General features: G+C 38.8%; 2 protein-coding genes across 3 annotated transcripts in view; both read left to right on the top strand.

Moving 5' to 3' along the window:
• The window catches only part of ENDOU (endonuclease, poly(U) specific), a 14,793-nt gene extending 12,717 nt beyond the window's left edge, over positions 1 to 2,076 (top strand). The window contains exons 9-10 of the mRNA XM_044226731.1: positions 194 to 336; positions 954 to 2,076. Coding sequence (XP_044082666.1) covers positions 194 to 336; positions 954 to 1,074 — 264 coding nt within the window. The 3' untranslated portion in view covers positions 1,075 to 2,076. The remainder of the gene's footprint in view (positions 1 to 193; positions 337 to 953) is intronic.
• A 7,549-nt stretch (positions 2,077 to 9,625) lies between these two features.
• On the top strand, positions 9,626 to 51,389 carry RPAP3 (RNA polymerase II associated protein 3). 2 transcript variants are annotated; one of them, XM_044227084.1, is made up of 18 exons: positions 9,644 to 9,712; positions 12,471 to 12,510; positions 12,770 to 12,953; positions 13,704 to 13,844; positions 16,720 to 16,842; positions 17,654 to 17,781; positions 28,439 to 28,560; positions 29,304 to 29,374; positions 30,752 to 30,877; positions 31,850 to 31,977; positions 34,865 to 34,986; positions 36,492 to 36,562; positions 36,682 to 36,783; positions 43,392 to 43,627; positions 46,233 to 46,419; positions 47,227 to 47,324; positions 47,942 to 48,042; positions 51,076 to 51,389. In XM_044227084.1, the coding sequence occupies exons 3-18, from the start codon at positions 12,801 to 12,803 to the stop codon at positions 51,159 to 51,161; spliced, it is 1,995 nt and encodes a 664-aa protein (XP_044083019.1). In that variant the 5' UTR covers positions 9,644 to 9,712; positions 12,471 to 12,510; positions 12,770 to 12,800; the 3' UTR covers positions 51,162 to 51,389. The 2 variants fall into 2 exon arrangements, with proteins under 2 accessions (XP_044083020.1, XP_044083019.1); XM_044227085.1 differs by lacking the exon at positions 12,471 to 12,510 and having other exon boundaries at positions 9,626 to 9,712.
• The last annotated feature ends 16,661 nt before the right edge of the window (positions 51,390 to 68,050 follow it).

Here is a 68,050-nt window from a genome sequence, read left to right as displayed (position 1 = left end):
GGCAGCTCCAGACAGTGGGTCCAAGTAGGGCTCAGACCCTTTAGCCGGACAGACCGTTTCCTTGGTCGATGTAAAGAATTCAGCCTCCCCAGAAAACTCATGCAGGCCCCTCCTGGGGGCTGCTGCCATGTACCACCTGTCTGGCAGACTCCACTCATGGCATTCACCAGGCCTCCTTTATTACTTTCTGCAGTGGGATTCTTACCCTGACGTGTTAGCCATGCAGTTCAACTGGGATGGCTACTACAAGGAGGTGGGCTCAGCTTTCATCGGCAGCAGCCCTGAATTTGAGTTTGCGCTCTACTCCCTGTGCTTCATTGCGAGGCCAGGCAAAGTGTAAGTACTGGGCCAGCCAGGCCTGGGGAGCAGGCTGGAGCCACAGGCTGTCCTCAGCCAGGACAATCAGGAGAGCTGGATTCTGCAACTCTGTGGCTTGGACAGACTACCCTTCGGCACCTCAGGTTTTCTCACTTGGGAAATGAGGTTGTTAGATAAGGCTGGTGGTTGCCAACCTTCACCTCAGTGGCAGAACCACCACCTGAAATCTTATGCAGAACCGTCAAACAGTTAGAGATGCACTTGCCCTGGTGCTCCAGGCCTCTCTCTTCAGTCCCCAAGGCTGCTAGGGGGAACCCCGGAGCCCCAGAGAGTATAGCTTGAAACCACTGGGCTTCATCTCTTCTAACGTTTGAGGACTTTGCGTCCTACTATGTCTGAAACCCTAAGCAGACATTTAATTTCTGGGGGTTCAGCTCCAGAATATGAGATTTTAGATTACTGCTCTGGGAAAAAGGAGCCCTTCTGAAGGGCTGCCTGTGCATGGGGAGTGGGAGGTAATGGCTGAAGAAAGCTGGGGCAGTTCTCTGCATGGGTTGGGCTTGATCTCCCTAGTGAGGGGATGGGCATGGGGAGACGTGATGGGCCCCTATGACTTGGCCATCTTTCCTCCACAGATGCCAGTTAAGCCTGGCTGGCTATCCCTTGGCCATCCAGACGTATCCCTGGGACAAGTCCACCTATGGAAATGGCAAGAAATACATCGCCACGGCCTATGTGGTGTCTTCTACTCGATAGAGCTTGGAGCCCTATGGGGCATGAGAGCAGTGAGAGTTTCTGCAGGATGCAGGGGCTATCTGCTCTGGGCTGCAGGACGCTAGAGGAGACTGAGAGGGATTCCCAAGTCTAGAAATGCCCTTATGGTTAACAGAGAAAAGTACAAATAAGAAAAATGGAGAGGAACAGTAAAATCTTTGTGCTCCAGCATTTTGGAAAGAGAGTCCAGACAGAGAAGATGGGAGCCCTCTGTGGCCCTTGGCCCTGATGGGAGGGGAAACCAGAGACAAGTCCTTGACCTCTCTAGGCCTCATGTTTCTTTTGACTGTAAAGGGAAGGGGTTTGCCCCCTTTCTTCTTTTTGGAGTTGGTGAGAGGGCAAACCTGATGATATCATTACTGTGAAGGTGTTCTCAATTGTTCTTAAAAAGAACAGCAGATAAGAATTCAAGGTCACTATAATGGCTGTTATCATACACAGCTTTGCAAACTGCAATTCAGCCCTATGTTGGGGCCTCAAAGAACTCTGACCATGGAAATCAAGCAGTGGGTAGTTGGTCTTTTCTTGGGTTATAGTGTCTCAGGACAGGGTCTGGGAGAACTCTGATGCTTGATGGAGAGGAGAGTGGGTTGATGCAGTGAGTGAGCTTGGGAGGGAGTGAACTTCTCCAGGCTAGCTCAACAACTGCATCAAGAAGCTTTCTACTTGTAGATGTTAGTGTGGGTACAGAGGTGTATTTCGATCCCACATAGTTTGTGAAAGAGTTCCCCAAATAGGAGGAAGAAAGGAACTTGGAGCTTGGTGACATTAACAATTATTTTAAGGCTAATCCAGTAGCTGTAATTTGCTGGAATTACTCCAGATTTAAAGACCAGGGAGAGTGGAGCTCCCTGTTCCAACCTCAATTATGCATTTCTCCTCCTGTGGCCTTAGGGAGAACCAGACACTGTCCCACAGAACTAGGCTTGAACTATGGTTTACAGGGTTCGAGTCTCCAATTAAAGTCATTAAGAAAAGTTGAAATCAGTCTCCTCTTTGTATATGACCCCCCTCAACTGTCTGTCCCCCTCCCTGCCTTTTCCCCAGAGTGATGTTTCTGGGATCTGGGATGGTGTGGAGAATGTGGTATCTCAAATCCCAGAGGACTGACTCATCAAGTCTCTCTAGCCAAGAGAGGAAGAGAAGCCTCCTGGCTGATTTGTAACGTGAAGAGTAGAAGGAGGGAGGGCACTTATGACTTCTGGTTCCACATATAAGGAGCTTGGAAGTCACTATTCCATCCTAACAACAAGTGAAAAACTGAACAGACTGAAAAATCAACAACTATTCTTGGATCTGTAGAAGAGATGACTCAAGCAAACCAGGGCCCTCAAGATTAGAAAGTCAGGCAAATATAGATTGGAATAAGCTTGGAAAGATAAGCTTACTGGAGCAGAGACTCTCCTGCAGAAAGGCATTGCAGAAACCAGTGCCAGGATAGGAAAATGTGAAAGGGAATAGATGAATTGTCTGAAGGAGAGGCAGTGCAGACTACTCTGAGTTCAAAACTCCAGGCAAGCCAGGGTTAGGGGAATGCCACAGGATTGTGAGATTTACCTCTGGGAGCTCCGCCAGGTTCCCATAGTGTGTACCAGAGAAAAACCCTCCTGGGCTTCTGGCACAGAGAGGAGAAGAGGAACCATTTTGAAATAGCAAGAGCACTCTGTCCTTGTTAACAAAGCCTGCCCTTGGGGGAGACTTGTTAGCTGTTGGCTGACCTGCTAGAATATTACCAGAGTTTAACTCACCAGGGGAAGGGAAAAACCCAACTCTACCCACATTAGCCATCCTCTTCCACACAAAGGGGGCACAAACCTGAGAAAGGCTTGTGAAGTTCCCAATCCAGAGGTATAGGCTCACTAAAACACTGAGACCCAATTACAGGACTGTAGAATGCTTCCGCCCCCCACCCCCAACATTACCAAAGGCCGATTTACCATGCCTGGCAATCGAGAAAAAATTACAAAGCAAATCAAAAGGTAAAATAAGATAATTTCAAGAGCTAGAGCAAACATCAGAAACAGACATGGCAGGGATGTTGTAATTTTCAGATAGGAAATTAAAGCAACTGTTATCAATATGTTAAGGGCTATAATGAGTAAAGTAGATAGCATGTAAGAACTGATGGGCAATGTAAGCAGAGAGATGGAAATCCTAAGAAGAACCAAAAAGAAATGCTAGGGATGAAAACACTGTAACAGAAATGAAGAATACTTCGATGGGCTTATTAGTAGACTGGACACATTTGAGGAGAGAATCTCTGAGCTTGAGGATATCTCATTAGAATCCTCAAAAAACAAAAATCAAAGAGAATAAAGACCACAAAAACAATGAAACAGAATAGCCAAAGACTGTGGGACAACTACAAAAGGTATAATATACACATAATGAGAATGCCAGAAGGAGAAGAAAGGGAGAAAGAAACAGAAGAAATATTTGAAACGATGATGACTGAGAATTTCCCCAAATTAATGTCAGACATCAAACCAGAGATCCAGGAAGCTCGGAAAACACCAAGCAGAATAAATGTCAAAAAACCCCACTATATTTTGATGTATCATTTTCAAATTACTGAAAATCAAAGATAAAGAATAATTGTGAAAGAAACCAGAGTTGGGGGCGGGGAGAATCTTACCTACAGAGGAGCAAAGAAAAGAAATACATCTGACTTCTCCTCATAAACCATTCAAGCAAGAAGAGAATGGCATGAAATATTTAAAATGTTAAAAAAGGGCCCCTGGGTGGCTCAGTTAGTTGAGTGTCCAACTCTTGATTTCAGCTCAGGTCATGATATTGGGGTCATGAGATTGAACCCTGCATCAGGCTCTGTGCTAAGCACAGAGTTGTATACTAATATGTATTATGGACATCTACATATATATTTATTCTCATATATAAGTGAAATGAATAGCAGGTACAAGGGATGAGAGAGGAATTAGGATTATTTTGTTATTATAAGGCACTCACATTACCCTTGATGTGGTAGAGTGTTATTTGAAAGTGGACATGGACTGATGTTGTGAATGTATATTGCAAACTCTAGGGCAATGGCTAAAAAAAGTAAAAAGTATAATGGATTTGTTAAGAAAGGAGAAAAAAAGGCAATCATATGAAATCCTCAATTAAAAACAGAAAATCCAGAAAAAGAATGGAAGACAAAAATAGGAACAAAGACCTAGGGTAACAAATACAAAACAGTAATGACTATGGCAGATATTAATTCAACTATCTCAATAGTTACTTTGAATGTCAGTGGTCTAAATGCAAAAAATGAAAAAGAGATTGTAATAGTGGATCAAAACCAAGAACCAACTATATGTTGTCTACAAGAAATGCACTTTAAATATAAAGACACCCAAAGATGAAAAGTAAGTGGACAGAGAAAACACACCATGCTAGCACTAATCAAAAGAAAGCAGGTATAGTTTCGATTTCAGACAGACCAGACTTCAAAGTAAGGAAAGTTAGCAGGGAAGAAGAAGGGCATTATATGATGTTAAATGGGTCAACTGTCCAAAAAGATGTAACAATTCTTAATGTGTATGCATCTAACAACACAGCATGAAACTACATGAGGCAAAAATTGATAAAACAGAAAGAAGAAATAGATGAATCCGCTATCATAGTTGGAGATGCCAATATCCTTTTCTCAGAAATAGATCTGGTAGGCAGAAAATCAGTAAGGATACAGTTAAACTCAGCCACATCATCAATCAACTGAATATAATTGACAACTGTAGACTACTTCATCAAATAAGATAGATTGCACATTTTTCTCAAAGTCATATGGATCATTCACCAAGATAGACTACATTCTGGGCCACAAAATACCCCTTAACAAATTCCAAAGAATAAAATCCTATAATGTCTGCTCTCAGCTCACAATGGAGTTAAACTAGACATCAGTAACAAAAGATAATTGGAAAACCATAAAATACATGGACATTAAACAACACACTTCTAAATAACATGAGTCAAGGAAAAAAAATCTCAAGACAAATTTTAATATATTTTGAACTAAATGAAAATTAAAATATAACTTGTCAAAATTTGTGATATACATTGTTTAGAGGAAAATTTATAGCACTGAATGTATATATTAGAAAAGGAGAAGAATCTAAAATCAATCATCTAAGTTTCTACCTTAGGAAACTAGAAAAAGTGGAGAAAAATAAAACCTAAGTAGAAGAAAAGAAATAATAAGAATTAGAGCAGAAATGAATGAAGTTGAAAATACGAAATCAATAGAGAAAATCAAGGAAAGTAAAAACTAGTTCTTTGAAAAGATAAATAAAGTTGATATGCCTCTAGTCAAGCTAACTAAGAAAACAGGAGAGGACACAAATTACATCAAAATGAAAGAAGAATAGCACTGCAGACTCTGACAGTTAACAGGATAATAAAAGAATACTGTGAACAACTCTATGCTCATAAACTTGATAACCTAGATGAATGAATTCCTTGAATGACACAAGAGGAAATAGATGATCTGGTTAGGCCTATATCTATTAAAGAAATAAGTAATATTAATAACCTTCTAAAAGAGAAAACACCAGTCCCAGATGGGTTCCCTGGTAAATTCTATCAAATAGTTAGGAAGAAATTTAACCAATTTTCTGCAATCTCTTTCAGAGGATAGAAAAAGAGGGAATGCTTTGTAACTAATTTTATTAGGTCAGTATTATGCTAATACTGAAACTAGACAAAGGCATTACAAGAAAAGAAAACTACAGACCAATAGATCTCATGAACATAGATGTAAAAATCCTCAACAAAATTTTGGTAAATAGCATCCAAAAAGGTATAAAAAGAATCGCATACCCCAGCCAAGTGGGACTTATGCTAGGTCTGCAAAGCTGGCTTACTATGCAAAAATCATATGTAATCATATTACATACTATGTAATCTTGGGGCACCTGGGTGGCTCAGTGGGTTAGGCCGCTGCCTTCGGCTCAGGTCATGATCTCAGGGTCCTGGGATCGAGTCCCGCATTGGGCTCTCTGCTCAGCAGGGAGCCTGCTTCCCTTCCTCTCTCTGCCTGCCTCTCTGCCTACTTGTGATTTCTCTCTGTCAAATAAATAAATAAAATCTTAAAAAAAATCAATTAATGTAATCTATCACATCAACAGACTAAAAACAAGAAATTGCACAATCATATCAATAAATGCAGAAAAAGCATTTGACAAAAGTCCAACACCCATTCATAATAAAAACTCTCAGTAAACATAAGAACAGAAGGAGAACAGAAGTATTCCAAAGAATACTTACGAAGACCTGTGGTTGAAGTGACTGGTTTCCCTTCAATACCTGCTCTCCTCTTGTTTTCTCTTAATCATTGAATTCTTAGTTTTCGGATGAGCACCATGACTTCCAAGAGTAAAAACCTCCCCTGCAGCCAGGAGTGGCCATGTATCTAAGTCCTGGCCAGTGGCAGGCAAAAGGGAGTTCTTAAAGGCCAGGGGGGTACATTACAGACAACTTACATCCTACTCTGCCCAGCCCTGCTGTCTGGCTTGAAGACAAGATTGGTGGGAGCTCGAGCATCCAGCCACCAGGGAAGCCGGGTGCTAAAGATGGTGGGAACAGCAAGGTAGAAGGGGCCTGGGTCTGACCCTGGAATGATCATACCAACCCTGGACTGCTTATAATCAGTCTTCTTTTACTTGAAAGAGAAATATTATTCTTTCACGTTGAAGCCACTCTTTTACTGGGGTTTATCTTACATGCAATCAACCTCACACAGTTTGTAACAGGAAATCCCAAGGTACATAAATGTTCTTGCTAAATAAAGCTACTTAGCTCATATTCCCTTTCTTAAGATTCATATTAACTGCCAGAATGTTCCCTTATTTAGCTGCTTGAAAGATCTCAATAATTGTTTGGGACATTAACACAAAATTAACATCATTCAGAATCATTAATTGCAGCATTTTACTCTTGCGGTGATATCATTCATATATATTTCCACTCTGAGAAGACATATATTTTGAACAGTGACTGTAGAGATACTAACAATAAATGCAAATGAGATGACTGGAGTTTATTCACACTAAGAGAAGAAATTAATAAAAGATACATGAAAGAAAGGCACAATTTATCAATCTTGGTGAGAACTATTTTGAAGATGTGTCAACAGAAGTGGGAAGGTCTGTAATCCAGAAAAGAAAAGCCCGTGTGTTAGCTCACAAGAGCAAAGGCTATCACTGAAGCATAGTTTTTGTTTTTTTGGATTTTTTTTTTTTTAGAACAATGAAAGTCTCAGAATTAAGTAACAATGGCCATAAAGACCATTCAACTAAGTCCTTTCACTTTGATTCTGAATTCACTAAGAAACTAACTCACTAAGAAACTTTGTGACTTAAGAGGGAAACAGAAGGGAGGATTCACCCAAGCATCTATGAGGTCTTACCAGAGCAGCCGGCTGCCCCCTTCTCTCTCATCTCAGCTGACTCTGACAGAATTCATTAAAAAAAAAAAAAACAGTTGCAGCCACCTGGGTGGCTCAGTTGGTTGAGCAACTGCCTTCGGCTCAGGTCGTGATCCCAGACTTCCAGGATCGAGTCCCACATTGGGCTCCCAGCTCCCTGGGGAGTCTGCTTTTCCCTCTGACCTTCTCCTCTCTCATGTGCTCTCTCACTCATTCTCCCTCAAATAAATAAATAAAATCTTTAAAAAAAATACAGTTGCTTTTGTTAAGAACATCCATAAATATCTGTTTTTAAATTATTAATTTTAAAACACAAAATAACTCTGAAAATTCAGTTTTCCAACACAAAACCAAAAAAGGCAATTCAATGCCTCATATACTTAATGATTTGACTACTATAATGTTAAAATACAAAGACACTGAATAATTTTATAGTTGGAAAGATGAGCTAATAATATGCCCTTGTAAGAGAGGACCCCAGGGTGTTTTTTCATTGACCATTAACTGGATTAGTGATTCCCAGCTTCAAAGGCACAGTTCTATCTTTGTGTTTTATTTATTTTTTTCTTTTCTTTCTTTCTTTCTTTTTTTTTTTTTAAAGATTTTATTTATTTATTTGACAGACAGAGATCACAAGTAGGCAGAGAGGCAGGCAGAGAGAGGAGGAAGCAGGATCCCTGCTGAGCAGAGAGCCCGATGTGGGGCTCGATCCCAGGACCCTGGGATCATGACCTGAGCCGTTAACCCACTGAGCCACCCAGGCGCCCCTATCTTTGTGTTTTAAAACTGATGATGCCTAGGCTGCACTAATGAAATCAGAATCTTTAGGGACAAAACCTAGACATCAGTATTTTTAAAAAAGATTTATTTATTTATCTTGGAGAGAGAGAGAGAGAAGGAAAGCATGCAGGAGGGGAAAGGCAGAGGGAGAGAGAGAGAATCCCAAACAGACTCTGTGCTAAGCATGGGGCCTAACTGTGGCTCCATCCCAGGACCCCAAGGTCATGACCTGAACTGAAAACAGAGGCAGGAGCCTTAATGGACTGAGTCGCCCAGGTGCTCCTATTTTATTTTTTTCCATGTCACATAGATGATTCCAAAGTTCAGCCAAGACTGAGAGTCACTGAACTGGATTTTGGGGCTAATGTTTGAGATCATTGAGTTGTTTCAAACTGACAGGTTTGTTTGCTTCTGTTTGTTTTCATGGACTGTTGACCTAATTTTTGTTTTACAGGTTTTTTGTTTTTTTTTTTGTTTGTTTGTTTTTGTTTTTGTTTTGTTTTGTTTTGTTTTGGTAAAGATCTTATTTATTTATTTGAGGGGGAGAGATCAGAGGAAGAAGCAGATTCCCCTCCAAGCAGGGAGCCTGATGTGGGACACGATCCCAGGACTCCAGGATCATGACCTGAGCCAAAGGCAGTTGCTTGACTAACTGAGCCACCCAGGCGCCCTATTTTACAATTTTAGCGTTGCCATGAAAAGGAAAGAAAGCTCACTCATACGGCAAGCAGAAGTAAGAAGCACTAAAACCTTTACATTCTTTCTTCTTTGTAAGCCAGGGCATTTCTAAAGACAGACCTTAATACTGACACACGTCCAAAAAAGACTCAGATGTAGATACACTTAGAAAAAGGAGAGTTTACTTGCAAAGGGGAAAAGAGACTGAAGAACTGATTTGCCAAATACAGGTACTTAAAGGAAAAGAAAAAAAAAACAAACCTTCATAATTGTCAGAGTTTCAAGATTACACAGTCTGTTTGAAACAGTACCTTTCTGAGATGCTTGTAAGTCATCATGCTTACAAAGGTCGTGACCTAGAGAGACGACCCGCAAGGAAAATATTCGGGCCAAAATTGTTCTGAGGGGATTCCTAGTTAACACTCAAGACGTTATTATTTTGGGAATCAGAACGAGTCAGAATGACTCTGCAGCTTTCGGTTGCCTCCTGTGAAGTTTAGCCATATTGGAAGCAGGCAAGGCGTCAGATTTGGCTTTAACACACCTGTCAATTCTCTAATTGTTCCCCAAGAAAAGAGGGGCACCTTATCTGTCCTTCTGCGCACGCTCCGCCCGGACGCCAAGGGGCGGGGCAAGGGCACGCGGGGACTTGTGGGAAAGCTGCGGAAGGCGGGGCTCGGCGTGAGGCGCTGCGGGATTGGGGTCCGGCCCTGCGGGCAGTAACGGCCTAGTGAGGTGAGCCGGCTTTACCTTTATCGCTGGCTGCAGTAGCCGTGGAGGCTTTGGGGGGTGGTCTGGCGCAAAAAGGGCGCGCGGCCGTGGGCCCCGGGGGAGGTGAGGGCAGGAAGGTGTGAGCGGGGAGGCGAAGCGGCGGTGTCCAGGATAGCGGCGTCCCGGGTGAGCGTTCCGTTCCGGAAGGGGCTCGCCCTGCGCGCCCAGGTATGGAGGATCTGCTCCGCCGACCGTCCCTCCATCCCGGCCGCGCGGGGTATTGGGCCGACTGGCGGTGATTCGATCGCAGATCCACCCTCCTTGGAGAACTGCGGGGCGCCCGCCCCCTTTCGGCGTGGGGCTGCTGTGTTCGCCCGGATACCGAGGGTGAAAGCGATACGCCCTGGTACTGGAAGTTTCTGGTTCCCTGCTCGGACTCCATCCCCGTCGTAGGTTCCGTGGGACCAGTCGTACCTTTGGGAGCAGAAAAGGTGATAAGTGAAATGGAAAAGGGGTTCGACCCTTTGCAGCATCTCAGGGGCTTGCTGCGTTTATTCCTATTTTTGAGTCCCCAGCAAAGTACTTCACTCATTTCGTTTATTAAGATACACATGTGTGATCAAACTTGGGCACTGTCTGAAAAGAAGGTTAAAGTTAGGTTGTAAGTCAAAGCAAGGGTTCAGAAGACTTATCTGCATTTGCAACCATTAGGAAAGTGATGTTTCTAAATTCCGCTCTCTCTCCCGTGCTACTGCCCCACTCCTCTTAAGCATTGAGTCCCTTCCCACCTTTTTGCAGACTCCCCCCCCCCATCAGTCATCCCTTTTCCTAGATCTTCTTTTACCTTGATTCTCTTCGTCCTCTTCCGCCAGCCTCTACTCGTGAGTAATCTTAGATTATTAAAGACAGCATTATGCTGATCCCAATATAATCTCATTTACTCCGTAGCTCATTTTATGTCCATCCTTTTCTTAAATCTCATCGAAACTCTCAATAAATCTTTATATGTCTAAGTACCATGCACCTTCTTTCCCCTTATGCTACCTTTGTGTCATTAGGCACTGCCAGCCTTTGTTCAAAGTGAGAACTCTTTTTTGGAAGTTCTTTTCTGTGACAGTACTCTGCAAGTTTTCCTCCAAGCTCTCTAGATGTTGCTGCCTAGTTTTCCTGTATTGGCATCTCCTCCTCAGTTGGTTCACTAAATGGTAGTGTTTTGCAGGCTCCACCCCCTTCCCACCCAACCCAGTAGTCACAGTGGTGAAGCAGGTCCATATCCCTGATTGTAACTTCCATCTTTATGCTGCTGACACCCAAATTTATAAATTTTATATCTCTATCCTATGTAACTACCTACTGGATATGTCATCCTCATGTCCCCTAAGTACCCAGTTCAGTATATCCCAAACTGCAATATTTGTCTTTCTTCTTGTCCTCCAATTCTGAAACCTCTTTTTCTTTCCTTTTCAAAAAAAAAAAAAGTTTATTTTTTTAAAGTAATCTCTATGCCCAACCTGGGGCTTGAACTCATAACCCCAGATTAAGAGTGGCACTTTCACCTGACTGACTGAGCTGGCCAGGTGCTCCCCTCTTTTTTCTTTTTAAAATTGTGATCCTGACTCAAATAGTACTACTGATTTCTCCAGGTTTCCAAGGTGGGCATCTAAGACTGGTTAGGTCCTTCTCTGGTCCCCTGCTCCTTAACTGAATCAGTCATCAGGTACTTTTTATTTTACCTCCAGGATACTTTTCATAGCTCTCAGACCTCACAGCCTGGCATCTTGAGATCTGTCCCATAGCCACCTCAGCCATCTCTTCCATCATCTCTTCTTAGTCCTCTGGTCTGCCTGCCCACTCCTCCATGGTTAATCACTTTGGCTGGCCACTTTGAAACTTGGCTAGTTATAGCACCTCTGGGAGACTCTTTCCTGGAACCCACCACCCTTTCCACCATCTGATTTATGCCTGTCATTTGTGGTCAGCCCCACAGCATCTGTATGTGCCTCTAGCACATTTGTTCTCAACCAGGAGTTAATATGTTTTTTAGGTCACATTTGGCAATGTCTGGAGACATTTTTGATGGTCGCAGTCTGGAGGGGAGGAAGAATACTGCCACGTAGTTGGAACACGCCAGGGGTGTTGCCAACTATCTTACAGTGCATAGGACAGACCCTCTACCACAAAGAATTAATCTGGCCCAAAATGTCAATAGCCCAAAGGCTGAAAAACCCTGTCTAGCATAATATTTTGTGGCTCAGTACTTGATTATTTTGTTTCCTTCTCCACTAGACCTGGGACCTTGTCTTACTTGTGTGTGTGTGTGTGTGTGTGTGTGTTTTAAACATATAAGTATTATTTGTTTCATCAGTTCTACACAATTCAAGCACTCACCATAGCACATATCCTCCCCATTGTCCATCACCCAGCCACCCCTTCCCTCTCAACTCCACCCCTCCAGCCACCCCTAGTCTGTTTCCTGAGATTGAGAGTCTCTTATGGTTTGTCTCCCCTCTTACTTGCTTTTACATGGCCTGTCACATAGCAGAAGTTCAATAAATTTTGAAAAGGAGTAAAGGAGATAATTCGGATTAATTTATAAACTGGAGATGATCAGAGTCTGCTACCATAGGCTACTTGCAAATTTCAGGGATTTCCCCCTCATTGCCTTTCATTGATATTGCATTGCAGTGATGCCCAGACTTGTCTATTTTTCATTTGTTCATTTAGCAAACATTGACTCATTTAAGTAATAAACTGATGTTTTCTTTCTTCATCATCACTTTAGGCTCTTCCCCCATGCATGTGTTTTTGCCATTTATGAAGTGGTAAGAACTCATTAATTAGCTATGCTTCAAAAACAAATAATTCTGGGGTGCCTGGGTGGCTCAGTGGGTTAAGCCGCTGCCTTCGGCTCAGGTCATAATCGCAGGGTCCTGAGATCGAGCCCCACATCAGGCTCTCTGCTCAGCCGGGAACCTGCTTCCTTCTCTCTCTCTCTGCCTGCCTCTCTGCCTGCTTGTGATCTCTCTCTGTCAAATAAATAAATAAAATCTTTAAAAAAAAAATTCTTTTCATTCATGTCAGAGATTGGTTGGCCAAAACTCTGCAGGCCACAATGACTTCGACAAATAAAGCGATTGAATTACAGCTACAAGTGAAACAAAATGCAGAAGAATTACAGGACTTTATGAGGGATTTAGAAAACTGGGAAAAAGATATTAAACAGAAGGATATGGAACTAAGAAGACAGAATGGTGTTCCTGAAGAGGTAAGTTTCTTAATCAAGTCCTACTTCAGAATCCAGCAAAACTATTTAATTTAAAATAAAGCCCAACCTTTTAAAATGTTCTGAAAATACTGAAACTGAAGTGATTTGCCAGCTGTCAACATTTTGAAAAATTCTGCTTCTTAAGTCTTTGTAATAATTGTATTAACTCTATTAAGACATTTTAAAGCTTAGCCAGTAGTTACAGAAAGGAAGTCCATATGATAATTCTTAATTTGATATTTAAGTATATATATGATACAGATCATGTATAGTTATATATTTAATGATATCTTAACATACAGTATTAGCATAACATGTAGATTACTTACATAGGTTCAACCAAACGTTTTTCTTAAGACGGCATTTAAATATGGGTAATTTTTTCATACTGATGATGTAGAGGCCGTTCAATTTGCTGTTGCACTGCTGCTAATTCATTGTAGTAAGGCTGAAAATCAGGCAATTTTGGAAGTGTGAATTTAGGTTTGCAAATTAAATGTATAATTAAAATTTCTAGATAATACTTCCCTTGTGACTAAACAATATTCAATATTTGTCAAAGAATGAATTAAACTTTTCAAGCATGAATTAAGTAAAGATGGTAAATTGGTATATTTAAGCCCTTAAAAAATAAAAGTACTTCTTGAAAATATAATTTAGTGAGAATTTTAAACATTGGTAGTTATACAGAAAAGTAATAGTAAAGCAGTGCTCAAACATTGTGTGTTTATTTTTTTTTCCCATCCCTAGAATTTACCTCCTATTCGAAATGGGAATTTTAGGAAAAAGAAGAAAGGCAAGCCTAAAGAGTCTTCTAAAAAAACCAAAGATGAAAACACAAAAAACAGGATAAAATCTTATGATTATGAGGCATGGGCAAAACTTGATGTGGTGAGTTAATCGCCTTATGTGCTTCTTAGTATTTGAATAAAGTTGTCTTGGAGTTAGCTAAGAGTGATGGGTTAAATGAAAAATACAGTTCTTACCTTTGTGTCTTTCACTTAAAGATTATTTTATATGAATCCAAATTTAATTACAACGCTTTTCAGTTAACTAGATTATTTTTTCTCCTGAAGCCCTCTTTCAGTGAGTTGGCTAAAACAGCCAGGATTCCTTTCTTTTTTTTCTATTTTTTCTTTCTTTTTTGTTTTTGCAAAAATAGTACGTGGAGGTCCAGCATACTCCCCGCCCAGTTTACCCCAGTGGTTATATCTTCCTTAATTATAGTATAGTGTCAAAACCAGGAAATTGATACTGGTACAGTATATGTATAGTTCAATGCCATTTTTTAACATGTAGATTTGGATAACCACCATTGCATTCAGAGTTCAAAAATACTGCATCCCCATCCCATCTTTTCTTCCCTCTATTCCCATAGCTAACCACTCTTTTGATTTTTATGTTTATTTGGACTTTTCTGTTTTAAAATGTTTATTTGAGGTTCTTAAACACGTACAGTAAAGTGCAAAAATCTTAAGTGTATAGCTTCCTCAATTTTTTTCTCCTGTATATACCTGAGAATCCACCATCCGCATCAAGATAGAAGACATTTCCAGCATCCCAGAAGCCTTTCTTTTCATTTGATTACCTCCCAAAGGTAGCCACTATTGTGATCTCTCATATTATAGATCAGTTTTGGAATTTCATATAAATGTATCGTACAGTATGCACTCTTTTGTGTTTGGTTTTGTTTGCCAGCATTGTCTGAGATTGATCCATATTATTAAGTAGCAATAATTTGTTCTTTTTCCTTGCTGATCGGAATTCCATTGTGTGAATATATCACAATTTGTGTATTCATTCTCCTATTAACATACATTTGGGTTGTTTCCAGTTTGGGGCTATTATGAATAAACCTGCTATGAACATTCTTTGTCTTTTGATGGATATAAGCACCCGGGAGGGAATTTGCCAGGTCATAGTTTATATATGCATTTAGTTTTAGAAGACACTGCTCAAAGTTTTCCAGATGAGTTGTAGTTTTCTTAATGAAGCCAAGGCTAATTGACTTAAGTTAGAGCTGGGACTACTAACTAAATAGTTTGCCATCTGCTTCAGTATTGTCGCGATATAAGAGAAGTATGATTTTAGTCTTGGATTTATTGCTGTGGGAAATGATACTTTCTGAACATATTTTTTCTGCTGAGTATTATGTAGTCTACCTTTATTTTTTTGTGACCTTATCCCTCATTATATAGCTTTTTCCTTTTCTTAAGGTGGTATCTTCCTATAGTGCTTTTTCCTGAGAACCATCGTCCTTAGATCATTTCTGAGAGAGGTGCTTTCTACACAGTCATTTACTCATTCAACAGATATCGATTGAACTCCTTTGTGTGGCCAGTGCCGCCGTGATGTACTGCATTGCTTGACGTTATTTTCGTTTATCTGTACAAGATGTAGATGTTTACTTACCTTTCCACTCGAGTTGAGATCTGAGCAGCTGCTTTAGTGTGCTGCTGCTGCTAGTGGTCTACACATGCAAGCATAGCAGCGTTGGATAATCTTCACTCTATAATGTCGGGAGGCTGGTGGGATTTGTAGAATCTTCATGCTAAAACACTTAGCTGAGTTTCATTCACGGAAACTGAGCTAGTTAAAATAAAAACTAGATTTTATTTTATTTTTCAGTTTACCAATGATTTGGGGTTTTTTGACGTGAAATAGTATGGTATTAAATGCAAGAAATTTTGTTTATATAATCAACGTTTTTGTTTAAATTGAATTTTAATGAACTTTTTAACACTTACTGGTTTTAAAGTCTCTTACTAAAAACCATTCTTTTATCATATATGATAAACATGATTTAAAAATCCTGATGGGGTTTATGAGATGATTTATTACCATGAGAGGAATATGTGATCCAAAAGAGATTGGGAATTGTTGGATTAGTATATTATGTATTTTCTTTGGTAGAGTCAGCTGGAATTTTGGAATTCATTGAGAGACAATATAACACAGTCACTGAGAGCTCTTCAGAGGATGCAGATTTGCCTCGATTCAAATCCTGACTTGGCCTCTCATTAGCCGAGTGTTCTTGAGTTAACAAACCTCTGTGTCTCGGTTCCTTTCAGTAAAAAAAACATGGGAAATTCTACTTAACTCGTAGGTTTTTGTGATGATTAGGAGTTAATGTGCTTTACAGGCAGTTTTTCACGTTTTGAGAATAAGGAAGAAAAAAGGTTTTTAATTAAAAGCATTTCTTGGGACGCCTGGGTGGCTCAGTTGGTTGGACGACTGCCTTCGGCTCAGGGCATGATCCTGGAGTCCCGGGATCGAGTCCCACATCAGGCTCCCAGCTCCATGGGGAGTCTGCTTCGCTCTCTGACCTTCTCCTCGCTCATGCTCTCTCTCACTGTCTCTCTCTCTCAAATAAATAAATAAAATCTTTAAAAAAAAAAAATAAAAGCATTTCTTGCCTGTTGGTTCTTTATTACATTAGTTTGGGGTTATTTCCAAACTTTGTGTATTTCAAGCCATAAATACCTCACTACCAATAGTTTGTAATTCAGGGGTGGTATAGACTCTGTTGACTTAGACATTACTTCATGACTTCAAAGCTAGATTCTTCAGGTGGTTTGGATCTTGGTTTTCTAAACAAGGGTACATTTTTCTCTGGAGATAATCCTAACAATTAGAGGCTACTTGGATTGAAAGCAACTGTAGGCCTTCAGGTCCTTAGATCATTACAACCTAAGTTCTGTTGAGTGTACTTTTTCTTTTTTTAATGGTCATGTAATTATGAGCACTGTTCTACTTATAATTTCAGGACAGTATCCTTGATGAGCTTGATAAAGAAGAAAATACCCATGATTCTGTGTCTCAAGAATCCGAGTCAGAAGAAGATGGGATTCACGTAGATTCACAAAAGGCTCTTGCTCTAAAAGAAAAGGTATTCTTTAGGCTAGCATTAGTTTCCTTCGTGTAAGCAGGATATGTAGAAAATTATATGGATCTCAATATCTCTTCAATGTAGTTTAGGGGGTGTTCAAACTTGTTACTGGCTGTATCCATATCCAGAGGCAGTATAACTTGTTGGTTGTGAGTACATGCTCTGAAACCAGATTGTATGGGTTCAGATCCTGTGACAAGTTCTTTAATTACCTGTACTTCAGTTTTCTTTACTGTAAGATTAATAGCAATACTAAACTTCAAGGGATTGTTATGAATGTTAAATGAATTTTTATATGTAAAATGCATGGACTGTACAGAGTCCTTTTAGGTTTTTTTTTTTGGTAGTAGACTAAGGTAACTTAAAATCAGAGAGTGAATCTGACATGAATATTAAATTCCACTCCTCCATATCACAGGTCATCTTTGGTTACTTTTTAGAAATGTTAAATATCCCTCTTTAGGAAGCCTCATTATAAAACTATATTGCTTTTCAAGAAGGTGGAATTCTTTACAGATTAAACTTCATCTTGATGTCTTTCTTTTGTTACATTTCTGTGGGCTATTGTCAAATCAAAAGTGCATAATGCTAGGTATGTTACTCATTTTTCTGCCACGATCTTTTTGGCTTCTGCTCATACAGTGACTAGTGAATTTCAGCATTTGTTGAAAGACCATTCTGCTTAATTTTCTCTTCTTTCCTATTAACTTTGGACACAGAGCTAATGAGTTAGAAAGAGATGTATAATATTGAAAGAAAATGGTTCTGCAATTCTCTGCTGGTATATATCTGATCCCATATGCTTTTTCAGGGCAATAAATACTTCAAACAAGGAAAATATGATGAAGCAATTGAATGCTACACCAAAGGCATGGATGCTGATCCGTATAATCCTGTGTTGCCAACAAACAGAGCGTCAGCATACTTTAGGTTGAAAAAGTAAGGGATTCCCATAATGTGTGTGACTATTTTAACTGTGTATGGAGGCTGATTTTTTAAAAAAAATCTTTCAGACGTAATACCGAGCGATAAAAAGGCCTGAGTTACTAAGCTGTGTACAGTTATGAAGGAACCTTAGATGCATATTTCTTCTTTATCTTTTTTTAGTGTTACTTTTTATTCTCATAACTAAGCCTAGTAAAACAAACATATAGTCATTTGCTGTCATTATAATTTCTTGAACAAAAGCCTGTTTGGCAGTATTATTTTTTATTTTTATTTTTTAAAAAGATTTTATTTATTTATTTGACAGAGAGAGACACAGCGAGAGAGGGAACAATAGCAGGGAGAGTGGGAGAGGAAGAAGCAGGCTTCCCACTGAGAAGGCAGCCCAATGTGGGGCTCGATCCCAGGACCCTGGGATCATGACCTAAGCTGAAGGCAGATGTTTAATGACTGAGCCATCCAGGCACCCCTGGAAAGGTCTTTTTTTTTTTTTTTTTTTTAAAGATTTTATTTATTTATTTGACAGAGAGAAATCACAAGTAGACGGAGAGGCAGGCAGAGAGAGAGAGAGGGAAGCAGGCTCCCTGCCGAGCAGAGAGCCCGATGCGGGACTCGATCCCAGGACCCTGAGATCATGACCCGAGCCGAAGGCAGCGGCTTAACCCACTGAGCCACCCAGGCGCCCCTGGAAAGGTCTTTTAATGAAATCATTTGACATTTTAAGAATTTACTGTATGGCCTGTCTTTTCCCAGTTTTCATCATAACGTAGTAAAAACTTGTCCCAAATTCTGGAACTTGCCTGCAGACTAGCATTTGGGAATCATAAATCATAAAAAGATTATTTCTTCTTTCCTTGAAAATAGAGGTAGAATCTTCATTTTTTCCCCCTCCAAATTGTTATTTAAATTCCAGTTAACACACCGTGTAATATTAGTTTTCAGGTGTAAAATTTAGTGATTCATTGCTTACATGCAAGACTCAGTGCTTATCACAAGTGCCCTCCTTAAAACCCATCACTTAACCCATTCCCTCGCCTACCTCCTCTCCAGTAAACCTCAGTTTGTGTCTATAGTTAAGAGTCTGCTTCTTGGTTTGTTCCCCCCCACCCCGCCCCCCGGCCCATGTTCATTTGTGTTGTTTCTTGAATTCCACATGAGTGAAATCCTGTGGTATTTGTCTTTCTCTGACTGATTTTGTTTAGCATAATACACTCTAGCTCCACTCGCATCATTGCAAATGGCAAGGTTTCATTCTTGATGGCTGAGTAATATTCTGTTGTGTATATACTACATCTTCTTTACCCATTTTATGGTGGACTTTTGGACTCTTTCCATAATTTGGCTATTGTTGGTATGCTGTAAGCATTGGGGGTGCATGTACCCTTTGAATCAGTATTTTTGTAACCTTTAGGTAACTAGCTAATACTGCAGTTGCTGGAATGTAGGGTAGTTCTGTTTTTAACTTTTTGAGGAACCTCCATACTGTTTTCCAGAGTAGCTGCACCAGTTTGCATTCCCACCATCAGAGTAAGAGGGTTTCCTTTTCTTCCCATCCTCAACCAATACCTGTTATTTCCTGTGTTGTTAATTTTAGCCATTCTGACAGGTGTGAGGTGATATCTCATTGTAGTTTTAATGTGTGATGATGAGTGATGTTGAGCATCTTGTCATGTGTCTATTGGCCATTTGTATGTCTTTTTTGGAGAAATGTCTACCATATCTTCTGCCCATTTCTTAACTGGATTATGTGCTTTATGAGTTTTATAAGTTCTTTATAGATTTTTGGATACCAGTCCTTTATCAGATGTGTCATTTGCAAATATCTTCTCCCATTCTTTTAGTTGCCTTTTAGTTTTGTTGATGGCCTTTTTTGCTGTGCAGAAGCTTTTTATTTTGATGAAGTCCCTGTAGTTTATTTTTGCTTTTGTTTTGCTTGCCTCTGGAGACATTTCTAGTGAGAAGTTGCTACAGCCAGTGTCAGAGAGGTTACTGTGTGTGTTCTCCTCTAGGAATTTGATGGTTTCCTGTCTCACATTTAGGTCTTTTGTCCATTTTGACTTGATTTTTGTGTATGGTGTAAGAAAGTGGTCCAGTTTCTTTCTTTTTTTTTTTTTTTTCATGTTACTGTCCAGTTTTCCCAACACCATTTGTTGAAGAGACTATCTTTTTCCATTGGATATTCTTTCCTGGTTTGTCAGAGATTAATTGACCATAGAATTGTGGATCCATTCTGGGTTTTCTATTCTATTACATTGATCTATGTGACTGTTTTTATGCCAGTGTCATACTGTCTTGAAGACTATAGCTTTGAAATATAGCTTGAAGTCTGGAATTGTGATGCCTCCAGCCTTATTGTTCTTTTTTTTTTTTTTCTTTTTTTTTCAGCCTTATTGTTCTTGATTTCCTTGGCTGTTTGGGGTTTTCTGTGATTCCACACAGATTTTAGGATTGTTTGTTTTAGCTCTGAAAAATGCTGTTGGTATTTTCATAGGGAGTGTGTTAAATGTGTGAATTGCTTTGGGTGGTGTAGACATTTTAATAATATTTGTTTTTCCCGTCCATGAGTGTAGAATGTTTTTCCCTTCTTTGTGTCCTCTTCAGTTTCTTTCTTAAGCGTTCAGCAGTTTTCAGAGTACAGATCTTTCACCTCTTTGGTTAGGTTTATTCCCAGGTATCTTATGGTTTTTGGTGTAATTGTAAATGTGATTAATTCCTTGATTTCTCTTTCCGCTGCTTCATTATTGATGTATAGAAATCCAACAGTATTCTGTACATTGATTTTGTATCTTGTAACATTACTGAAATTGAGTGTCAGTTCTAGCAATTTTTTGGTAGAGTTGTTTAGGTTTTCTAGATAGTGTATCAGGTCATATGCATAAGTGAATGTTTGACTTCTTCCTTGCCGATTTGGATCCTGTTTATTTCTTTTTGTAATCTTGATTGTTGAGGCTAGGATTTCTAGTACTATGTTACATAACTGGTGAGAGTGAACATCCCTGACTTCTTCCTGACTGTAGAGGAAAAGCTCTCAGTATTTTCCCATGGAGGATGTTTTTCATGGACCGCCTTTGTGATATTGAGGTATGTTTCTTCTGTTCCCACTTTGTTGAGGGATTTTATCATGAATGGATGTTGTGCTTTGTCAAATGTTTTTCTGCATCTATTGAGAGGATCATATATTTTTTATCCTTTCTTTTATTTTATTTTTTTTTTTTTTAAGATTTTATTTATTTATTTGACAGAGAGAGATCACAAGTAGGCAGAGAGGCAGGCAGAGGGAGAGAGAGGAGGAAGCAGGCTCCCTGCTGAGCAGAGAGCCCGATGCAGGACTCGATCCCAGGACCCCGAGATCATGACCTGAGCTGAAGGCAGCGGCTTAACCCACTGAGCCACCCAGGCGCCCTAATAATTCTTTTATTAATGTGGTATATCATGTTGGTTGATTTGCAAATATGGAAACATTTGCAGCTTAGGAATAAATCCCACTTGGTTGTGGTGAGTGACTCTTTTAATGTACTGTTAGATTTGATTTGCTAGTATTTTGTTGAGAATTTTTGCATCCATATTCTTCAGGGTTATTGGCCTGTAGTTCTCTTTTTTAGTGGACTCTTCGGTTTTGGAATCAGGGTAATGCTGGGTTCGTAGAATGAGTTTGGAAGTTTTCCTTCTATTGCTATTGCTGTTTTTTTGGAAGAGTTTGAGAAGAGTAGGTATTAACTCTTCTTTATATGTTTGATAGAATTCCCCTGGGAAGCTATCTGATCCTGGATTTTGTTGGGAGATTTTTGATTATTGATTCTATTTCTTTGCTGGTTATCAGTCTGTTCAAGTGTTTTTGTTTCTTCCTGTTTCAGTTTTGGTAGTTTATATGTTTCTGTGAAATTTACCCATTTCTTCCCGTTTGTCCAATTTGTTGGCATGTAAGTTTTCATAATGTTCTCTTATAATTGTATTTCTGTGGTCTTGGTTGTTAATGTCTCCTTGTTCTTTTGTGATTTTATTTATTTGGATCCTTTCTCTTTTCTTTTTTGATAAGTCTGGCCAGGGGTTTATCGATTTTATTAATTCTTTCAAAGAACCAGCTCCTGGTTTCATTGATCTTTTCTACTGTTTTTGTTGTTGTTTCTGTATCATTTATTCCTTCTCTGATGTTTATTATTTCTCTTCTTCTGCTGGCTTTAAGCTCTGTTTGTTGTTCTTTTTCTAGCTTCTTTCTAGGTTTAAGGTTAGGTTGTATAGTTGAGATTTTTCTTGCTTTTTAAGGTTGGCCTGTATAGCTGAATAATTCCTTTTAGGATCGCTTTAGCTGTATCCCAAAGCTTTTGAATCATGTTTTCATTTTCATTTGTTTTCTTGTATTCTCTTATTTCTTCATTGATATCCTGGTTGATCCATTCATTCTTTACTGGGGTGTTGTTTATAACATCCATGTATTTGTGCTCCTTCCAAATGTTTTCTTGTGGTTGACTTCAAGGTTAATAGTGTTGTGGTCAGAAAATATGTATGATATGATCTCAGTCTTTTTGTACTTGTCGAGGCCTGATTTGTGATGTAGTATGTGATCTGTTCTGGAGAATGTCCTCTGTGCCCTTGTAAAGAACGTGTATTCTGCTGCTTTAGGATGAAACGTTCTGCCTATATCTATTAAGTCCATCTGGTTCTGTGTGTCTTTCAGAGCCATTGTTTCCTTGTTGATTTTCTGCTTAGGTGATCTGTCCATTGCTGTAAGTGCTGTGTTAAAGTCCCCTACTATTATTGTATTATTATCGAGTTCCTTTATGTTATTAATTATTTTATATTTTTGGGTGCTCCCACATTGGGGCCATAAATATTTAATAGTTGTTAGATCTCCTTTTTGGACAGTTCACTTTATTATGATACAGTGCCCTTCTTCATCTCTTTTTGCAGTCTTTGATGTAAAATGTAGTTTGTCTGATATAAGTGTTGCTATTCCAGCTTTCTTTTGACTTCTGTTTGCATGATAGATGGTTGTCTATCCCCTCACTTTCAATCTGCAGGCGTCTTTAGGTCTAAAATGAATCTTGTAAGCCGCATATAGATGGGTCTTTTTTTTTTTTTAAATGTATTCTGATACCCTGTGTCTTTTGATTGGAGCATTTAGTCCATTTACATTCAGAGTATTTACTGATAGATATGAATTTAGTGTCATTTTATTACTTCTATTGTTGTTTCTGGAGATTTTCTCGGTTACTTTTTAGTCTTTGACACTTTTGGTCTTTTTTCCCCACTCAGAGGTCCACTTACTATCTCCTGCAAGGCTGGTTTAGTGGTCATGAACTCCTTTAGTTTTTGTTTGTGTGGGAAACTCTTTAATCTCTCCTTCAATTCTGAATGACGGCCTTGCTGTATAGAATATTCTTGGTTGCGTATTTTTCCCATTCAGCACGTTGAATGTATCTATCATTCCATTCCCTTTTGGCTTGCCAGGTTTTTGTGGTGAGATCTCCACTTAGCCTTATGGGTCTCCTGTATAAGTTAGGTGCTTCTTTTGTTTTGCCTGCTTTTAGGATTTTTTCTTTCTCTCTAGGTTTTGCACATTTAACTGAAATATGTCTTGGTGTTGGCCTATTTCATTTGATTTTGGTGGGAGTTCTTTGTGCCTTCTGGGTTCTGATGTCTGCTTCCTTCCCCAGATTAGGAAAATTTTCAGTGATTATTTATTCAAGTAAATCTGCCTCCTTTTCTCTCTTTTCTTCATCTAGGACTCCTATGGTATGAATGTTATGTGTGATGGAGTCATTGAGTTCCCTAAGTCTACTCTTGTGATCCATAATTCTTTTCTTTTGTTCAGCTTTTTTTATTTTCCATTATTTTATTTTCTCTATCACTTACTTGTTCCTCTGCATCTTCCATCTCTGGGGTCATTACATCCAGTCTGTTTCGAATCTTAGTTACTACGTTTTTTATTCTGATTGTTTTTTAACTCTTATCTCTGTGGCAAGGGTCTCCCTGATGTCTTCTGTACTTTTCTCAAGCCCAGTGAGTATCCTTGATTGTTGCTTTATATTCTCCGTCAGGCATATTACTTATCTGTTTCGATTAGATCTCTGGCCATGACCTTTTCTCATTCTCTTTTGGGATGAATTCCTCTGTGCTGGCATTTTGTCTGAGTCTCTGTCTGTCTTCTGTATTTTAGAAAAGCCTGTGATGTTTCCTAGTTTTATGAAGAGGAGGTCATGTAGTGTCCAGGGCGTGGTGCTCCGGGAGTGTCCGGTGTGTGCTGCTGTGTTTGGCTGTTCTGTCCCTCAGGTCAGGCATCAGCAGAGGTTCTCCTTGCCTGCTGTGGGCAGTGTTTGAACCTTGGCCAGAGTATGGCAAGCTTTAACTAGGTGTGCTCTGGTCTGCTTGTTAAATGAGACCTGCTGCTGCTACTACCATTAGAACTGAAACCTTGCAGAAAACTCTCTGGTCAGTAGACGTGGTGTGTGTGGAGGTTTCTGCTGGTGGTCTGGGGAAAGGGCCTGCTGCGCTGGGACTTAGGCACACTTGCCTGAGAAAAGCCATACCAGTGGGGCGCAGGAGGCTGGGACTTGGTGTAATAAGCAGATTAGGCAGCCAGTATTGGTGCTGTGCTGTTACCTGAAGTTGGTTTATGCTAAGGGGGTTGGAGGGATGGTTCCTTTTGTTTCCGGAGAGGGGTCTCCACTTGCTGCTCTCAGGGAAATACTCCCAGAAGAGCAGTTTCCCAGGTGTTCGGGTCGCTCTTTCTTTCTTTCTTTCTTTTTTTTTTTTTTAAAGATTTTATTTATTTATTTGACAGAGAGAAATCACAAGTAGATGGAGAGGCAGGCAGAGAGAGAGAGAGAGAGAGAGGGAAGCAGGCTCCCTGCCGAGCAGAGAGCCCGATGCGGGACTCGATCCCAGGACCCTGAGATCATGACCTGAGCCGAAGGCAGCGGCTCAACCCACTGAGCCACCCAGGCGCCCCGGGGTCGCTCTTTCTATCTGTGTGTCTCCCGGTTGCTTTCCTGCTGGAAACAGTGCAGTGTACTTTGCATTCTGTCCCAGCCAAGCCTGCTGACTTCTAAAACTCTAAACTTTAGAGGCATGCTGGGGCAAGGACCTGAGCTGGTCTTCTGGGGGAGGCTCTTGCTGCGCAGGGACGAATACAGGTTTGACCAAGAAGGGCAGTGGCGCCACAGCGCAGGGGTGTGGGATTTGCAGCAAAGCCAGCTAAACAGCCAGTATATCCGGACTAGCTGGGTTAGCTGCCCTTAGCAGGTGTCTCTTCACCTCTGCTGGGGGGCAGGGGAGGGAAATGGCACCCTCTGGCTTTTTTGTCCCTCAAGAGGGGTCTTTGTGGATGCCACCTCTCTAAGAAGAGTGCTCCAAGAAGAGTCAGCAGTCTTCCTGTGTGCCATAGACGAACCTCAGATCACTTCTTCTGCCCCCAGGTAGCTTGCCTGCCTTCTCTTCAGGAGCAGGGCAGCGGCCTCAGGGCTCTATCCCAGCCAAGCTTGACCTCTAAAACTCCAGTTGTCAAGCCCTGCTGGCTGGAAAAACTCCTGAAAATCAGCTGCTCTCATTTTCCAAGCCAGTGACTTTGGGGACTTGCTGTCTCTATGTCTGTCCTGAGCACTCTACTCTATCACCATTCTCCTCGATCAGGATCAGGGCTCCCTCCACTCCACAGCACCTGAGATCCGTTTCTCTCCCAAACCACATTTCGGCACTCTCTACCTTCCTTGATAGGGTCTCCTCGTCTCCTCTCCCTCGAGTTGTACAGTTCGTTTTGTCAGTCCTCAGGTCAAGTACTTGGCTATTTAGAATGATTTGATACTTGATATTTATCTAGCTGAGTTGGAGGAATGAGGCAAGCCTCAGTCTTCCTGCTACACCACCATCTTAGCTCCCTTTAAGATGCATATTTCTGTGTGAAAGAAACTAATCTGAAAAATCTATATGCTGTACGATTTCATACTTTTCAACTCTGTGACATTCTGGAAAAGGCAAAACGGTAGAGAACATAAAAATGTAAGTGGTTATCAGGGGTTGAGGGTGGTGGAGGAATGAATAGGCAGCGCACAGGAGATTTTTAGGGCAGTGAAAATACTCTGTAATAATGTAGTGATAGATACATGCCATTTTATATTTTTTCAAAACCATAGAATGTTCAGCACTGAGAATAAGCTATAATGTAAACTGTGGACTTTGGAGGATAATAGTGTGCCAGTGTGGGTTCATCCCTTGTCCAGATGTACCACTATGATGTGGGATACTGATAATGATAACCCTGCACGTGTGGAGGCAGGGAGTATACAGATGAGAAGTGTCTGTATCTTCCCCTCAGTACCACTGTGAGCCTAAAACTGCTCTAGAAAATTTGTCTTAATAAAAAAACTTTCTTGATAAAGTGTCTGTGAAGAGATGAAGCCCATACTACATTTCTTTTCAGCTGTAAATTCTTACGGCTCGCTTCTTTTTATTGAGTTATTTTATTCAAACCATTTAAAATGGTTTAAATGGTTTCAGATGTTCAGACCATGCTCCTGTATTTCACGTTACCAAGGTGTTCCTCCAATAAAAATTTGAGTAATGACATCTTTACCCAATTCACAAAAGAAAGTTAGCTGGGTAAATATTGTATAGAAATTAATATCCTTATTTTGAAAAATCATTTATCTACTCTTTAACCTAGAGACCTTTCATTATGGAAAACTTAAAATATATTCTAATCTTTATCTTTAAGTCATACTGACCCTTTAAAAATACATATTTATGTTGAAGAACATGAATGTATTAGAGTTTCATCATAAGCAGAGAATGGACTTACTGTAAGAATTTAAAAAAAGACAAATACCATCAAGATATTTCTTGAATATTAAAAATTTTAACTGTTAAATAATTATTTGGAAATACAAATTATATGGGTATCTGAGTTTTTTAATAGCTTAAATGGCTTATTTAGGTCTCTGAAACTTGTTAATAGCCTGTCAAATTACAATATTTACATTTTATAATATAATTATAATTTAGTATGTGTAAGTTATGGAAAATAATTTTACATAAACCCACATGCATGCAGTGTTTCTTGGGGCTGGGTCACAGGATGTATATATGTTCAACTTTACATGGTGATGACCAATTGTATAAGTCGTACAAAGGTGGTTGTATGAATTTGTATTCCCATTAGGAGCATGTAAAAATGCTTGCTCCATTATCTTTACCAGCACTGATAGAATTGGGCCTCTTAATTGTTTTCAATCTAGTGGATGTAAAATGGTAATTCACTGTGGTCTTAATTTGCATTTCCACAATTGCTAGTAACGTGGAACATTGTCTTACATATTTATTTACCACTTGTATTTTTTTCCCCCTGTGAAATGCCTGTTTTGTCTTTTGGCCACTTTTCTGTTAGGCTGTTTTTCTATTGATTTTTAAAAATTCTTTATTTTGGATACTAATCCTTTAGTGTTTTTTTATAATTATTTTCTCCTAATTTGCTTTTAAAATTTTCTCCCAATTTGCTTTTTTTCTTTCTCTATGAAGTCTCAGTGAACAGAAATTCTTAATTTTAGTATATTTCAATTTGGCTTTTTTTTAAAGGTTAGCACTTCTAAAAATATTATTTGTTAAAAAAAAAATAGTTTCCTTCCCTGAGCTCATACAGTCTTCTGTATTTTCTTTCAAAAGGTTTTATGTTCTGCTTTTCATGTTTAAGTCTTAATATATGCTGAAGGTAGAATTCCAATTTCATATCTTTTCATATGAATATTTCAATCATTTAGTCTTATTTATTGACTATCCATGCTTTTCCCATGGATCTGCAATGCCACCATTATTCTGTGTCAAGTTTGTACTGATCTCTTTTATGTCACTGTATTTTCCAGTTGATCTGCTGCTTATCCTTCTCCCCGTTCCATACCATCTTTAATTGCTGTAGTATTGTAAGTCTTGGTATGTGGCATTGGGCGTGTTTTCTTACCTTATTTTTGAGGAATGTCGGGTATTCTTGGACTTTTGCTTATCAGTTTGAGTATTAGAATCATCTTGTCAAATTCCTTGAAAAATTATTTTGGGGTTTTGATTATAATTGCTTTGGATTTAGAGCTCAGTTTGGAGAGAATTATATTGCCATGTGTTTGTGACTTATTATAGATCATGAGTGTGCTATATCTCCACTTAAGTCTTCTTTAATGTTTTTCAAGACAGTCTTCAAATTTTCTGCATATGGGTCTTTAAATATCTTTTGTTAGATTTATTTCTGTTTTTTGTTGCTTATCTCTAGTAAAGCAGGCACCTTGCAAACTTTGATTATTTCTAACAGTGTCTCTAGATTGTTTTGAGTGATTTAGGTAGACAATCATATCATGTGAGAATGTCCGTTTTATTCATTTATTTTCCAGTTTTTTTATCTATTTTTCTTCCTTATGAAACTGTGTTAGTCAGGACCTCTAGTACAATAATGACAAAAAGTGGTGATAGTGGGCATTCTTGTTCTTGCTTTAAAGGGAACATTACATCTCACCATCACGAATTAATGCTTTTCAGAAGCCTTAAGTAAATAAAAGAAGGTGGGAAACGCACCTTTAATTGTGAACTAAATCCCCTTCTTGGGGATTTCAGAAACAAATTTTGAAGTTTGGGTTAACAAATGAATTTTATTAACCTTAATTTTTTTAAATTGCAGATTTGCTGTTGCTGAGTCTGATTGTAATTTAGCAATTGCCTTGAATAGAAGTTATACAAAGGCTTATGCAAGGCGAGGTGCTGCTCGAGTTGCTTTGCAAAAATTAGAGGATGCCAAAAAAGGTATTAATGTATTTCAGTTCCTTAATATCTAAAAAATTCTTTAATGATTTAATTTAACAGATGCTATACAAAGAATACTAGACAGTCCCAGTTCTTACCTTTGGAGAGCATTCTGTATTTGAATAAAGCCTTTTTAAAAGAATCTTGATACTTGGGAAAGAATGCATTATTTGCCTCCAATTAGACTTTGGTTCAAATTCTCATTACACTAATGTGGAATGGAACGCCGATGAGATTAGGTGTGTGACCAAAGGGAAGGTAAGGATGGATCTCCTGTGATTTTCAGTTTATCTGTAAAGTAAGGATTAAAACATCTTGTTGGATAATTTGAGGCAGAGGCACTGCATATAAAATTCTTAACACATTTTTCTTTATTTGTAAATTCTAGGGCTTGTATTAGTCCATAAAATAGGTTTATGTACTATAAATAACAAAATCTGAATAAAGTTGATAATCTGATAATTCTGCTGCTCCTTGGTTTTATGATATACAACTTAATAATAGCAAGTATCCTTTCTGGGGCTGGTGGAAGAAGGTGATTTGTTATGGGATTCTGTCAGGGTTTTGTCTTGGGGGAGGGAGAATGGAGAGAGTCTAGTTAGCCTGCTGTTGTTAATATTTCTTACTCCTCTTAATTTTGCTGCAGAACACTTGCCTGTTTGTCACATGTAGCAAATGATTATTGTTTTGTAGAATTTTTAAAATATCCTATCTTTCAAATATTAATCTTCTAATTTACCTAGATTATGAGAAAGTATTAGAACTGGAACCAAATAACTTTGAAGCAACGAATGAACTCAGGAAAATTAATCAGGTAAATCCTAGTTAACTTAAATTAAGTTCATTACTTACCTTTATTTGATGAAGTGTAAAGGTTTTGGCATAGTCTTTGTACTGTAGATTACTTAATAGAGACTTTCTGATTTTAGTTCTTTGTACTGTATAGTTTTACTAAACAGATTTGCAAGCTAGAGGAAGTAGAATGAATGATATTTAAAGATCCGTAGGAGTCATCATCTTAAAAAGCTGTCTGAGGGGCACCTGGCTGGCTTAGTCCATAGAGCACACAACTCTTGATCTCGGGGTTGTGAGTTTGAGCCCTATATTGGGTGTGGCGATTACTTAAAATAAAATCTTAAAAAAAAAGTTACCTGATGTCTGTGAACCACCGCTGCTTTTTTCTTTCCCAGGTGATAGAATTACTTCTCCTTATCCCACTAATTTTTCTTTATGGGCTTGAGCTTTGACTTCTGTATTAAACTTCTGCATATTTCTTTGATATAAGCTCTGTCCTTGTAGTTTATATTTTAGCAAAAACGGTACTAGTTTTTTAACAGTGAGAAAATAGTTATTACTTAGCTAAAAAATTTGCTGTCAAATGATACTGCATAGTTATATATTCCTTTCATTTTGCTGTTCAGTCAGTTATAGTTATTGTGCCATCTGTTAAAACTTGGAGGAAAAAGTGACAATGTTTGGGGAAAATCTGCTTTTATTTATTTTTTATTTTTAATTTATTTTTAAAGATTTTATTTATTTGACAGAGTGAGACACAACAAGAGAGGGAACACAAGTAGGGGGAGTGGGAGAAGGAGAAGCAGGCTTACTGCCAAGCAGGGAGCCTGATATAGGGCTTGATCCCAGGACCCCAGGATCATGACCTGAGCCAAAGGCAGATGTTTGACGACTAAGCCACCCAGGCTCCCCAAAAATCTGCTTTTAAATATTGCTATTACTTATTGCTCATAATCTGCAGATAAATTTATCACCTTGCTTATAATTGTGAATTATGTTATATATTTTTGTATTTTGTCTGAGGTTAAATAATGACTGAATATTAAATTTGAGAAATTTGGATGTGTGGTCTTAATTATCTATTTTATTTTTGAAAATAGTTCCTAGAATGGTGCCTGGCCTGTGTAGAAATTCAATAAATATTTCTTGAATAAATAAATGAACAACTACTATTAGTAGATATGGCTTATTTTCATTGGATAAGATATATATTAAATTCACTATTTTGTTTTTTAATTTGAATTAGACTTTGGATTAGAGTAAAAACTATTATTTCAATATCAATTTGAAATGTGTCAAAAATTCTAATACATTTGAGTGATTTACTATTTTAAAGTCAAATAGATATGTATCTTGCATTACTTGTTTTATTTTAGCTGACTACTGTGTCTCCTAGGCTTTAACATCCAAAGAAAATTCACATCCAAAGGGAGCTGATACAATGATTAAATCATCGGAAGGAGAGAAGAAACAAATTGAAGAGCAACAGAATAAGCAGCAGGCCATTTCAGAGAAAGATCTGGTAATCCAGTGGGATTTTAACATACATATGTTTTGCTGAGTTTACTCTTCGTTTTTTGTGTATTTGTTTCTGTCTTCTCTAATGTTAAAATTCTTCAATAAGAGCTGAAAATTACACTAAAAAACCCCTGGAGCTTACTAATTCAGAATTTGAGTAATTGATGACTTACTACATAATTAAAAATATAACATAGTTTAGGGAGCAAACTACTTTTGAGGATTTTAACATACTTACATATAGGTGGTTATAAATTTAACATAGAAATAAGTTACAATTCATTCTTAGAATTTTTTTTTCATTAATTCATACTGGACTGTTTCTGATCAAAATTCCTTTAGAATCTTGAGCTTAGTTTAACATATTTGTAGCTTTTCTTGGAAAAATACTTATGGAATAATAAATACATATGGAATGATATTGTGAGAAATCTGACTGATTATAAATAAGTGTGCTTATAGTGATGCCTGGTATATACATTCCAGTATGGTTTAATTTATCCTATGTTTAGACATGTTACTGTTACCAAAGAATGAGGTATACAATTCTGGTATTCTGTTCTTTCACAAAAATTATTTGAGTTAATGAAATTCTATTGTACAGCTTCTAATACTGAGTAGTATAATATTTGGGCCTATATTTATTAAAGCGTTTTTTCAGATTTAAGTTTTGTGTAATATTTAACTAGTAGAATAATGGTTAATGGTATAAAGTAGTATAGTAGTACACTTTTTTCTTTTTAGTACTGAAAAAAGAATAATGCCACTACAAAGCATAACCTAGACTGATTCTAGAACATGTATCATGGATTGGATATTTAACATTAACATACACTTTAATAACTGATAGAGTATTGATGAGTATTCTCATAGTGTTTACTTAAGATTTGAATTCAGCTAATTTTGTATTCTTTTTGCATATTTTGCTTTTTTTTTTTTTTTAAATTCTTCTTTATACTTCTCTCCAAAATGATAGGGGAATGGATTTTTCAAAGAAGGGAAATATGAAAGAGCAATTGAATGCTATACTCGGGGGATAGCAGCAGATGGCACTAATGCCCTTCTTCCAGCTAACAGAGCAATGGCCTTTCTGAAGATTCAGAAGTAAGGATTGGTTATACTTAATACTTTTCAGGATGAAAAAGAAATTTACCATAAATTGGCACATTAGATAAATAGTAATAAAATAAAATTTATTTATTCTCGAGCATTAAATTTAAATGAGTGAGATTGAGTGTTTATCAGTACATATTCAGTAAATGTTTGCTCTTACTATTTTCCCACTTGTAATAGTGTGGCATTACACAATTTAACATTTCTTTGTTTTATGCATGTAAATCTGAATTAGTGATTTAAAAATTATTTTTAACCTCAGAACCTTTTGGGCAAGTTCTTAGCTGGCAGTGTTTTATACATAAGAGAATTGTTGCCATTGAGATCATCTGATTGATTATATATATGGCAAAAACTTGGTCTTGTGATACAGTTATTTCTGGATGCACTCAGGTGTTCCAAGTTGAACAATCAGGAGGATAATATCTGCTGGTAGATACTGTTTCTCATAATTCTTTATATCTGTTGTAATCACCTTTTATACTTTAGTGACAGAATTTAAGAAAAAACCTCTGAATACTTAAAATAGGGATTCTGAAGGTTTTTTTGGTACCGTGGACCCATTTGGCTACATGGGGAACCTTTCTTAGAATATTTTTGAATGCATAATTATACATTTGATGCTACAAAGGCATCCAATTATATTGAAATACAGTTTTTAAAATACTGCGATTTTTGACATAGTGGTATATATACTTTTTTATTGACACAACGAAATAAGAAACTACCTTAAAAATACAGGCAGATATAAAGCAAAAATTTGTTTAGAAGACATAATATGAAAATTTAAATTTGGGCTGATCTGTGACATCTTCTTCCACATACTGATGAACTAATAAGTGTGAATAGGAAATAAAAAAGTAAACACAAATGATTATGTTACCAGTGTGGTAACATGAGACTTTGCTCTTTGGTATCTGATGACTACTAAGGGCAGAGTTCTTAGTTGCCTACTAGTTGGCCACTTAGGTCCTAGGAGCATTTATAGACCAGGATGCTGTGGTCACATACAAATAGGTTTAATTACTATTATAATTCTGAAATAGTGGTGAACATAAGTAATACTTTGAGATATCTGTAACAGTTGTAATGTGATATGAAAGTATCTATGATATTTATTGGGGCAAAGTTACAGCTATTGCTTTTGCTATTGTGGTTTCTTGTTTATATTCATAATTGAAAGAAAAGCCAAATCCCATATAAAAGTTAGTGAAAATAAAGATGTAATATTTTTCCCATCCCACTTTTCAGATCTCTTAAAGGACCTCAGGTTAGGAAATTCCTGTCATAGAAGTAAATTTTGTTTGTATATTTATTGTCATTTAAACCAATAGACACAATTAGAGATACATTATTTTGGTTAGAGTAAGTAAGGTGAAAAACAGGTTGAGTGTCCCAGTACAGGTTTTTTTTTTTAAATTAAAGATTTTATTTATTTATTTGACAGACTGAGATCACAAGTAGGCAGAGAGGCAGGCAGAAAGAGAGAGGGGGGGAAGCAGGCTCACTGCTGAGCAGAGAGCCTGATGCGGGGCTCGATCCAGAACCCTGGGATCACGACCTGAGCCGAAGGCAGGGGCTTTAACCTGCTGAGCCATCCAGGTGCCCCCCAGTACAGGTTTAAAGGCACGAGAGTGAAAAAGTTAATGTAACTTCCAGAAAGGGCAAGTGGTCTATATTATGGCTGTTAACATAGCTGGAGAGTCAGGCAGGCCTTTGACTTTGCTCTTTAAAGTACATTACCCTGAAAAGTGGGGTGGGGGGAACAGGGGGGCAAGCATGTGTCTGAATGAGAGAATGATACAATAAGCAAAGTAGAGAATATATTAGTGGGCTGTGGGCACATGCGCTTGCATAGACACAGACATAGTCTTTCTTCCATTGAAAAGTGAAGTAAAGAACTAAAAGATGTTTAAGTTCACTCAAAATTTTGATTTTGTTCTTATGAGGTCTTGTTTCAAGGGTAGGATGGCATTCATTTTAGGCTTTGGGGAGAATGTCATTGCAGGAGATTTTCTTTTTTTGGAATTTTTTATTATGAAACTATAGCTTTCATGTAAGTAATATAATAAACCCCATGTATCAAATCATCTAGGGTTAACAAGCCATACCTTCGTCATTATATTTAGTTAGCTTTTTTTCCCTCTGAATTATTATAAAACAGATTAGAGACATTATGACGTCTTATCCCTAAAGGATCTTTTGTACATAATTGCAATGCCATTATCATGCCAAATAAATTCACAGTAATTCATTAATGTCATTTTGATATATACGAAGTCTTCAGTTTTTCTGTTCTTTTCTGTTTTGTTTTGTTAAAAGTTAGCTCTCCTTAACTTTTTGTTTTTTAGAGCACTATTCAGTCTGACTGAATTGATGGCCAGTTGCATGGTTGAGTAGAATTTAGGAAAGGTGTTAGATGATATGCCATCACACATGTAATAGGTCCTGAGTTTTGTGTAGATTGGTTTTCCTTAGGTGATGTATAACTTAGGTGATCCTTAGGTGGGTAAATACTAAGTTTTATTAGAAAATGAATGCCAGTTTTAATTGTCAGTGTAGTACCTGTGTGTATTGAGTGTTGGCGAGGTGCAGGGTGGGTTCCAGCCAGTGGTATTCTTTTGTCTGCTTGGCTTGTATTTTACCACCATTTTTTACATTCTTCTGGCACTTTCTGTCCTGACTTTCCTTTAACCTTGTACCTTTTCCCTCCTTCCTAGATGTTTCCAAGATTCGGTGAGAGTGAACAATTAAAAAAAAAATAGTCTTTCCTCTCAAAGACAGATTTGGAAGTTTTATTTACATTAGAAAGTCAGTTTATGTTAAGTTTTACCTATAAGCTGCATTTTCCAGTTGGTAATTTTGTCATATTAAATAGATATGAAGAAGCCGAAAAAGACTGCACACAAGCTATTTTATTAGACGGCTCATACTCTAAAGCTTTTGCCAGAAGAGGAACAGCAAGAACATTTTTGGGAAAGTTAAATGAGGCCAAACAAGGTATGACTATCTTTCTAACAACTATCACTCACTCATTCTTTTGAGACTCCCAAGTTATAGAAGCAGAGATTTGTGTAGCTTTTCCATTGTTCAAGGGTACAGAACTTACAGAAGTAAATTTTCTTTCACAGTTCAGATCATGAATAGTTTGCAGATTTGAAGGAATGCAGCTTTCATAGTGGGCCAGATTATCTTTTACTTTAATAGTGTCCAGTCTGATCTGGCTAATTGCCAATCACAATTAATAATTTGAATTATAGGTGAGAAGTAAAAGGCAAAAAGTAAGAGAATCAGCTGTTAAAGGTTAGAGGATAATGTGAGATCTGCAATGATGCTCCTTTTTATTGTTGGTACTAGTTATTTTGTTTTTCCAGGATCTTTTAAGTATTCAGTCTGTTAGCCTTCTTGAAGAACTAACTTGGTTTTATAGCATATGTTTTCTGTTTCACATATTTCTGCTCATTCTTTCCTTCAGTTTTGTTTAGGCTTATGTTATTTTATTTTAAAGATTTTATTTACTTGAGAGAGGGCGGGCTTGCTTGAGTGGGGAAGGGACAGAAGGAGAGGGAGAAGCAGGCCCCCTGCTGCTCAGGGAGCCTGATGCAGGCTTGATCCCAGGATCATGACCTGAGCTGAAGGCAGACACTGAACAGACTGAGCCACCCAGGTGCCCCTATTTTGTTTAGGTTTCATTTGCTGTTTTTCTAATATCTTGACATCAATACTTAGATTATTGATTTTCAACCTGCCTTCTTTTCTGGTATGTGCATTTAAATCTGACAGTTTCTCTCTAAACCTGGCTTCAGCTGTAGCTCATGCATTTAAAAAATGGTAGTAAAATATACAGAACATAAAATTTACCATCTTAATTATTTTTAAGTGTACGATTCAGTGGCATTAAGTGCATTCACACTGTCGAGCGGCCGTCACCACCACCATCACAATCACACATCTGCAGCGCTCTTTCATCATCCAGTCCCGAGAATCTGCCCATTAACAAAAACTCCCCACTCCTTCCTCCATTAGCCCCTGGTAACTATCATTTTACTCTCTGTCTCTATGAATTTGATTGTTCTAGGTACCCCATATAAGTAGAATCATGCAGTATTTGTCCCTTTGTGTCTGGCTTCTTTAACTTAGCTAATGTCTTCCAAGGTTTAAGGCCAAATAATATTCCATTATATGGAATTCTCTTAGATTCTGTCTTAACATTTAGTGAGTAACCCTGTCATTTTTTAATAATGGGAGCTTTGATAAGTTAGATGATCTCTAGACCTCAGTTGTATCATCTGAAAAGTGGGGTTGTTATGGGGGTCACACGAGAATTCACACAAAGTAACTAGAAGAGCACCTGGTCAATGTTTAGCTCTTTTTATTGCTCAACCTGTTTCCTTGCATGCTAAGTAAAACTAGAGAGAAACCTGGGTTATTAACTAAATGTATCATGTCTTGAACTCTGTAAATATTTTCACTAATTTATTCTGTTTCTTGAAAATTCACTTTAGATTTTGAAACTGTTTTGCTTTTGGAACCTGGGAATAAGCAAGCAGTTACTGAACTTTCCAAAATTAAAAAGGTAATGTATTTTTTTCACCAAAATATGGTCTAGTTTTCTCAAACAGAAACACATTACTATTATATAACTAACTTGAGAATATATATTTTGGTAGTCATGCTTACAAATTTATTTTCAAGGACTTAATTGAGAAAGGACATTGGGATGATGTTTTTCTCGATTCTACACAAAGGCAAAATGTGATAAAACCTATTGATAATCCATCTCATCTTGGGTCAACTGTAAGTGAAACACTTTTCTTTCATTTTTTCCTTTTTAAATATCAGTGTTATAATAATAAGAGTTGGAGACAAAGTGTTGAATAAATAAACTCTTTAGAATCTTTAAAAAACACTCTTAGGATTATTGATATAATAAAAATGGGGAAAATTCAGCTGTTTAGAATTGTGGGATAACTTTTTCGTTGACTTAACACTACAAATTTAAATATTTCTACATATTTTCTTTTCTAAAATTTTTTAAAGGTATTTATTTATTTGACAGAGATCACAAGTAGGCAGAGAGGCGGCAGAGAGAGTGGGGGAAAGCAGGCTCCCCACTGAGCAGAGAGCCCAATGTGGGGCTCCATCCCAGGACTCTGAGATCATAACCTGAGCTGAAGGCAGAGGCTTTAACCCACTGAGCTACCCAGGCACCCCTGTGATTTTATTATAATAATAGCCTTGCATTCTCTGGAGGGTTAGATCTAAAGTCAGCACTTAAGCTCAACGACAAAAGTAAGATGAACGTGCTTTATAAGTCCACTCACACTGCTCAGATCATTTATCAGGTGGTGCGAGTGGGGTGGTGTGGGTGGTTTCCAGGGCCATTGAAGTGCAGGGAGTGGAGGTGGTTCAGAGCCCATGGATGGTGATAAAGGGGGGGGGGCCCACGGAGTAGCACGTGCAGGATGGTCCTGGTAAAGGGGGGTTCTCTGGTCACCATACTGACTTGCAGAGCAGAAGTGAAAGCTGTGTTGTTATGACAGACAAAAGAGCCAATATCAACAACAGCTGAACCCCAGAAAAATAAGCATCTGCACCTGCCATCTCTCCTACTGCCAGGTTCCCAGAGAGCAGCATCAGTGCCAGAAAACTCTGTCCCCCCACTGGGTGCTGCCTGCAGCTTGGGGGAAAAGAGGCCAGGAGGTTAAATTACTGTCACCACATGTCACTGCCCATGTCTGCCAGTGTGGAACAGCTGGGGTTCCATCCTAGAGGATTACCAGAAGTAATTTCAAACTAACAAAGTCATGTACTCTAATCGGGCAGGCATCTGTGTCCAGGGTAACCCTGCGTCCCTCCTCTGTGGCTACAGGAGTTGGTTTGTGCATTGAGAACAGAGAGAATCATGAGATTAAAAAGCCCATTCCACACACAGAATCATAGCCACTCCTGTGGAAAAATTCTGCTTGCCAGTGCACGATCTTCTTCCTTTGCTTCCCTCCCTGACAAAAAGGGTCTTCTCTCTGGAAGTTCTGTCAGTGGCCTCAGGGACCTCTTGGAGGTGGGGACCTTTGGAGTCTTGGGAGAAGAACCTAGAGGGTGTTTTCTGGGAGGAACCTATTACTTACAAACATTAACTAAGCTCAGCTCTGTTTATCTTATCAATTCATAGGTAGTTCTGATTTAAGTACACTGTGAGACACATAGTAATTATGTAGTATGGAAAAAGACAAAAATTGTAAATAATAATGAACACGAATGTGTTTGGATGTGTGCTATAGAATTCCCACGATGTATCATGAGAGGCAGGATCAGTTCTAACAGTGACTCAGGACACAGCAGAACCCGCTCATAAGAACACAGCGGAAGGACTTTGTGTGGAACTGGCTCTGCAGTAGAACTGATTTTTCTCTCTTCATGATTTCACTGCTAGTGTACATTTTCTACTACAAATCTATCACCTCCGATAATTCAGAATATTTTTACCCAGGGTACAACTGGAGGGATTCTGCATATAGCATATTTACCAACAGAGATGGAGCAGTGATGAGTTAGGAAGTTGACCTTCTCCTAAGACCATTCAAAATTGCACAAAGCACACAGTGCAAAGTTGGAGGGACGGCATTTCACATTTTCCAGTTGAGAGGATTATTGTAGACATTATGAATAGGTTAGTTGCCTAAATGGAAACAGGAAAGGAGGTAACAACAATGATTCCACCTAGAGGTGTTCTGGAAGGAGTCAGCCAGGCCAGGAGGCTTCAGCATGGAGTGTGGTGTCATCCTCTCCATGTTATTCCCAGAAATATACAGTCACAGCCCTAAGGTCCTCAGCCTTTAAGTACTTTGGCTTCTGGAAGCACAGCCAAGATGACATAGTGAAAATAGAGACGCCTATAGGCTCTTGGGTTGAGAGTTTGCACTTTGAAAGTAAGTAACACAGCAGACATCTCGCACCACACACAAAACAGGTAAGGCCAGGGAGAATGCTGTATAAAAAAGCTTCCCAAAAGGGGTACTGCTGAAAATGGCCACAGCAATTACCTTGCCCTTCTTTGTGTCCTTGGTAGATCAGAGCTGCTATTCCTCAGGGGGAGCGGCACCAGCTTCTGGATCTCATGAAAGCTCTGGGAGGAATGGAGGTTTATTTTGATATGCATAGACTGTGCAGAATTAAAACAAACCCTCCACTCATTTCTCCACCACCTTGAACTCTTCCCTACTCTCTGGTCCCTGATTGGCAGAGGATTTCCCACATGCTTAGGTGATCCCCAAGGGTAAGGGGGAGCCCTGTACCCTGTACCTGAAGACATGACAGGGCCCTGCCTGGTTCAGGTATTTTCATAACTCATGAAACAACTTGTGGACAGCTTGGGGCTCAGATCAGCTGGAAAGAAAGAGGTATGCTTCATGGCTCAGAGAACCCAGCATGGGGTCTTGGTACAGTGCACATCCTCAGAAGTGGTGTATGTCTGCCTTTGTTTAAACAGCCTCATTTTTTCTCTGCTAGAGACCCCCCTGCTCTCCAGCTCAGTGGGCGGAAGTGACATACCCATCATAGGGGTATCCTGAGAAACCTGAAGATGGGTACAGTGTCCTGAGCCAGGTTTACCCTTACATTGCAAGACGCTCAATACCCTGGCTACATCTTTAAAAAAAAAAAAAAAAAAATTTCACCTAAGGCAGAGCTCTAGTATAAGCAAATTGTCTTTAAAAATATATATTGCACTTTGTTTTTGGTATACCGTACTATTTTTCATTAAGTCCAACAAAGCCAGTTTTTTTTCTCTGTAGTATTATAACAGAAAGAGTAGCTGGCATGAATTTAGCAATTTATTTTGTGCTGAATCTTTGGTTATTATCTGTAAGTTTTATATATATATATATATATATATATATATATATATATATGATATGACTATGGCAATTTCTAACATTTACCTAATATATGCAGAAGAGTCCACAAGACTAAGATTTTAAAAATAATTATAAAGTGAACACCCATGAAATCACCAACTAAGTCAGAAGTTGAAAGGTGTCAGCCTCCAGAAATCCCCTGCGTGCCCCCCCTCACTGGCCATGATCCTTTTGCTGCCTCCTGGAAGTAACTGTTCTGCATGGTGGATGCTTTGAGAGCCTTAGTTTTATAAGGAAGTCAGAGCAGGTATTTTTATTTTCCTTTTACAAAGGAAGAAAATGAAGCAAAGAAAGTTTGTTTTGTCAAGGTCATATTTCAGGTTAGTAACAGCAAATTTCAATTAAATGCTTTTCAAGTGTTCTTCCCCCCCCCCTTTTCTTTCTTTCTTTCTTTTTTTTTAATTAAGTAGGCTCCACGGCCAGTGCAGGCACTCCACCTCGTGACCCTGTTATCTGGAGTCGTGTGCTCTGCTGAGAGCCAGCCAGGTGCCCCCCCGCCGCCGCCCAGTGTTCTTATTGTGACTTTATTCTTGGATTTTCTGAGACAATACTTGTTTCGGGACAGGCATAAATCTAGTTGCTTCTATACATTGTATTCATTTCATACATTATGTTAATGTGCTGCTACTCTTTTCAATTAAGGTGATCAAATGTTTAATGAAAAGTTTTAAAAACGCGGTTTAAACTTTTACATCTTTGTAAGACATTTTCACAAAAAATTGATAAGGTTTAAAAAACCATTTGTCAGACTTTGTTGTCCATAATTATAAAAACATAGCCGTGTGGTAGATCAAATGTCCCATGGCCAGTATATAAGGACTTTTATACATTTGTGGGGTTCTCTTCTCCCTCACTTTAAAAACCAGTTTATGTTAATAGTTTGAAAATGCAACATGCATTTAAGTCTTTTGTGGCAAGATCTTAAAACACCTCTGTGAAATGAAAGATCTGGGGTGCACTATTCTGTAAATGTTCCCAAACAAAATAAACCAGTATCTTAGCAGGAAGGGGAAAAATTGCGTTTATTTTTGTAGTAGGTCTTCATAATAAAAATGTGGGCATTATCTAAAAGATAGAAGATGCCATTTGGTGTACTGTTTCAAGAGTTGATTTGAGCCCCCTTGGACAAGTTACCTAATCCCTGTGTGATCCTTACTTTTTCCCCTTGAGGATAACTCACAAGTTAGTTTTGGAAATACTAAGGAAATAATAGCCATTAATGCTAAGGCGGTTTTAGGTGAAATGAATATTAATTTCCTTCTCAGTCACATATTTGTGAGAGAACCATACCGCTGGGAAAAAGGTCAGGGAAGAGAGGAAGGTCCAGGAAGTGGAGGAAGAGTCCTAGCATTACTTGAGTCAAATGAGAGCCTAGGCCAGGGAAGTCTGCCTTTCACGGGCTGACAGCCTGGGGGTACTTTTGGCGAATCATCTCCAGAGAGCATCTAGGAGAGCAGTGATGTAGTTCTCCTGGGACCCAGGGTAGGTGGTAGTAAATGAAGGGTCTCCTGATCTCATAGTCTGTGCTGAAATACTTTATTTTGTTTTATTTTCATTTTTCTACAGCAAAATTTCATCTTTCTACTTGGCCCTTTCCCTTCTCTTTTTCCCTTTCTCTTTATTTTTATTTTTCTCTTCCTTTTCTTGAAATGGCCATAGCATAGAGCTAAATAAAATGCATCTAAATCTTCGTTTTGAGAAAGTGTTAGTTGAACCTTTCGTATTTTCTTAAATCTTTCTGTAGTGATATCTTTTGTGTTTCACTCCTGTTAACCAGCATACTGTCATCCCCCCTATCGCTCCCATCAGTAGGGCTACCATCAGTAGCCCTCAGCACTAGTAGCTCCTAGTACCCACTCATAGATCTACACTTCACAGAGACTACCGATTAAGGAATTTTTAAATTAGGATCATGTTTATACATCTGTTGTTAGTTTTGAAAGGATTTTGTTTTAAATGGGACTGTATTGGTTTAGTCCGGTGATTTATTACCTGTCAGAAATCATAGTCCCTTGTGCAGCTCTGACATGTGCCCATTCTTGGTTAGTATCTTCAGAGAAAACTATTGCTGTTCAGAGTTCTCAGCAAGGCAAAGAATTCAGCTTAACATGATCGTACTTTAAATAGAACGGCTGCTGGGATTCTGTTAACAGTTTTGCTAATCGCTTTTTTAAAATTTATGTTTGTTCATCCAGTAACACTCAGTTGTAACTGTTAGGTCTTATCTTGGCTATGTTAATAGAATGTCTGGGTTTAATACTGAGTTTAATATGTATGTCTAAAGTTTTTATATTTAAAACTTTTTGATTTAAAATTCACCCATACAGTTGAAATGAACACTTAGAATAAATTGAGGGGGGGCGCCTGGGTGGCTCAGTGGGTTAAGCCTCTGCCTTCGGCTCAGGTCATGATCTCAGGGTCCTGGGATCGAGTCCCACATCGGGCTCTCTGCTCAGCAGGGAGCCTGCTTCCTCCTCTCTCTCTCTGCCTGCCTCTCTGCCTACTTGTGATCTCTGTCAAATAAATAAATAAAAAATCTTAAAAAAAAAAAGAATAAATTGAGTGTTTTTAAAATTAAAAATAACAGTATTATATGTAAACTAGAAGAAATTGAACATGTTTAACATTTGTAATGATTGAAATAAACAGTGAATCCTACTTATTTTGTTACATTAGAAACTAATTATGGTCAAGTCTTACCAACTTTGTGAACATATTTGGCAGATCTTTAATTCTGGGCTGGTTTCATCCAGCGGCTGCATGTTTAGAAAATCTACTTAGGTGTTTTTTATTTTTTAATTATTTATTTTTAAAATCTACTTAGATTTTAATGTTAGTCTATTTCATACAGAGTGCTGGTTGTTGTCTGACCTTGTTCTGCTTGCCTTCACTTAGTTCACTGTAGATTTGGCCATACTTTTTCTTGGCTTTGTTGCCTCTCGGGTCAAGTCCAAACTCTTGGACATAGCACACAATTCCTTTATAAGCTGTCTTTAAACAGCCTTTCAGGCTTAGTCCCCCCAACTCCTCCCCTTGCTCTAGCCCTTATGAACTTTTCATCTTTCCACTGACCATGCTGTGCCCTTCCACATTGCCATTCATGTGTACTTTTCTGTGATGACTCCCCTGATGCCACTGTTTGTCTTCCTTCCCTGTGTTCTCTTAGCATGTGGTGCTTTCCCCTTTCACAGCATGCGTCCCATTGCCTTGAAATTATGTATAAGTACAGCTCTTCTTTTTCCCATTCAGACTTACATACTCTAGGTGCTGTGCATCTTTTTTTATTCTTTGTATTCTCAGAGTATGACCCCTGTCTATCTTGCCATCAGTGAACTGACTTAACACTGTTAGTCTGTGAACTTAAAATCTAAGTACGTTCTCTAAATAGGGAGCCGATACTAGTTATAAGAACACTGTAGCCTTTTAATTGGTGACCCTAAAGTAGGAAACCTTTATGTTGATTTAAAGAATTGATTTTAATCGTTGTAGAAACCACTCAAGAAAGTTACTATTGAAGAGACCGGTAATTTGATCCAGACCATTGATGTGCCGGGTAGCGCAGCTGCCGCTCCACAGAACAACCCTAGTCACCTGGCAGACAGAATAGCAAGTGCAGGCGCTGCGAGTAAAAAGAATTCAAGCCAAGATGACCTTTTGCCCACCAGTGATATTCCGAAAGCAAAAGTATTGAAAATAGAAGAAATCAGTGATACTTCAGTCTTGCCGTGAGTAGAAGAAATACTCTTTAAAAAAAAAAAAATTATTTTGAGAGAGAGAGAGGAAGTGAGAGTGAGGGGAGAGAGAGGGAGTCTTATGTAGACTCTGCGCAGAGGATAAGCCTCACGTGGAGCTTGGTCTCATGACCCTGAGATCATGACCTGAGCCGAAATGAGAGTTGGACGCTTAACTGACGGCACCACCCAGGCTTCCCAGAAGAAATACTCTTACTTGATACTCATCTAGAGTGGTAATAATGCACTAGAAAATTGGTATTACTGATGAGACTTCTGGTATGTGCTTATCACCATAGTGCTTTGAACTGCCCAACTTTACATTCCAGATTTTTATTTGTACTTAAATCGTAAAAGAGGTTTTGCTTAAGGTGTGATCACTATTCCTATACCATAGTGGGAAATTCAGAGGTAAGAAAGTATCTTAACAAATTGATTCTCTGCATTTTTATTCTAGGACTTTAGTATTTGTATTTCACTTTGTAATTCAGCAAAAAAAGTTTTTAAAAGGAAACTTCAGGGGCGCCTGGGTGGCTCAGTGGGTTAAAGCCTCTGCCTTCAGCTCAGGTTATGATCCCAGGGTCCTGGAATCGAGCCCCGCATCGGGCTCTCTGCTCAGCGGGGAGCCTGCTTCCCCCTCTCTCTCTCCCTGCCTCTCTGCCTACTTGTGATCTCTGTCTGTCAAAAAAATTTTTAAAAGGAAGCTTCATAAAAAATGTAGAAATTAGTCATCATTATTCTAGCCATTAATATCTAAGATTATTTGTGGGCTTTTTAAATTATGTGTGGAATTTAAAAAAATAGTCATGCGTTTGCTTAATGGTGAGAATATAAAACATCTAGATTAATTAGGTTTATTTGGGGATGTTGAAACTTTTTTTTTTTTTTAAGATTTTTAATTTATTTGACAGAAAGAGATATAGTAAGAGAGGGAATATAAGCAGGGGAAGTGAGAGAGGGAGAAGCAGGCTTCTCGCTAAGCGGGGAGCCTGTTATGGGGCTCGATCCCAGGACCCTGGGACCATGACCTGAGCTGAAGGCAGACATTTAAGGACTGATCTACCCAGTCACCCCAGGGGATATTGAAACTTTATTCATACATTCTTGTATTGCCACTCAGCAATCCTATTAAAAGTTTTTTTTTAGGGGGGCGCCTGAGTGGCACAGTGGGTTAAGCCTCTGCCTTCGGCTCAGGTCATGATCCCAGGGTCCTGGGATCGAGCCCCGCATCGGGCTCTCTGCTCAACAGGGAGTCGGCTTCCCTTCCTCTCTCTCTCTGCCTGCCTCTCTGCCTGCTTGTGATCTCTGTGTGTCAAATAAATAAATAAAATCTTTTTAAAAAAAAAAAAAGGTTTTTTTTTTGTTTTTAAGATTTTATTTATTTATTTATTTATTTACTTATTTATTTGACAGAGAGAGATTACAAGTAGGCAGAGAGGCAGGCAGAGAGAGAGAGGAGGAAGCAGGCTCCCTGCTGAGCAGAGAGCCCGATGCGGGACTCGATCCCAGGACCCTGAGATCATGACCTGAGCCGAAGGCAGTGGCTTAACCCACTGAGCCACCCAGGTGCCCCAAGTTTTTTTTTTAAAATGTTGAATTTTAGTGGTTTTATTTATTTATTTATTTATTTTTAAAGATTTTATTTATTTATTTGAGAGAGAGACAGAGAGAGCATGAGCGAGGAGAAGGTCAGAGAGAGAAGCAGACTTCCCGTGGAGCTGGGAGCCCGATGTGGGACTCGATCCTGGGACTCCAGGATCATGACCTGATCCGAAGGCAGTCATCCAACCAACTGAGCCACCCTGGCGTCCCTAGTGGTTTTATTTAAAGTGACAGTGATTATTTAGTGATTTGGGGAAAACACTGAAGGCAGTTTTTTAAATTTTTTTTAAGATTTTATTTATTTATTTGACAGAGATCACAAGTAAGCAGAGAGGCAGGCAGAGAGAGAGGGAGAGGCAGGCTCCCTGCTGAGCAGAGAGCCCAATGCGGGGCTCGATCCCAGGATCCTGGGATCACGACCCGAGCCAAAGGCGGAGGCTTTAACCCACTGAGCCACCCAGGCAGCCCCAGACAGATGTTTTTAAAAGGAGGAAGCATTTCTTGGTGTCTGGGACTATATATGTGATGTAGTGATGCAGTATATAGAAACGATGCGCTTCAAAAAGTGGCCAGGCTAACTTAGCGCAACAGATGAGAATAGTCATTACATAGCCAGCATGTGAAAATTGGCAAAGGAAAGGGGGTGGGGGGATAACAGGGTGTTGGGTATTGAGGAGGGCATGTGCTATGATGAGCACTGAGTATTATACTTAACTAATGAATCATTGAACACTGCATCAGGGACTAATTATGTACTACACAGTGGCTAGCTGAACATAAATAAATACTTAAAAAATTGGCAAAAGCATTATCTGCCTTGCCAAAAATATAGGTGTATTTTTATTAGCCGGAAGAGTTCACTACGTGTGGAATATAAATAGTTACAATACTATATTAATAAAGTCAGGAATTGAAAATCTCCATTGACATTTCCTTGTATAAGCTTTAACTGTTTGTGGTTCTTTTCTAATTGTTTGATGCCTCTGAAATATTTCAGACCTCCAGTCAACTTGAAACAGGATGTATGTCAGTCTTTCAGTGAAAAGATTTCTGTAGAGATAGATAAGACACCTGCACAGTTTGTCACAACCGTTCTTCCTCCAGTTCCTGCAAACTCATTCCAGCTTGAATCTGATTTCAGACAACTAAAAAATTCTCCGGATATGTTGTATCGGTATTTGAAGGTAAGAAAGGAGGCTAGTAGTTGTAGTTTAAGTAGAAGGTCATAGGACTTATTTTGTCGCTAGTACTGTACAATAGTACTGTATCTGCTTTTTGTAGAATATGTTTGTAGAATCCTTCCTTGCCTGCGCGTATTACCTCAGCCAGACTGTTTTAAATGTTTGCGACTGGGAAACCTTTGGAAATAGGTTCTGTGTTAAGTTCTGTGGTTTAAAATAGCTTGATCTTATTTCAGAAATCCTAACTTAAATTTAATTCTTCATTCATCAAGGTGGGGAAAGAAGTTAAAACACATTGAGTGCCTTCCATGTGCCCCAAGCACTGCTTGCAATATTTAGACAATCATTTTCTTAAGTGAGCTCTTATTTGCTCCAAGAAAAAGGATCAGATCTTAGGAAGTTCACCAAATAATGGATTTTAGCATTGTCTTTACAAGTGTGGTTATAGTAATAATCCCTTACAGTTTTCTGGTATACAGTTAATTCTAAATGCATTATCTCCTGTAATTCTGTTTTTTAAACTAGTTATTTTTATTGCTTCTTGAGAGCTGTCTTCAAGTTTCCTGTCTTTGGGAACATCTCTCTGTTCATGGATTTTTCTTTGCCTCGAACAGAGTGATTTATCTAACATTTCCTCCGACTTTTGTTCTTCACTTATAGTTACATTGTGCTGTGACCCCATTATTACTCAGTCAGCACTAGTGCATAAACAGTATTCTTCCCTATATTCATCTAAGCAGTTGTTATATACATAATTTGTGATATATAAATGTTACTGTGATATAATTTTCTCTTTATATCTTTTCCAAGCAAATTGAACCATCCATGTATCCTAAGTTGTTTCAGAAAAATCTGGATCCTGATGTATTCAACCAGATCATTAAAATTCTGCATGACTTTTATATTAAGTAAGTGGAATTTTTTTTCGTTATACCTGCATATTGTAATGTTAGGCTATTTGTAGTGGTTTGGGAAAGTCATTCTCCTTGATGTCATATTACTTACTGCCTTCTGTATAGCAAAATTAGCTCTCTGGTAAATTTCACCATTGCAGAAGTTGTGAAGGGATGACAAGTGCAAGCAATAATATGGGAAATGTTTAGGTAGTAGGAAAAAGGACTTTAAAACTTTTTTTTAAAGAAGGGGAGGTGTGGAAGTGATAAATGTGATAGCAAATTAATAAAGTCTGTGCTATGAGATGTAATGAGCACTAGGTGTTATATGCAACTGATGCATCACTGAACTCTACCCCTGAAACTATTAATATACTATGTTAATTAACTGAATTTAAATAAAAAAATAAAATTTTAAAAAGTCTGTGCTAAGCCTCACATTTAAGAAAATTATAATTTCTTCAGTTACTTGATAAATCTCTTCATTTGGGCACTTAAAATGTAGATCACATCCAGGGAAAAAAGATAAATGGAGACCTTATTTATGTATAATTAGAAATACTGTGTTAGAAAAACAGAATTACATGAGCTACTTTTAATTAAGCATTTGTTTTATATTTGGATTGTTTCAGGAAAGAAGAGCCATCACTCATCTTTGAAATCTTACAAAAACTTTCTGAACTAAAAAGGTTTGATATGGCAGTGATGTTTATGTCAGAACCTGAGAAAAAAAGTAAGTCTATGAGGAAAGCTTTTCCAGATTTTTATTCTGACATGTTCCTTCATTTATTCAACAAATATAGTGGACATTTGTTAAATACTTACTCTAAGATAATATAGTTAAATTTAAATGAATCACAAGTTAAATTGAATTACAGTTAAGTAGAATAAAATATTTTAACCCCCAACAAACAGCATTGTGAACTTTAAGTGTGATTATTAATTCCTTTTTACAGAGATAGAAACTGAGGCATAGAGAGGTAAGGCACCTGACCAAGGTCATCTAGGTAGGAAGCCGGACCTAGGATTGATTGATTTTTATTCATTTTTTTTTCAGACCCAGGATTTAAAGTTAGGCAGTCTGACTTTATGTCTGGACTCTTCTACTTGAAAACTCAGTAAAGCGTAATGGTTGAGAGCTTGCTTTGGTGGGACTCGTTAAGGGTTCCTACCACAGATGCATGTCACCGGGCGTGGGTACAAGGGAGGTCCAGTCCCTTCTGTGAGAGCCAGTTTCTTTGTGTTTGTTTGTTGGAACCTGACTCCTCAAAGATGTGTGGGAGTCAATTAGATGAAAGGGCTGGGGAAGAGTGTTAGACCCAGAGAATGATGTATGTGGAAGTTCTGAGGCAGGAGAAAGAGCAAATTGTCTTCAGAAAATTAAAAGAAGTATAATGCAGACTGTAGAGTCGGGGGACATTTGGCAGGTGATGAACCTGCAGAATTCTCTTCCTTATTTATTTTTACATCTCTGTTCTTCCCATGAAGTGTCAGTTTAGGGAAACCTTAAGTAAAATCAGACTGTGCAGGAACTTCAGTTAGGTAAGAGTTTTGGGCTTTCCTCAAGTTTTCAGAAAAAGAAAAATTCTCAGAATGCAGCAGTATCAGGTTTTTAGTTTTAAAAATGACAGAAACTCTATGTACCATTTTTTAAAAATTTATTTTTTATTTATTTTCAGCATAACAGTATTCATTATTTTTGCAATCCAGTGCTCCATGCAATCCGTGCCCTCTATAATACCCATCACCTGGTACCCCGACCTCCCACTCCCCCCCCTTCAAAACCCTGAGATTGTTTTTCAGAGTTCATAGTCTCTCATGGTTCACCTCCCCTTCCAATTTCCCCCAACTCCCTTCTCCTCTCTAACTCCCCATGTCCTCCATGCTATTTGTTATGCTCCGCAAATAAATGAAACCGTATGATAATTGACTCTCTCTGCTTGACTTATTCACTCAGCATAATCTCTTCCAGTCCCGTCCATGTTGCTACAAAAGTTGGGTATTCGTCCTTTCTGATGGAGGGATACTCCATAGTGTATATGGACCACATCTTCCTTATCCATTCGTCCATTTAAGGGCATCTTAGTTCTTTCCACAGTTTTTTTTCATATATCTTCTGGATTAAATATACCTTGGGCTCCTTTTCTTGTTTCTTTATGTTTCTAGCAGCAACATTGAATGAGTCTGAATCACTAAGAAAAATACTCTTTGTATTATACTTAAAGAAGTGGACATATCATTTTATGTATGATTTTTAAATAGGGTTTAAGCTAAAAGATTTCTTTTTTTTTTTTTTAAAGATTTTATTTATTTTATTTGACAGATAGAGATCACAAGTAGGCAGAGAGGCAGGCAGAGAGAGAGGGAGGAGGAAGCAGGCTCCTTGCCGAGCAGAGAGCCCCATGCGGGGCTCGATCCCAGGACCCTGTGATGACCTGAGCCGAAGGCAGAGGCTTTAACCCGCTGAGCCACCCAGGCGCCCCCATTTGTTTTATCTTTACTCAAAAACAGTCCCTAAAGTTCCCTGAAAAATACTCTTACTACTGACTGTTATAACCTCTTCCACTACTTTTTTTGATTACTCTGCTCCACCATACTGACTTTATATTTTTTGATATACCAAGCTGGTAAACTTATTTTGGCCTTGGACTCTTCGCAATTGGCCATTTCCGCAGCCCAGAATATCTTCCCCCTTGCCAGCTTCTTCACTTCATTCATTTTCCACCAGAGTTACTACTTCAGAGACCCCTTTCCTCAGCAGACCTACTCAAAGTAACTGCCTGCCTCCCTTTATCATCCTCTGGCTTCTTACCCTCCTTTATTTTTCTTCATAATATGTAACTAGCTGAAAATATTTCATGTATTTGTTTATGATGTCTCTTTCCTAATAGAGTGAAAGCACCACGACGGCAGGAACTGTGTATACCTTGTTCTCTAGGCCTCAGGGCATAGAACAGTGCTTAGAGCGTAACAGCCTGTCTGTATAAATGCATTGAGGAAGTGAATTTCTTGATACTGTAATGTGATAAGTAGAAGTGTACTCAAAGAATGTGAGTTGGTTCTTTACACTGGCCTACCAACAGTACTGTCTTGGTTGAGTCACCATTGTCAGCTAAGCTAAACATGGGGAGCACCTGGAATGGTTCCTAGAGTGTACCTGATAAGCATTTGATCAATATTAGCTGGTGTTACCTTTTTTTTTTTATCAGTAAGAACCAGTAGCCAGTGTTAATGTTGCATTATACAGAGTTTTCCAAAGCGTTGAGTGTGGACCATTCAGTCGTATAAAAGATGATTTTATATGATTTATAGGCAAGTTTTGTTTTAATTTTTAATAGTTACATATTTTATTGCATATTATAAAAAGGTATGGCCAACATTTTTTAGATATTACTGCTAAGTTTCAATTTACAGTAGTGGATACAAAATTTTCTTTTAGAATAGTTTCAGTTTGAAAAAGTTAATTGAAATATTAAGTAAATAAATTGTGCTCGTTACAGGGGGCAAAATGTTTAAAGTACGACAGAATGAGTTAAGTTTAAGTTAATATTTTTTACAAAATATTCTGGTAAGAAACATTATTAGATTCCTGTATAACTTTCTCAGATTAGCTTTTTAAATATCTGGATTAGAATTTATAAATATAATGGTTATTGCTTTAAAATATGAGAAGTTTTATTTGATAAATCAGATTACTCTCTTTAATTTTGTCTCACTTAGTTTTTAAGAAATGGAGATTAAAATGAATTTTTTTTTCTTTTTTCAGTTGCACATGTATTGTTCAATCACATAGACAAATCAGGATTGAAGGATAAGTCTGTTGAAGAACTCAAGAAAAGATATGGTGGTTGATTTTCATTTTTACTGAAATTACTGTCTGACTTTCATATGTAAATTTTTTAATTGAAAATAAAGTATTTTGCTTTTTAAGAAAATGAAATCATACAAGAACAGATTATCTTTAGACATAAGTTAATTAACTATATAGTGAATTGTGACTTAAGTAATGAGAATGTATTCAGGTGAGCTATTTATAAGACGTTTTCCAAAAATAAAAATATAATGATGTACACTTGTAAAGATTGGTATTTTCTGTCATTTGAAATTCTGAATCTAGATGCATTCTTCAGTGCCCCATAATTTTAACATTACATTTTCGTAAGTTTCTGTAGCCACGTGCTAAGGTTGCTTCATTAGCATACAAATAAAATTATGGTTGTATAGAGGGTGTTAAGTAAATAAATAGATTGTTTCTTTATAGTTTTAATATTGTGCCAGTTCACTAACAAAAATACTTATTTACAGGATGTGTATTTTTAGTATTTACAGTGCAAGGAGACTCTAACTAGATTCTTTAAGTAGGTTACTTGAAGAGTTACAACATCCTTAAATTTTCATGCTGCAGTTTTTTTCCCTCATGATATCCACATTATATACCATCTAAAGGCAGATAATAAGCTAAAGCAAAGTGTAAAAATTTAAAAAAGTAGGAATGTCTAAAGTAGTAATTAGCATGTATCTTGTGTATATATGTTGTGTATGAGTGTGGTGTCTGTGTGTTTTGAAAGCAGGGCTGGTATTCTCTTCATGGTTTTGCATAGTACCTGGCACAGTCCTTTGCACATAGTTAGAATGCTCAGCTGATGTTTATACAACTTAGTTGGATTTTAACCATAGGGACCAACTTTAGCAAATGTCTAAAATAGCACCCGAGCAAAATTTGGGTGTGCTGTAAACATTGTTAAAACCAAGTGAATTTTAGAGGCTACCAGGTTGTTAAAATATGAGGTCACTATCCTCTAGCTGTTATCAGCATCAGTAAGACTGACCAATTTAAGACTTTCATACTGTTATTTCTGTTGTATCATCATATGCTTAAAATTGAGTAATAATCATAATCTGTTTACAAAGATAATTTCCCCAGTTCATGGTATAAGTTACTGAAATGATCATAACTTGTATAGCCTCAGTATTTTATTGTACACTTAGGATAGAGTTTGTTAGTGTTATACATTGCTAAATGTATTGTATTGTGGTATATGGAAAGGTAATGAAATTGAGCCTTTTATGTATAGCTTTTACATGAGCTATAAGTATTAAATTTTGAATGACTTGAATTTTTCTCAAGACATTAAATAAGTTGATTTTGATGTACAGAAAAACCTTCCAAAGGCAAAAATGTTCTTTCATATATTTTCTTATATGATTCTTAGAAGAAACTTACAAAGTAGTCAGGGCATGTAGTATGATTACCATTTTTTAAAAAGTTTTTTATTTTAATTCCAGTATGGTCAACATACAGCATTATATTAGTTTCAAGTGTACAATATAGTAATTCAGCTCTTCCATACATTACTCAGTACTCATCATGATAGGTGTACTCTTAATCCCCTTCACCTATCCTCCAACCCTCCTCCCCTCTGGTAACCATCAGTTTGTTCTCTATAGTTAATTCTTGGTTTGTCTCTCTCTCTCTCTTTTTGCCTTTGCTTATTTATTTAGTTTCTTAAATTCCACACATGAGTGAGATCATAGGACATTTGTCTTTCTCTGACTTCCTTACTTATTAGCACAATGCTCTCTTGCTCCATCCATGTCATTGCAAATGGCAAGATTTCATTCTTTTTGATGGCTGAGTAATATTCCATTGTATACATATACCACTTCTTTGTTATCTATTCATCTGTTGCTGGCTGATTGCCTTTTCCTTCTCTCTCTCTCTCTCTCTTTTTTTTTTTTTTTAAAGATTTTACTTATTTATTTGACACAGAGAGAGAGACAGTGAAAGAGGGAATACATGCAGGGGGAGTGAGAGAGGGAGAAGTAGGCTTCCTGCTGAGCAAGGAAGATGTGGGTCTCAATCCAGTACCCTGGAATCATGACCTGAATCAACCATGTGCCCCTGATTGCCCTTTTAACATAAGAGTAGGAGATTCAGAGAGTAATGGTTTCATGATTACAGGGTAAAAAATAGCAGAACAGGTTCAGAATCTGCTGTCTTCTGCTTATAATCTACAGCTCTTAAACTACTCCCTGCTGCAGTATTTATGTTGCATTACTTCTGTAGAGACTGGGTTGAAGAGGTATAGATCCCAAAATTTACTTTAGAATTTGCATTAATTATTATTATTATTATTATTTAATTTTAACCTGTTTTTTCTCCAGAGACAATTTCACATAGTGGTTAAGACAAAAAGGCTTTGGAATCACACTTCTCATATTTGAATTTTGGCTTCATCTGACTTTTGGGCCTTGGACCAGTCACTTTTCTGTGCTTTGGTTTCCTAAGCTGTGGGTGGGCATCCTGATAGTTTCTACCTCATTGGGCAATTGCTAGGATTAAAGGATTGGACACGTTTGTGTTTGCAGCAGTGCCCAGATACGTAGTAAGCACTTACTGAGTTACTGGTGTTATTATTACTGGAATTACCCTCCTGTCCTAAAAGCTGTTGGAATAAAGTAGTCTTTAGGGAATGTCATATTGTCACCTTACTGCAAAATAGCATGGTGGTAAATAGAGGCATTTTGTATAGTCACATGACCTGAGTGGACATCCTGTTTGCACTTAACTAGCTTGTGACTTTGGGCTCATTGCTGAACCTCCTTAAGCTCAGTTTCCTATTACATAAAATTAGAAAAATAGTAAGTGCCTACTTCAAACATTCTTGGACATTATCAAATGTGCTAATACATATAAGCATTTAATACAGTGCCTGCCATGTAGTGCTGAATTATTTTTGTTAATAATAGTAATATCATTAATTGACATAAAGACACAAAAGCAGAAGTTTCCCAAGTGATTTTTTTCTAAAAATGTATTTCTTCACTGTTAACAGTATCTTCTTACTTGATAGCATCACTTAAATCATAGTTTTGTATTATTGATAGAAATACGATGCCTACCATTTGTTGGCTTCTCCCAGTCTTTATTTGCACTAATTTCAACGAATGAGTAGAGTTACACAAATCCTATTTCAGTAATTTGTGCTTATTCATTTGAGAAAGATTTTACTTCTGACCTATAAATCTGTTATCTGTGTTAACAGAAGGCATGTCTGAACACAGTACCAAACCTCAGATTACCTTTTTACAATTTCTTAATATTTGACATTTATCAGAGAAATCTGTTTAAAGTTAAAAAAATTTAATGTTAATGAAACATTGGTTTGATTCATTCATTCATTTATTAATTTAACAAGTATTTATTGAGTGTGCATATAATGCCAAGCACTAAAAATGGATTTTGCCTCTACAAAGCTGAAAAGTGGCATGGAGGATACGTACAAATAAACAGTATGATAAATACCATGACAGGTAATACCGGGGGTCATGGGAAATAGTAGATGCAAAATATAAGACGTGTTTGGCAAATGAATTTGGAGGATGGAGTGGGAGCCAGATAATGGTAAGAAATGAAGCTAGAGAAGAAAGCAGGGCCAAGGTCATAGGAGACATCGGGCATTTATCACGAGGCAACTGGGGAACTAGTGATGATCGATAGAGAGCAGTGACCGTCAGGTTTGTATTTTGTGACTAGTTTACTTTGACTGCTGTTGGAAGAACAGTTGCATGGGGGCACTGCAGTCAGGGACACTTGTTGGAAGACTTTTTAGGTAATTAAAGCAAACGATTATGGTATTCTGAATGAGAGTATTCTGAACTAGCCATAAGGAGGGAGAGAAGTAATAAGAATGGAGAAATATTTAGGAAGTAGAATAGGTGAGACTTGGCAGTGGAGTCAGGGCCACCACATTCAGGGCTTAATGCTGAAGAGCACCTGTTCACGCTGTCTAGGGAATGACCCCTCTGGAGACCCTGTGAATGCTTCCTGATTTGTGTAACCTCTTGATCCTGTGTGGGCTGGGTATTCGGGTGAGAGACAAGTTGAGAAGCAGGAGAAGTATTGAAGACCATGCCTAGAGGGGCACCTGGGTGGCTCAGTTGCTAGGCATCTGTCTTTGGCTCGGGTCGTGATCTTGGTCCTGGGATCGAGCCCCACATTGGGCTCCCTGCTCAGCGGGAAGCATACTTCTCCCTCTCCCACTCTCCCTGCTTGTGTTCCCTCTCTCTGTGTGTCTCTTTTTAGGTCAAATAAATAAATAAAATCTTAAAAAATAAACAAAGCACTTTTCCCCCAAAGGGTGGTGGTTTCATTCACTGAAATAGAGACCACAGAGGGTGATACAGGGGACTAAGCACTGGGGAAGACTAGACAGAGCTTCTACCCTCAGGTAACTCCCAGCTTAGCTAGGGAGTCATTAAGCAGTAGCTACAGAGCAGTGTTTCTGGTGCCCTGGGAGAGGCTTGGAGAGAGCCCTGAGGGGGCACGGGAGGGCAGCTCTGAATCAGATGGGGTGGGACGGGGCAGGAGGAGGCAGAGGGTGATAGGAGACCTGAGAGAAGAGCGCTATGGTCCAGGTGCACAAAAGGGAGGGAAAGTGATCAGCGTAGCTGAAGACTCCTATGACATGGTCCTGAGCATCTTGATTTGCCTTGGGTTGCCCTGGGAGTTCCATACATCAGGGGAGGTGGCAAGTTGGGGAGAGTCTGAGTTGATTGCCTACATTTTCCTTCCATTTTTTACTCATTTTTCATACAAGCATATCCTGACTCCATAGTAGATTTTAAGCTATGTGAAGGTCCCGATATTGTCTTGTATATTGTTGTTGCTAGCATTGGCCTTAAGACAGAGGCTGAGCTAATGTTTATTGGTGATGGATCTGCGTTATTACTGTTATTGGTGTGTTCTTCTCTCACTGTGATTGTTTAATGCAGGACGCTCAAGTCGCACAATCCTGGTCCTGGGGAGCTACAGATGTGTCACACCGTTTGCTAAGCAGTGGGTTTCTTCTTAGTAAGATTCAGTGACACTGAAACAACTCCATGAAGAAACTCTGGGTCTAGTTTATTGTATACCGTCTCCTTTCTTCTGGGGCTGCTACTGATGTGGCTTGGCCAGCAGGTACTTTGTAACAGCTAATCTTTACAGAGGTAGTTAAATAAAACTTTTCATGCTTTTAAACATCTGAAATGGTGTGGAAAGTTGGCTTTCAGGAGCTTTTGCCTTTTGAAAAAGATGTGAGAGATTCCGTTGTTCTCCTGAAGTGAGTTATAAAGCAGGGGACATTAAAAAAATGGAGCAAAATTTCTAATTCCTTGGTGAATGACACTATTCGCAATCTTTTCAGAGTAATCACTTGAAAAGAAAAATGAAGCTATCCATGGTACAGGTTATTCCCAAATCAGTTTGATTATATTTTGTCAAATAATAATTTGGGGCAACAAAAGAACTTGATTAGCAATCCTTTTTAACATGATTGTTTTGAATTTTATGTAAGTTTAAAAATTCACTTACTTCCCCCTGAGGCATGAGGATGGAAAGCCTCGCTTTGAATTTGCCCTAACAGCAGCCTGTCTAGCCAGACTTAACAAGATGGATCACTTCTTTTACATTTATCTAGCAGGCCATGTGCACTCCTGATTCTAACCTGCTCGCGAGGGGTCCAAATTCGCCATCCCTCTTCTGAAAATGGCTGCTTCTAAAGTAGGAGCACCTCAAGTATCTGGAAACCTTCAGTGGCTGATGCTTTCTGTGCAGTTTGAAAAAGACCTCTGGATGATTTTATTCAATCAGTGTTATTAGTCTGTATTTCTCTTAGAATATCCATATTTAATAACAGACAAAAATATACATGCCCACACCCTGCCGATAACACGGTAAAGCCTGTGTATGTGCACAGCCCTGCCCTGGGAGACTACATCACTGGATGCAGCCCTGCAGGGGATTGTGGGGCGTGGGGCGCAGGGCTTGGTCTCTGTGTGTCTCCCAGGACACAGGGCTGCGGGTGGCATATCTAAGAAGACACTTCAGTTTTTGTGACCTCTCTGAATGCAACCAGCCAGTCAAATGGGGGGGAGGGACAGTGGATCCTCTGAGGCTCATGGACTCAGGGCTGTGCTCTTGCAGGGACCACTGCCACGTTGCTGGGGGCAGAGCAAGCAGGGCTGGGTGTGATGAAAGACGCAGTGGAGGGACTGGACTGATGATTCTGGAGGTGCGGGGGTAGGCAGGAAAGACTGTGGAGGGCCTGGTCTGAGCGGCTGGGCAGGGCACGGAGTGTCTGGTTAGGTGAAAGGGGGTGAGGTGGACAACAAAGTAGCAGAATGGAAGTTCTGGGGAATGACATATCGCCAGTGGCATAGCAAGGCCCAGTCCTGTCCCTCCAGAGGTGGCTTGGGGAGAACAGTAAGTAATAGAGTTGTCAGTGGGTGTGTCTTCTGGAAGTTCCTGTATTTTCTCTGATGATGCTGTAGCATTTAAACTTCACACTTTTGAAGTACCAGCCTGAGGGGTCAAAGAGAAAAATCAAAGGAAGCAGACAGTCATGCAATCGACATGGATGAAACTATACATTTAGGCCTCATTAGAATCCTCCTTTTGGTTTGTTGTCTCTTCAGGGAATAGCATAAATGAGGAAGAAGTGTCTGAGTTCTGTTTTAATCTACTCCTACTGCTTGCCTTACTGACTGACATTGGTGATGACCTTGAGGCCGCTGGTGGGGGAAAAGTAGTTTTATAAAATGAGGGCATCCTTTGGGGATATTGTGGGATGGGCGAACAGGGTAGAATGAGAAGATTAATAAAGGTTGGGTAGAGACAGTAAGAAGTAGTGAAAAACATATAAAAATGTCCACAATGATCAAAGATTTCTCAGCTGAAGTTCCTGAAGTATATCAAATGCTTTTCTGACCTGGTCTGGCTCTCTTAGTAACAAGTCTCTCACTATACGAGCCTGCTTCCTCCCTCAGGAAGAAAACCAGTTTGCATGGAGCAGAGCACAGAGTAGGAACTCAGTGACCATCCACTGAATGAGAGGTGAGCAAAGCTCCAGACAGTTGTTGCTTGTCTTGTCTACCAACAGCTGGCAGAAGTGAATCTAAATTAATTTGATCTTAGAAGAGGAGAATTTTTAAGACGGCCATCCTTAGATGGCCAGAGTGGGGGAAACACACAAGGGTAGATGACTCACAGTCATTCTGCTGACCATGTACCAGAATGGAATTTGTAACACCATTTAGAATACATCTGGATCTCTGTCCCAAAGGATGAGGGCCATGGTAGAAGGTAGAAATTTTTGTTTTTGTTTTGTTTTTTTTTTTTAATCACAACGGGTTCTGGTGCAGCATAGTCTTCTTGACATTCAGTTATCCTCTGTGATGCTTGAAACTATACATAGGGGAGCTCTTAGGTTAAATTACTTGCCCAAAGTCATGAGCATAGCAACATAACTCAAAACTTTGTGGTGGTTCTAGAAATTTCTATCAGGTCCCCTCTCATGGAATCCAGTAGTGATATTATGACTCAACTTTTAGCACTATAAACCATTGAGTGTGGACTCTGAGACTAGATTCAGTCTGCATATCAGTGGGATTATAGACATGCAATGTGTTTTGATAGCACATTACTTGGCACATTATATGAGGTTAATAAGTATCTGCTGAGTAAATGAATGAATGAATTGAAGCACTGTGGAATGAGATGAAGTAGCCAGGTGAATAGCCTTTTTTTTTTTTTTTTAAGATTTTATTTATTTATTTGACAGAGAGAGACAAGTAGGCAGAGAGGCAGGCAGAGAGAGAGAGAGGAGGAAGCAGGCTCCCCGCTGAGCAGAGAGCCCGATGCGGGACTCGATCCCAGGACTCTGAGATCATGACCTGAGCCGAAGGCAGCGGCTTAACCCACTGAGCCACCCAGGCGCCCCGGTGAATAGCCTTTTAACTTTGGCTCAAAGTATTTGCTGGAACATTAAAGACCTTTTCATCATCAGTGGGGATTATTTTAATTCTATTTCATAGGATTATGTTCAGAGAGCGCCACCCCACCTCCATGTTCTTTGAATTCTAAATGAGTGTGGAAAGGGAATAGGAATTTTGTTTCTCATGGGGAACTCTCTTGTTCCTCACAGTTCCAACAGGCTTACTGATAATATTACCTGCCATTTATATGCACTCCTGTGTGCTAGGCACTGTACCGGGGGCTTTGCACATATTATCTCAGTCCTAGAAACAGGCTTGAAAAGAGGTGGTTCTGCAAAGCTGGGAGTCACTTGGAGGTTAGTCTGACTGAGGCACTTGTACACTTCAATCATGGCCAAGGAACCTTGATGATAACACAAAAGTAGGGTGGCTGGAGAAGCAGGCTGGCAGCTGGCTTTTCTTTGGTATCACTGCTACCCACTGTACCTTTGAAAATAGCACAAACGACATAGTATGCTGATAGGAATCCGAGTGAGAGTGAATTTTGATTTCTTAGCAAGACATCGACTCTTCAGTGTCTGTAGAAGTCTCCTCGTACTTCTAGCAAAAGTGAAGGTCTAAGCTTTGATGGTTTTGCCCAGTACTGGAACCTGGGAGGAGGATAGGGTTAAAGAATGGAGTGTGGCCAACAGTTTGTTGAGTCTGGTCTTGCATGTGTTCTTCAGTTAATTCTCTTGACTAACACATAGGTCCTGCAGACCAGACCTCCTCTGTGCTGGGCACCGTGGTGGTTGGCTTGGGTAGTTAGCACACAGGAAAGGATGTTAGTGTTTACTTAGCCCCCATTATAAGCCACTGACTCACTGTCCTGGCCATAGTTGTCTGGCATCCCTGAGTGTGGTCATGCAAGGAGTTCTGTGAAGTCCCTAGGCAAATGTTGAGCCGGGGAGCATCCATCATAGTCAGTGTCCAGCTCTGGCCACATCAGAAACTCCCATCTTCCTATACCAAGCAGAGTCCCTTTTTCTAGTGTCACAAAGTCTTTCTGTTGACTGGGAAGGGGTGGGGGCAGGTATTCTTCCCTTCAGAACTCTAGTGCACAGGACCTGGAACTAAAAAATAGAACAGACTAGACTTTGAAGGGAAGAGATGTCACAAAATGCAATCAGAAGGGAATGTGTAGATATGTCTGTTCTTCCCTGGAACAGTGAAGGGGGAGGTGTGTATGTGTGCATGCATGTGTGTTCCTGTGTGTGTGTGTGTGTGTGTGTGTGTGTGTGTACACATTTGGGATATGGCTAAAGGTCTCTGTAGGATTCTCGGGTTTGTTTCTCTTCTAATTTCCTTGCCTCCCATTTTCCATCATCAATAAATTGTTTTGATTTTTGCTTTAAGGAGTCCGTTTGAGTAAATAATATATGGTGATTTGAGTATTTCTCACTGGATAATTTGTCACTGGTATAATTGTGTTCTAAAACATCAAGCAAAAGCTGTGATCACTACCAAGTCAAGGCCGATCCTGCGTTATGGTAAAGTGGTGCATTTGCCATAGGGGAAAGCCAAGTTGAGAAGTTGTCGTAGTTTTGTGGTGCTTAGTTCAATATCCTGAAGACTACCATGATCAGCCCTCTTTTCTACACTTTGTATCAAGCCTTTTCCGAGTGCTGAACATCCTTGAATTCTTTGTGATTAGTCACTGCTCATTGGGCAGGAATTAGCTTATTAGGATGGCAAGAGGACCAAAGGGAAGGACTCATCCATTTATTGCCTAGCACCAAAGTGATGTGCCAGTCTGTTTCTCTAGCTGAAGTTGCTACTGACCCGATTTTAGCCCCAAGAGCCTCTGACTTGAGACCCAGGGCATTATTCTCCCTAGAGTCTTAACAGTGGTATGAACTTTGCTTGGATATAGGCTTGATCATGTCCTCAGCCCTGGGCCTGGATTAGATGGCTACCAACAGGCACCAAAGGGCCCCTTTTGCCAAATACATCCCCACAGTGGCTTGCTGTGGTGCCTGAGAAACCTATTCTGGACGTCATGGAAACAGTTTTACCTTGTCCCAAGCATTGTCATTTGAAAGAGCTAATTGGTCCCTTAGCAGAGATGATTTAATCTGGTAAAATCGATACTGCTCTCAGGCCTTGGAAGGATGAAGGAATCCAAAGGGAGGCTTGGGATGCCAAAGTCCGGGTGGAGTTCCGAGTAATCTGGAAGTGAAGAGTGACCTAACTAGGGAAAAAGAGGAAGGCACATGCTTGCTGTCCACCTCCCCTAGGCTCACAGTTTTCCCTGGGGCCTTGGGACGCTGGGGTCCTGGGCTCCCAACCTTGATGTAAGTATAATGGGTCTCCAGGGTGAGCATTCTCCCGAGTCGGTTGAATATTAAGTACTCTGTTACCCCAGTAATAACTAGATTGAGGTTAGTGGAAGGTAAGTTTCAGTGGGGTGCTGTAAGTGGCCCCCATCTGCCTTCAGCCCTATTGTAAACCAAAGAACAAGGCCATCTGAAGCCCTCACACTGAGAATAGATTCAAATAGACTTAGGTACCTGTCACCATGATATCTCCAAGGGTTCCAGCTCTAGTGGGTCATCCATTTCTTTGGATTTCCCCTAAACATAGCCTGAGCCTCCTACTTGTGTCCCTGGAAGACACCATCTTCCAGTGGTTCCCAGCAGCCCCCACCCCAGGGAGGGTGCACACAGGCGCAAACCCATCCTGTCCTCTCCTCCTTGGCTCTTTAGTGGACAGCTGCTGCAGGATTTCCTGCCATGGCCTTTGCAGCTTCTTCTGGCTTCTGTTCCACCCAAAGCCTGTTCAACCCCAAGTGTGGGCACAGAGATGTTAGCCTCCCAAACATTTAGATGGTACTAGAGGGTAAAGTTAAACAAGGCTTCACTGAACACTTGGGGATGTCATCAGAGCCATACAGAAGAGAGAACATGAAAGCAGGCATCCCTGCTCCTGGAGGCCACTGCTTCCTTGCACAGTACCCTTCCTCCAGCCAGAATTCTCTCTCAGCTGGTCTAAGCCAGACGAAGCCAAGACCAGGTACCCTCTTCTAATAGTCTCTGTACAGGTTCCCTTCTCAGAGGTGGCTTTTCCATTTGCAGGCTCAGCCTCTCAGTCTACAGCCTCTGCCCCTGCACTTGGACCATGCCTGCTTTCAGGACTTCCCAGGAGAAGCGTGCAGGCACCTACCCTTAGATCTGCTTGACCAAAACACCAGCTGTCTTTCTCAGAGCAGTAGGAGAACCTTCCCAAAGGGCGGCGGTGGGGGGGGGATATCCAGTATACACAGGATTCAGAGAATGCTTGTAATTCCCCCCAGATGTTGGCTGTTGGCTTTATTTTTTAATTTTTTTTAGTTTTGTATCTTACATAGGGTACTTAGAATTTGACTTAGCCCTTTTTACCTTCTTTTGCATCCAGTAAAGCCTGATTTGGGTAAGCAAAGTAAGTCAGAATGTTCGAATTAAGTGTGTCATCTGTTAAGTAAACTTGAGTCTTTGCAGTCTGAAATGTTTTAGAGTCTGACTACAACGCCTGTTTGCCATCCCTTTCATCATCTCTCTTGACTTGTTATTGCTTTTGATAGAGCAAAGCAGAACAAAGCTGTCACTAACTGAACACACGGCATCATCAACCACAAGAGCGTTTTGAATCCAGAACTGGTAGAAATTAAGGAAAAGAATAAATGATATAAGGGAGTGAGGCTCTTAAATGAACTTGGAAGATCAAGTTAACAGGTCAACTTAACTAGCTGTAAATGATCTGAATTCAGGACTAAGATTCTCATTACTATAGTAATCAATTAATGATTTTTTTTTAAAGATTTTATTTACTTACTTGAGAGAGAGTGAGAGAGAGCACAAGCAGGGTGGAGGGACTGGGGGAGAGAGAAAAGCAGACTCTCCACTGAGCAGGGAGCCCGACATGGGACTCAATCCCAGGACCCAAGACCATGACCTGAGCCGAAGGCAGACACCTAACCAACTGAGCCACCCAGGTGCCCCTGATATTTTAAGAAAGATTTTATTTATTTGAGAGAGAGAGAGCGGAAGCCAGGGGAAGAGGCAGAGGAAGTGGGAGAAGCAGATTCCCACTGAGTAGGGAGCCAGACGAGGGCTCCGATCCCAGGACCCTGGGATCATGACCTGAGCCAAAGGCAGGTGCCTAACTGACTGAGCCACACAGGTGCCCAATCAATACTGATTTTAATGACATTGCCCATAATGTCTGTTAGAAGGAAAGCAGAGTCTCATTTTCATGTATAATTACTTTTTGTAGATCTGCTTAGCTAGAGCTATATATTATGCTCATTTTTAAAAGAGCTGCATTATTAACTTTGATCCAGAAGATGGCAGTGTGCTTTTTGTTTTGGACTGGGATGTGAAATCTTTTACCTCCCTCTCCCATGAGCTGGCATATATAATACAGTCATGCATTGTGAAATCCATGATGTAATGTGTTCATTGGTTCACTATATTAAAGCAATAGTAAAACGTTGAATTGGAGTCGTACTAGTGGGGTCATATTTTAAATTCATAAAATTAATATTATTATTATTTATTTTTTTTATCAAGCAAATAGTGAATGCTTAATCTCTGTGCTGGATTTTCAGTGAGTAGAGTAGAAATATAAAAAGCCATCATTGCTTTAAGAAGCTTAAATCCTAGATGTGGACTCACAAGGCTAATAATAGTGAAACATGACAGTCTTGTATTAAATGAATTAGGAATAAAGAGGAAGGAGAGATTGCTGTGGTCTCATATCAGCAAGAAGACTTCTCAGAGATCAGTAATTAAAGGGATGGGTGGGAACTTCTGGATAAATATGTGGCTTAAGCACATTCTTTTTTCTTTCCCTCTCTCCTCAGATCCTACTAAAATAGTAGTAAAGGATTATAAATGAATAAGCTAGAAACAAAAAGAAAGGCAGCAGGGCTTTAGGAAATGAGATATCAACAAATTTTGGAAAGATGAAGGTGGAGGCAGTTATAGAAATAATTTGCATGAAGGAGATAAAGAAGATGTTATGGCTGAATTGCATTCTCCCCAAATTCATATGTGGAAGTCCTAACCCCCAGTATCTCCAAGTGTAACTGTCTTTGGAGGGGTAGTTAAGATAAAATGCAATCATTGGACCCTTATCCAATATGATTGTTGTCCTTATTAAAAAAAGATTAGGACACACAGAAGGAAGATCATATGAAGAAACATGGAAGAAACAGCTCTCTGCAAGCCAAGGAGAGCCCTACAGTGGAAATCAACCCCACTGAGATCTTGGTCTCCAAATTGTAGCCTCCAGAATTATGAGAATATAAATTTCTGTTGTTAAGGCCATGTAGTCTGTTGTTATGGTAGCCCTAGCAAACTAATCAGAGTGTATTCTGGAATGTGTTCTGGAATGGTTCAGAGGCTCAGGACCAGGGAAAGGGCAGAGTAGGTGTCTATCATTAATTTTGGGAAATTTTCAGTCATTATTGATTCAAATTATTTCTTCTCCTTCTAGTATTCCTATTATGTGTGTATTACACCTTTGGTAATTGTCCCACAATTCTGGAATATTCTATTTTGTCTTTACTTTTTGTATTTCAGTTTTAGAAGTTTTGTGTTCTATAATTAGGTCTATGATCCCTCTGATTAAGTTTTTGTGAAAATTTCACTGGCTAATTATACTGGTCAGATCTTCTCAAATTATGCTGACTAAGAGTGGTAAAGGGAACTTTCTGCCTTGATCCTGATTTTAGGGGGAAAGCATTCAGTGTTTTATCATTAATTATAATGCTGGGTGTGCTTTTTGTTTGCTGTGTTTGCTTTTTGTTTGTATATACTCTATCAAGCTGAGGAAAGTCCCCTCTATCCTCTGTGTTTTTTTTATTTATTTTTTTAAAGATTTATTTATTTTAAAGAGAGAGAGAGAGTGAGCACAAGTGCCAGAGGGAGAGAGAATCTCAAGTATACTCCATGCTGAGCTGGAGCCCAAGGGATGTGGGCAGGCTCACCCTCTTGACCCTGAGATAACACCTGAGCTGAAACCAAGAGTTGGAGGCTTAACCAACTGTACCACTCAGATGCCCCTGAAAGTTAGTTTTTAAAATCAAGAATCGATATTAAGTTTTTTCTAATTCTTTTTCTGTACTAATAAGACCATGTAATTTTTTTCCCATTAACCTTTTTATATGGCAGATTACAATTGATTATTTTTCAGATATTGAACTAGGCTTGCATCCCTGGAGTAAAGCCCATTCATGGTATAGAATTATTTTTATATCATGCTGAATTCCATTTGCTAATATTTTGTTAAGAATTTTTTACATTTGGGGGCACCTGGGTGGCTCAGTGGGTTAAAGCCTCTGCCTTCAGCTCAGGTCATGATCCCAGGGTCCTGGGATCAAGCCACACATGGGGCTCTGTGCTCAGCAGAGAGCCTGCTTCCTCCTCTCTCTCTACCTGCCTCTCTGCCTACTTGTGTTCTCTCTGTCAAATAAATAAATAAAATCTTTAAAAAAAAAAGAATTTTTTACATTTGTATTCAGGAGAAATATTTGGTCTGTCTTTGTCTTTGGTTTTGCAACCAGGGTAATACTAATTTCATAAAACAAATTGGGAAATGTTCTCTCCTCTTAATACTTCTTGGAACAGATTATATAGAATTGGTGCTGATTCTTCCTCAAACATTAGATCATATTGTCCAGTAAAACAGTCTGGGTCTGTATATTTATTTCTTGGAAATTTTTAGATAACAAATTTCCTTTGTATTATGGAGATATTCAAATGATCTATTTCATAATTGTGGTTTGCATTTTGATCCATATCTTCCAAGTTGTTAGATTTGTATGTGTAGAGTTGTTTGTAGTATTCTCTTATTATCCTTGAAATAATTTCAATTATTTTAAAGTTCTTAAGGTTTGTTTTATGGCCCATCCTATGGTATATGATTTGTGGACACTTGAGAAAGCTGTGGATTCTTGTGAAAATTACAATAATCTATATTTTATAAATGCTCAACATGTTGGTTGAGGGTGTTGAGTTCTTCTATGTCTTGCTGTTTTGTCTAGTTGTTCTATCGATTGTTGAGAGAGGAGTATTGAAGTCTACTATAATTGTAGATTTATGTATTTCTTATTTCAATTCTATCAATTTTTGCTTCACATACTTTATAGCTGTGCTGTTTGGAACATACACATTTAGGATTGCTATGTCTTCTTGGGGGATTGATCCTTTTGTCATTATGTAATCTCCTTGTTTCTAGTGATTTTCTTTCTTCTGAAGTCTATTTAATATAAGTACTCCTTTGATTGCTTTTCTTTTATTAATGTTTGTGTGATAAAAAGTTTTCTATCCTTTTACTTTCAAACTTCCTTTTTTTTTTTTTTTTAAAGAGAGAGGGGGAAGCAGGCTCCCTGCTGAGCAGAGAGCTGGATGTGGGGCTTGATCCCAGGATCCTGAGATCATGACCTGAGCCAAAGGCAGAGGCCTAACCCACTGAGCCACCCAGGCGCCCCACTTTCAAACTTCTTATATCATCATATTTGAAGTAAGTTTCTTGTAGACAGGCTGTAGTTAGGTCATGTTTTATAGTCCAGTCTGTAGATCTCTCTCTTCTAATTTGTATATTTAGACCATTTATATTTAATGTAATTATTGTTACATTAGAATATAAGTTTGCTATTTTATTTTTTTCTGTCCTTATTGTTTTTCATTTCTGTTTTCTTTTTCTTGCCTTTTTAAAAAAAGTTTTTAAAAATAAATTTATTTGACAGAGAGAGAGAGATCACAAGTAGGCAGAGAGGCAGGCAGAGAGAGAGAGAGAAGGGAGCAGGCTCCCTGCTGAGCAGAGAGTCCAATGTGGGCCTCCATCCCAGGTTCTGGAGATCATGACCTGAGCTGGACGCAGAGGCTTACTCCACTGAGCCACCCAGGCGCCCTTTTTCTTGCCTTCTTGTGTGCTACTGGAACGTTTTTTAAAATTCCATTTTGAGTTATCTCTATATGTTTTTAAAAAGTATGTGTTATTAATATAGCATTTTTATTGCTTGCTTTAAGTATTGCATTATATATACACAACTTATTGCAGTCTATTTGTATTGTCATGTTACCAGTTTAAGTGTAGAAATCTTACCTCCCTTTATGTCCCTTTATCCTCCCATTTTTGTAACAGTCTTATATTCTTCTCTACATTTATTTAGAACCATATCAGACAATATTACAAGTTTTGCTTCAACTTTCAAACACAATTTAGAAAGCCTGTTGTAGAAAATAATGTTATGTAGAAAAAGTGGAAGAAAATAATCTAGGAAACCCTATTGTATCTTTCTGTTTAAAGAACTTTCTTTAGCCATTCTTTTGGACAGGTCTTCTGCTAAGACCTGTTTTCCTTCATGTGAAGATTTTTTTTTTTTTAATCTCATGATCATTCCTAAAAGGTAGTTTTATTAGAATCCAGTGAGTGTTAGATTCTTGGTTGGTAGTTCTTTCTTTCAGAACTAGAAAGTATTGTGTCCCTTCTTTTTGGTGTCTATGGTTTGTGATAAGAAATTCACTGTCATTGTAATTTTCTTCTAGACAAGTTGTCATTATTCTTTGGCTGCTTTCAAGGTTTCTAATCTATTAATTCATTTATTCTGTAGTTTCTAATGTTCTTTCAGTTCATTGTTTCTCCCTTATGTTTCCCCTTGCTGTTGAGCCCATCCACTGAGATTTTCATTTCAGTTATTGTATTTTTCAGTTCTCAGATTCCATTTCCGCTTCTTTACATCTTCTGTTTCTTCATTTTTATTTGTCTTAAGCATGTTTGTAATTGCTTATTTAAGCATTTTATCATGGCTGCTTGAAAATCTTTGTTAGATCATTCCAACATCTTTGTCATTTTGGGGTTGGCATTTAGTTTTTTTTTTCTTCATATAACAAATGATTTTTAATTGAAACCTGGGATATTCATATTATGTATGAAAGTCTGGGTCTTATTTAAACCTTATT

The sequence above is a fragment of the Neovison vison genome, chromosome 12 (genome assembly GCF_020171115.1).
Source record: "Neovison vison isolate M4711 chromosome 12, ASM_NN_V1, whole genome shotgun sequence".
NCBI lineage: Eukaryota > Metazoa > Chordata > Mammalia > Carnivora > Mustelidae > Neogale > Neogale vison.
Note: the sequence above shows the minus strand (reverse complement) of the source record. Positions and strands in the feature narration are given on the sequence as shown.

Excerpts from the sequence above, each read along its gene's own strand:
- RPAP3 (XM_044227085.1), top strand. The coding sequence starts at position 12,801 with ATGACTTCGACAAATAAAGCGATTGAATTACAGCTACAAGTGAAACAA. Across the intron at positions 31,978-34,864 it reads GCCTTTCTGAAGATTCAGAA|ATATGAAGAAGCCGAAAAAG; the intron begins GTAAGGATTGGT and ends CATATTAAATAG. Across the intron at positions 48,043-51,075 it reads GTCAGAACCTGAGAAAAAAA|TTGCACATGTATTGTTCAAT; the intron begins GTAAGTCTATGA and ends TTCTTTTTTCAG.